Source organism: Papaver somniferum, chromosome 6, assembly GCF_003573695.1.
Source record: "Papaver somniferum cultivar HN1 chromosome 6, ASM357369v1, whole genome shotgun sequence".
Classification (NCBI taxonomy): Eukaryota; Viridiplantae; Streptophyta; class Magnoliopsida; order Ranunculales; family Papaveraceae; genus Papaver; species Papaver somniferum.
This window is the reverse complement of record NC_039363.1, coordinates 92316425-92388513: the sequence shown is the minus strand read 5'-3', so window position 1 is coordinate 92388513 and position 72089 is coordinate 92316425. Positions and strand designations below refer to the sequence as shown.

At 35.9% G+C, this 72089-nt stretch overlaps 1 protein-coding gene across 2 annotated transcripts; it reads left to right on the top strand.

Annotated features, from left to right (window-relative positions):
- Nucleotides 1–27947: 27947 nt before the first annotated feature.
- On the top strand, nucleotides 27948–32628 carry LOC113288420 (putative UDP-glucuronate:xylan alpha-glucuronosyltransferase 3). 2 transcript variants are annotated; one of them, XM_026537447.1, is made up of 5 exons: nucleotides 27948–28108; nucleotides 28487–28602; nucleotides 29785–29985; nucleotides 30420–31054; nucleotides 31279–32628. In XM_026537447.1, exons 2-5 carry the CDS (start codon nucleotides 28535–28537, stop codon nucleotides 32313–32315), a joined length of 1941 nt encoding a protein of 646 aa, XP_026393232.1. In that variant the 5' UTR covers nucleotides 27948–28108; nucleotides 28487–28534; the 3' UTR covers nucleotides 32316–32628. The 2 variants fall into 2 exon arrangements, with proteins under 2 accessions (XP_026393232.1, XP_026393233.1); XM_026537448.1 differs by having other exon boundaries at nucleotides 27951–28108; nucleotides 28492–28602.
- Nucleotides 32629–72089: the final 39461 nt, after the last annotated feature.

Genomic DNA, 72089 nt, shown 5'->3' with positions numbered 1-72089 from the left:
GATACTTGTAATAAATTCAGAATTCACAGTTTTCATTTAGCTACTACTGTGATAATTAAGATTATATGTGAAAATAAAGAATTTCAAGTATGCAATATTCCAAACCAATAATTCAAAAGGTGAATAACACAGAGAAACCAACATGCAGAAGGTGGTTTTGGCTAAAATTTACATCTTCAGGATTATCAAAAAAAAAAAAAAAAAAAAAAAAAAAAAGGATGATTACTAAGATGATATGGATAATTAAAAAAATCACAATCATACTCTCTTCTAAATGTTTTACATGATATTTAAGATGAAAAACATGATTACTAAGAGTATCATCTGTTTCAAACATTTTTTACATATGAATATTATCAAGTTCAGAATAAGGAGAAGTGTGAAAAATCAACCCAATACGCATCATGTTCTCTACTGTGATGTGTGGAAAAAATCGCAAATTAAAGTTTGAAAATCAAGAAACTTACTACATCTGTTGATGGAAGCTCTGAGTATCTCGAATGTTTTTAATGGCTTCTCATTTGTCTGTCTTGGATAAAGAACAAAGGTTAGAGAAGAAAACGGCGTGATAAACAAGAAAAGCATGATTTGATGAATTCTCCTAAATCTTTGCTCCTTTGACCCTTTTTACCGCCCAAATAAAAAACTAGTTTTCCTAAAATAACAAAAAATCAGATGCTATATTTTTGGAAGGTTAAAGTAGTAAACTAATGTAACTATGGGTTGTAGATATTATGAATCTTAATGGTGGGCTACTAATATAAAAATATAGAGAAATGGGCTAGAAATAAGTTCTCCCTAGAAAATACCATCATCCCTTATCTCCCTTTTTCTATAATGGCATAATTACCCTTATCTAATTAGTATTAATGATTATGATTAGATTTAATGACAATGATTAATTAGATATGTTAATGATTGATTAAATTAGTTGTTAAAATCATGTTTTTGTGAGAGAGTTGGGCTTTTTGAGAAAGGAAGAAGAAGTGAAAAAAATCTAGGTTTTTGAGATAATTGTAATTCAAGATGGGTAATTGAAATGACGAATGAGAATCTTCATCGCATAAACACAATATAATACATAGGTATGTTTAATATCGCTTTTACAGGTTGAATTCTTCAAAAAAACTGAATTTTTACATATAAGTTCAGCGAACCAGGTAGGGGTTCGGCTGATAACTGGTATGCGCATAGATAAACAATTCGGCTCATTCGAAACATAATATTTGTAGTCCGAACTTCTGTTTTGAGAAAAACTCAAGCTAAAGATTCGACATATAAAATTAATAACGAATCACCGAACCATTTTTATAGCAAGTTCAGCTTATAAACTAAATAATAAGCCGAACCTGATAGACATCATGGGAAATTTGTCATAAGGTTTGGCTAATAAAAATCAATTTTCAAATCAGCCGAACCTGGGAAAAATAATCCTTTACCTTATTATGTGGTTCGACTTTATTTTCGTATTATCGAATCAGCCGAACTTGTTGTTCGCTGAATATATTAAATTAGGTTCGGCTGATAATTGAGATAAACATATCAGTCGAACTGTTCTTAAGCACCTTCAGGGTGACGAACAGAGTCAAGTTCGGCTGATAATACGTCCCAATTATAAGCCAAACTTCACTCTGTAATAGCAAAAAATCATGCTTTTTTTATGATTAAACCTATTGTATCAATCAAAAACAAAATGGGTTTATAGAAAATATCTTCTAATACTCATTTCAAGAATCGGTTCTTCACTCGGTTGAATTTCTGATTGAATTTCAGTTTCAACACCTCAATTTCTTCTTGTTCTTCAATTAACGGATTAGAAGAAGAACTTGAATGCCTCCTAGTGATTGTTTCTTTGTGCGAGTTATTTTATATCTATGTTTAATCGATCAAATTTTCATGAATCGATGATTAATTGCGACGATGAAAGAAATGTTGATTTCAATTTTTGATTTTAAAGCTAGAGAAGAAGAGAATATTTTTGATCTAAAGGTGATTTTTTTTTTTGATTTTAGCTTTTAGTAATTTAAATCTTCTAAGGATATGTAGGTAATTGTACTACCCTTTAGACACCCCTTATAAACCCATCATAGATGGGATAATGAATAAGTGTGCCTCAAAAAAAAATGAGTATTCCTCAAAATAGGTTTCAATAAAAATCCTAAAGCAGTTTGTTGTTTAGTGCATCATCAATACGGAAAGACGACACTTTCTAACCCAATCATTGTCATGGTAATTGGGCCGACCGACCGGAGGGGCCGAATGGAGGGAGTCCTTTGTGTGGTCACTTTTTTGTAAATTGAAACCTAAGAGCAATTCCTATGGAATGAACAAACATGGAGTTTGTTCATTTTGATCCCACTATGGAATGAACAAACATGAAAAATGGATGTTCAAACCATCAGATTTGTTGGTTTGAACATCGAGTCGGTAGAACCAGCGCGCGTCTGTGGAAATGACGAGCGTCATGTCTAGCAACGTTGGCGTCAGTAAGGAAAACGCCAGCGTTTGAATATTGAACGCGCGTTAGCAGGTATAGCGCCAGCGTGCTTATTAAAAACGCTAGCGTCAGACCCAAAAACGCCAACTGCTCCACTTGAACGGCTGAAAACTATTGTGATCCAACGGCAACAATTTTTTGAATTCTATAAATACTCCTCATTTCAACTCCAAATTCACACATTATTCAACTCTCAAATCATCTACAAAAATGCCTCCCAGAGTTCGTTCTGTTAGATTCACTCAACAAGAGGATTTAGCTATTTGTAGAGCCTTCGTTTTTCACACACAAGATGTTGTATGTCGTAATGTAGTCGTATCGACGTTGACTTTCTGGGAGAAAGTTTTCAGAATGTTCACCGCTGAAATAGGGAACATTTATGGGCATGATTCTCACAGATTATCACATCGTTTTAGTTCAATTAGTAGCCATGTATTGGAGTTCATGTCTTTAATAACGGAGACTCACAAAAATAAGCTCAACGGTGAAGCCGAACATGAAGTGGAACCCAGAACTCTAGCGAATTGGCCAGTATCTCACAGAGGTCGTCCTTTCGATTTCCATGCTTGTTTCAACATTCTTAGGATGCTCAACAGATATGATCCCCTACTCTAGGAATTCCACCACCCACTGAGAATTAGGACGCCTATGTAGTAGTTGTTTTAATCTAATGTATTTATTTATTTTATTTTCATGTATGATGTGGTTGTTCAATGCAGTACGTTTTTATTTATGACGTTAATATTGATGGTGCAATTTTTAATCCAGGAAAAATTTAAATTACTGACGTGCAAATGTGAAGATAATCGTAATAACATAATACCATAGTGAATCGATTTGTCCTACAACTTCAATCAGCCCACTCCACCAAAAAACACCTGGGACATTCCCAGAAATGCCTTCCATATGTGTCTTCTTCAGAAGAAGTCCTCAAATGCATAAAAGTTCTGCAACCGGGATTTGAGCATGAACTGATTTTCTGTGGACAGTGTTTGTATTCGTGATCTCCATATCCACAATGCTTGCAATGTAATAACTCCTTCTTAAATTTGGTTTTAAGTTTGAAGTTGGGATCTTGACATTGTGGATCTTGACAGAGTGTTGCAATCTTTTCTTCTTCTTCTTTTTTAATCTTCATAGCATCATCTAGCATATGTGGTTCCTCTAGAAAATTGGGATCTTGACATTGCAAATACCTGAGCTTTTCCGGTTGTGATTCAATCACCATTCTGATGCGTGAGCAACCTTCCCGCGGACACTTTGAATACATCCAAGGACATTGCATAAGACTGTGGTTATCCATGAAACATAATGGGAAAACCTCTTTTGCTTCGAGACATAATATTTGCTTCGCTTTGCCTTTAGAAAACATGGTGGATGATGAGAAAGAAATCGGTTGGTTTGGTTTATAATAGACCTAGTGATGTATTTATAATAGAAAATAGGCTTTGGTAATTCGAACGGGCATTCAAAGGAAAGTCGCGGGCGATTTTACTTTGAACGCCAACGGCTAAATCTTTATTTCCAACGACAAACTTTTCTTACTCAACCTATAAATTTCATTCCTCCTATTTCCAAAATCACATCTTCTTGTTCTTCTTCTTTTTTCCTGCATCTCCCCTCCTTTGTAGAAATGTCTGTTAGAAATCGTGGTCCCAAGTTTGCTCAAGAAGAGGATATAACTCTATGCAGAGCATATTTCCTTCATAGGGTAATCACTGGTGTTGTTATTTCTCATGACAGATATTTTTGGGAGGACGTTTTTTCAGTGTTCGTCTCATTGACGGGAAACCCGAGAAACCGAGATGCTCGTCGATGGCATGCTCGTTTTCAATCTATTAGGCTTGCAGTCCAGCCATTTCTTTCCCTGGTAATAGAAATTGATCGATAAAAGTTCAGCGGTGTAACTAAAGATGAAGTGATCCAAACATCTCTTGATAATTGGGAGGAAGCTCACCGTAAGCCTTTTCTTTACGAAGCGTGTTTCAGAATTCTAAAAGATGGTCCATCTCAAGCACATCGTTACCGCACTCCAATGCCGCTGCCGGAATTTACAATGGAAGAAGATGTTGCTCTTGTTCGATGTTGGTTACATCGTATGGCGAGACCAATTAACAATGACAATTTCTGGGAAAGAGTATTGGGACATTTTGTAGCATCGCGGAACGAAGCCATAAGAATCAGTAAGAGCCTAGAACTAAGAATTGCATTCATCACTAATGAAGTCAAACATTATACAGAAGTATTCTAAATGGTTCATCGTAGCAATTCTGGATTATCCAACGAAGAATTGGAAACCATCGCTCAGACCAAGTTTACCGAAGAAAGCGGGAAAGAGTTTAGGCATTTTAAATGCTATGAACTTTACATAGAGAATAGCACTGGATTTGATGTAGTTTGATGTTTTTGTTGTGGTTTATTAAAATGTAGTTTGATGTTATTTGCTAGTTTAATAAATTGTAATAAATTTCACTTAATCTGAAGTGGAAATCTATTTTAAAATATAAACATTTTCATTTATTGATATTACTGCCAATTCTTTTACAAGATATAAACTTATTAGACAATAATAAAAACTTCAATAAAAATCAAGTACAAGTTTTGGCCTCCTGTTTATCTTCATTTGACGTATTTTCCATTCAATGCGCTCTTTGACAGTTTCACCTTTGTTTTTGAATTTTTTGTTGTTAACTTTCAAAACTGGAGCTCTTCTTTGCCTTTTAGCGGAACATTTTCTTGGAGCAACTTCAAAAACTTGCACTTCCCTCTTACAATTTTCAATCTTTTTAAAACTCCCACATATCTTAGAAACAACAGCTTCAAGTTTTGCATCGCAAAAAAGTGTGATCGCCTTTTCAGCCATTGAGAATTAGATTTTAGAAGAGAAAATTCAAGAGAAGTGGATTTTGGTGTGAGTGAGTGAATAGTTTGAATTCGATGGTAATTTATAGAGGTAAAAAGTGAATTTTGAATTTAAAAAACATTGGCGATTTTTCTACAAATGCTGGCGTCATATGTTAGGACGCCGCGCCGAAGCTTCGGACGCCGGCGCTTTTATCGCAGACTCCAGCGTTTTTCCCTCGGACGCGCGCTTAGTTATCTAGCGCCGAGTGCTTTACCATAGTGGAAAAACCAGTTTGGCCATCCACCTGGCTCAACAAAATCTTGCATCTGACCATTGCCCTAACAAAAATGTTTAATTTGATAAAAAGATTGAATTTGGTGAGGCTTTTTTGGTGAAGCCTTTTCACGTAATTCCTTATGTATCCTATTTTTCCTTATGTATCCTATTTTTTTAGGGGTATAATTGGAAAGTAAACTTTAATATAACATATCTAAAAATCCGTGTCTTGGAATTTTACAAATTTTATCTCGTTGGAAAGGTTATAAAAAAATCTGCGCCATGAGCACAAACAACAATATCAAATTTAGAGTTGTTACAAAAAATTCGGAAGCGTTTATCATTTTAGGTATAATTTTAGAAAATTAAATGTATATCCATTATGCAAACCACCACAAAGGATACATAATACTTTGAGGGATTTACTGTTCAGTCCAGAAAACCCGACCCAGATTACTGGCTAGTCCAGCGCCAAAAAATATTTACTCCCTAGTCCAAAAAAGTTTTGAAAAGAGTAATATTACTCTACTAACCCTAATATATAACATTACGTATAATAATACATATGTAGTATACTAGTAGTAATTATTAGTAACTAGTATGTAGTATGTAATATACTAGTAGTAACTAGTATGTAGTATGTAATAATAACATATGTAGTATGTAGTATACTAGTAGTAATATGTTATGTATTGATACTACATATTGATATGTAGTATGTTATGTATTGATACTACATATTGACATATACTATGTTTGATATGTAGTATGTTATATATTGATACTACATATTGATATGTAGTATGTTATGTATTGATACTACGTATTGATATGTAGTATGTTATATATTGATATGTAGTATGTTATATATTGATACTACATATTGATATGTAGTATGTTATGTATTGATACTACATATCAAAAAAAATCGTTATGTATTGATACTACATATTTTACTACTAGTACTAGTTACTACTAGTTTACTCGTTTAGTATAGTAAAATAGTTACATAATTTACTAGTAACAATAAGATATTTTTGTTACTACTAGTACAGTACATATTAATATGTAGTATCAGCGTATTCATATTACTAGTATGTAGTAACATACTATTAGTAACATTTACATGTGTTGATACTAATTAGATCTGGAAGGGTGTTTTAGGAATTTATAAAATACACTTTATAGTCTCCACAAAGTTTTTGGACTAGAGAGTAAATAATCTAGTCCAAAAACATGTTTTTGGACTAGAGAGTAAATATTTTCCACGTGTGGACTAGCCATTAAATAGGTCTGCTAGAACTGGACTAGCCAGTAATTCCTACTAATACTTTATGTAACCATATTTTGGTTTATAAATCAACTAATTTTCCGTCGCAACTAATAAAATGTATATGCTTCAAAAAAAAAAAATTATGTATGTACTCCCTTCGTTTCAAGAAAGGTGATAATTTCACTTTAGACACAATTTTCGAAAATTGAATACATAATCATTATGCAAACCACCACAAAAGATGCATAACACATCATGCAACCATATTTTGGTTTATGGATCGACTAATTTTCTGTTTCTAGAAAAGTGATACTTTTACATTTCGTTTCAGGGAAAGTGATACTTTTACTCCGTTTCAACAAAAGTGACACTTTCGCTCCGTTTATGAAACGGGGCGAAAATATCATTTTCTCTGAAACAAGACGAAAGTATCATTTTTTCTGAAACAAGGTGAAAATAAACTTTTTCTAAAACGGAGCGAAAGTAGGCGCAGACATACCCCATTTTCAGATTCTTCTTCGATCGGCCCTCCCATCATAGCAACGGTTGTCTAGTGTACTAATATCGATGCATCGCCTAGAAATCTTCTTGAAACAATTTGATGTAAGCAAAAGAAACTAGAGTACTAAAATGAAACTACATACTTGTGTATTTTTTGTTTGTTCGGTAAAAAATTACACGCTTTAGTGAAAGTAAAAAAAATCGTAGTCGGTAGTAAGCGGGATCTCAACCATGAAGGTAAATTACGGATAAATTTTTGATGTGGGCGTTCTTTGATGGGGGCATGAGGGACAAATCAGGAGTTGACATGTGTTTTTCATATTAATTGATTCAACTAATTTTGCTTCCAAAAATATCAAAGATAAAATATAAGCAATTAAGATAACCAATATTTTCTCAAAAAATAAACTTGTCTTGTTTTTTTGGAAACAAAATTTGTTGGAATCAATTAATATGAAAAACACATGTCAACTCCTGATTTGTCCCACATGCCCCCATCAAAGAGTGCCCACATCAAAAATTTATCCGTAAATTACCCCCACCCAAAAAAAACATATCTGCTAATGGGAGTTACTAATTTGTTCGGTGTACTATATTTTGAAAAAGAATAAAAGGAATAATTTATTTACTTACATTTTTTTCTGATGGAAATCACCCTGGTATTGAAATAACATGAGCAAACTACTCATGAAAATGGTATACTGTTTCTAGATTTCTAAGATGAATGATCAGGACAAGCAACACGTCACATGAGACACACCTAAGCCGATCGAATTTCTGGTGGAATTGCATGCTTTCTTTGCTTTGAATACAAGTGTGTATATAAAACAATACCACGACATCCCTCGTTGGCTCATTCCTACGCCAACACTGCCCCATATACTAAAACTGTATGTCTTTTCGTTTTCCATCTCGAAGCAAAATCAAAGAACATAAACGTAGGCAAAGATAATGTTTGGTTTTGTTTTGCGTTAAAGAAAGAAAATGGAAATTTTAACAAGTAAGATTTTTCCCGGCTGTAATAATTATGAAGCATGAAAACGGAAAGGATGTGACGACAAGTTAAAGTCTTTTCAGTCAAATCTCACTCCCATATGCATAGTGCGTACTGCTCATCATGAGATTCACGACCACCAAATCACAAAATCTCTAGCTCCCCTGGTCAAGAAAGTTTTTCTTTTCTTATCCATGACCAGTACAGTAATTTCTTTTCAGAAACATTTTTTACGGTCTAAAGAAGAAAAGTGGTGAATTCATCTGTTGGCTGAATAGCTTGAATTGAGTGAAAGCCAGGCCCAAAATAGTCAAATCAGAAAAGAAAAAAGACTCATTTTTAACATCACCGACATAAAAGCATCTCTAATCAGGGAGTCAATGGTTTTTAAAAGCTTCAAATTATTTCCAGAAACGCTCGGCAGCATACCTATGAAGTGTTTTGACTGTGAAGCGTGTAGTCAATGATTTTGACTAAAATCGGAAGCGCAAATGGTCAAACTTCAAGAAATAATGTTTTAAAGATTAAAAAAGAATGGTAGAATTCAAACCTACCACCTCATGTGTTGTATGTGAATGCTCAACCAATGTTCTACATGGTTATTTAGAATAATATTTGGCTATATTTTATATTTGTAAATATTTTCATACATATTTGTAATATATGAAATTTTATATTTTACGATTCACCACCAACCAGGAAGCGCCGCTTCACGCTTCAACCTACGCATCGCTTCTCAAAAATAGAAAACGAGTCAACTTTGCTTCACGCTTCCAATACCTTGGTCAAGGTTTAAAATTACATGACATATAGGATTTAAGATTTTTTCCACGAAATTTTCATCTTCAATGCAAATGTGAAAGTCATAAAAAAGGATGACATGGCTAAGTGGTGGTAAAGGAGAAAGTCTAGATTGACTTGCTATCAACCTGTGTGATGTAGGTATGCACCGATTACGGATAGGTATGCAAGTTAGGGAAACTTTCATAAAGCACCTGCATCGCAGGGATGATGCAAGGTGAGAATGACATGAGCATCGTTAATGCACCCTTGGCACAATAAGATCAGTGCATGCTTTCAGTTCAACGTCGAAGATATATAAGAAAGATGGAGATGAGATTGCAATAACCTATGTGCAAGTCGAAAGCAATTATTTTTTCAAGGACAATATTCTGAAGTATGTGACGCATGAAAAATGCATCAACATTAGCCTTTTTGGCCTTGCAATCTTCGCAAAACTAGGTTAAGTTGGAATGGTGCGGAAGCTACGTTCAAGGAATCATTCTTGCAAAGCATTTTTGAAAGGCAAATCGATGTACATTTTCCTTGTGAGATTTGAAGCTTCACGACCTAGTCACTTTGTTAAAGTACATCAGGGAGCATCGGCCTGCGTGACTTGGGACCGAGGCGTAATTTTATGATCCTTCACAACTTCGACGGACTCCTGTTAGAGCATTGCTCGAGAACTCAAAAATGTTGTCATTTCAAGCTTGTTGTCACATTTAGTTGATCAAAACAATATCCTTATTTCTAGTCAACATTGAATCAAGTCTTGGATTAGGATAGAAGTGTGTAGTTGAGTACCATACATCATTGTGTTCTATCGTTTGAAGGTGAAGCTTTTGGAAAAATTCATCAACAAAAGGTAAGTGAATATTGAACCACCTATTACTCAAGTTTTCACCTTTCCATTTATAAGACAATGTCGCATGACTAAATTAGACATTACATGTTGTTAGATCATTGCTCGGTCGAACTCATGCGTTGCTATCTCAAGTATGTTTGTCAATGTTAGTGATCAAAACTATAAGTCTTGATTTCTGGTCTACTATAGATAAGTCTCGGACTAGGATAGCAAGTGTAGTTGAGATCAAGAACTCCATGGCGATTCATCATACAAGACGAAGAACTACTCAAGGAACCGGTGGAACTTCATCAACAAAAAGGTATGTGGAGACTTGAACTTATCTATCACTCAAAAGTCTATCTACTCTATCTCCTACTCTTTGAGACAAAAGTCGTTTGTTATATAGACTTTGATTATACACATTTGGTATTTCAAGTCGAGTATACCTCGCCTATCTATATCTCGAAATATGTGTTGGTAAGCTTTCGCTTCAACCTATTTTATCTTTACCTAGTGACGAAAGTCATGTTATGTTTCAATCACTTTGAAAATTGCTTTGACGAGAAATGGTGTAACAACTACATAACGTCCTCTAAGAATGTTTCAATGATTGAAATGAGATTTTAGATAATATAACCAATGGTTGACATAAGTATTGTTGTGGAAACACATTTATATACAAGTCCTATTCCTTGAACCAAAGTTTGCGAAGTTTGTTGATCAAGAGAAACAGAATGTGGCGTGATCCAAGTCCGCGAACCGGAGGAAGTTTTCGTCCAAGAATTTCTGCTGGAGTTTGTGAACTCCTTCCATGAACTTAAGTCCGCGAACTTGAATAGGTTATATCTAAAGATGTTGACCGTGAACTAATACTTATAAGGACTAAGGAATGCAGTATGAAAACCGTGGCTATAAAGTTCATGAACCGATTCAAGTGAATCACATCATCTTTGCTTCAATTGTGTCTTGTGTAGTACATGAGATTTCCTTACAATTGAAAAAATCTATAACTAGTTCATTTGAAGTCATTTGAACTAGTTATGGTGAAGAAGAACATGGTTGATATGAAATGCTCATATGGCTAACCATTTGGTTAACTATTGTTGAACCAACAAGTGCATACATTTGGGTACGGCTAACAAACCTGGAAACATGCATTTCATTTGTGTGTAACAAGATACGTTTTCGATCTAATGGTCGAAAGATATTAGCTTGAATTAATCAGGTTTTCACCTAACGGTGAATCTTGAATGCTTTGTTACTAAGCTAACATTGATTGCAAACCCTGATTTGAAAGACTATATAAAGGAGACATCTAGCATCTGTGCAAAACCAATCCCCATACCTTAGGTGTGATACTACTTTGCGTGCTAGAGTCGATTGTCCTTTAAACTTTGGTTTTCTTCTTCTAAAACCAGGTTAACGATTTATTGACTTTATCGGGATTGTGAAGCCAGACCGATGCTACTTTTATCGTAGTTGTGTGATCTGATCTTGCATCTTCTATCGTACGAGTACAATCAGATTGATTGGCTTGAGATTAATATATCCAATATGAAAGATATAAAAACTAATCACAAACATATTCGTCTCATTGTTTGTGATTCCGCAACATCTTGTTTCGCTACTATACGATTAAGATTGTTGTGAGGTGATTGATAACTCTAGGCTGTTCTTCGGGAATATAAGACCGGATTATCAATTGGTTCATGTTCACCTTGATTTATCAAAAGACGGAACAAAAACCTTTGGGTTTATCTGTGGGAGACAGATTCATCCTTTCAACATACTTGTCTGTGTGAGACAGATTGGTTTATTTCAAGTCTTCGACTTCGGGTCGTAGCAACTCTTAGTTGTGGGTGAGATCATATAAGGGAATCAAGTAGTATCCTGCTGAGATCAGAGACGTAGGGAGCGCAACTGTACCTTGGATTAGTGTGAGATTGATTGAGGTTCAACTACAGTCTAGTTCGAAGTTAGATTGGAGTAGGCTAGTGTCTATAGTGGCTTAATACAGTGTGTGTTCAATCTGGACTAGGTCCCGGGGTTTTTCTGCATTTGCGGTTTCCTCGTTAACAAAATTCTGGTGTCTGTGTTATTTCTATTTCCGCATTATATTGTTTATCTTTATAATTGAAATAATACATATTGTGCGTTAGGGAAATCAATTAGAATATCCGACCTCTTGGTTGTTGATTTAAATTGATTGACACTTGGATATTGGTCTTTGGTACCATCTAAGTTATCTCTCTAAGTATTTGATAACAACTCGCAGATTTCTATTTGCTAGAGTATTGATCAAAGTGAGAGATCGAGATAATCTAACTCGTTGATATACTTTTAATAGATTGAGTCTTGTTGATTCTCTTAAAAGTATATTTGAGTTTGTCCATACAGATTTCTAAGCGAAATATTGGGTGGTGTTGTTAGACCCCCGCTTTTTCACATGCATAATAGAAATTTCGAGTCAAGTTTATCTTTTTAATCGTTCTCGAAATATGATGACTAAGCTTAAGAACATTTGTTTATGCTTGATGAATTTGGTTAAGAATAATTCATTGTTTATGACCTAAATTATGATTCAAGATTTAATCATTTGAAAATAGCATATATCAATGATATGTGTCATTGACGTTATTCGGGAATGTTTCGAATTGATTATTAGAGAGATATAGAACTACTATAAATCTGGATACAAGACAGATCATACCAGTTCACATACTGGGACAACTATTATAAGTCCGCAGTCGCAGTACATGTACCGGGATAGCTATAGTTCGACAGCAACTTTTGGGCACGCATACCCGATATCCATACCATAAAAAGTTTGTTGACTCGTGAACCAGGAAGGTACCTGTACCTAGTATGAAAATCGGAAAAGATTAGTCGGTTTCTATACTAGAAAGGTACGCATACCCTGTATGCAAACATGAAAAGATTTGTGGATTCCTGAAATCGTTTTTGTCTTAAGAGTATACAAACCCGATACACATACCATGACAAAAATAGTCACAAACAGTAATACTATACACGTACCATCTGTCAAATATTTACAGATGCATCAGAAATATTTCTATGAGATAACCGGCATTTGAACAAATCTCTAAAACACTATCTAGACATGTTTGATCATATGTGTGACTCAATTAAAGTCTTAAAGTGTTATATGTAAATGTTTAAACTTATCGTTCGACTGGTTAGTTTCGGCTAACCTTTCATGAACAAATCATTGTACACGGTTCGGTTACGGTTCATCCTAACCATATTGTATATTCTGTTATGTTAATCTCAATTCAAGTTTTTCATCTAACGGTGATTATTGATTGCTTGATCCCAAAGCTACCTTAGATTTAATCCAAAGCAACCTTGACCTTTAAAGTCTATATAAGGAGAACCTCAAACAACTGGGATCTTCGAATCCCTGACACTATTCTTGTGTCCTAGTTGTAAACTAGAGTCGTCCTCTACTTTAAACCTTTTTAGGTTTAGCGGCCAAAAAGACTTCACCTAGGGATTCATGAAGCCAGGTCCAACTATTTTTACCTTGATAGTTCGTGTATCCTGATCTTGCTTTGATTGTTAAGCCTTTGGCTCCAACATGCAAGATAGATAGAAATCACAAAGTTTCTTCCTCTCAGACTTTGTGATTCCACAAGTATCTACTTGTGAGGTGAATAATAATCTAGGCTTCTCCTCGGGAGTCATAAGACCGAATTTTGAGGTTTGCTATACTTTGTCTATTGCAATCGATTTTCTATTTCACCTTGATCTTTGACCAGAACGTAAATCACATATAGGCTTATCTGTGGGAGAAATATTGGTTTAAAGTTTTCAATTGAGCTTAAGAAACTCTTAGGATGGAAAGGACGTCAACTAAAGGAATCAAATGCGCGGAGTCTTGCGAGATTCAAGAGCCGTAAGGAGTGCGACTGTAACTAAATCGCTGTGATGGTAGATTCGGTCTCAACTACATTCTAGTCCAAAGTTTTTATATTAGGCTAGTTTCTGTAGCGGCTTAATACATTTTTATGTTCAAATATGGACAAGGTCCTGGGGTTTTTCTGCATTTGCGGTCTCCTCATTAACAAAATTTCTGGTACCTGTGTTATTTATTTTTCCCCATTATATTATTCATATTTATAATTGAAATATCACAGGTTGTACGTAAATCAATCCAAGTATATAAGTCCATCGTAATTGTTGGATACGACTTGGTTGATCTTAGATATTGATCTTTAGAATCGTCCAAGTACTCTAACGGAATAGTCAGGTTCACGGACTTTTCTCGATCTCCTATTATGTTTGGTTAAGTCTTTTATCAAGTAAACACACTTCGTTGTTGTATTGTCTCGATCTCGTATCCATAGACGATCACACAAGTGTGAACCGATTAGTTGCATTGTCTCGAACTCAGTCGATAGACAATCACTTTCGGAGAAAGGACTTATAGGTAAGAAAAGTTTTAGCTTGAGGTATATTTGGGTACCCTCGCCTTTTCAATTGGTATCAGAGCAGGCAAACACGAAAATATCTAACAATCTGTGTTTGGTATGATCCAACCTATAAGAATGAATCTAATAAGTGATTCAATTAACGTACCACCAAGATTTAATGGGACAAACTACCCATTATGGAAATCGACTATGAAAGCTTTTCTTCAATCGCGAGATTTTAATACATGGTTATTAATCGAAGACGGATACCAACGACCGATGGATTATTCAGAGTCAGAGTTTAAACGCTTAGCGTCTTATACTCTTGAAGAAAGAGCTTTTGCAAAACAGAATTCGGATGGTTTGATTACCATCATACATGTTGTTAGTCACGATCTTCTACATCATGTGCTGACCTCTAGAACTTATAAAGAGGCATGGGATATTCTTGAGAGCGTATTCGAGGGAGATGAATCTGAAAAAGAAGCTAGACTTCTTTCCCTTTCATATGAATGGGAACATCTCAAAATGAATGATAACGATACTTTCGAGGAGTTTAATTCTAAACTTTCTGAGATTTTCAATGCATTTTTATTTCTTGGAAAGGCTATACCTGAAAAGGAAATAATATGCAAAATTCCCAGATCATTACCATCCAGATACGAGTCTAAGAAACATGCCATAATAGAAGGTAATGATCTTTCTATACTTTCTCGGGGCTCTCTCATAAGAAAGTTAAAGATCTTTGATAGAGAAATTCTGCTGAAGAATTAAACTAAGAAACGTTTCCAAGAGGACAAGGTATATGTTGAAAACGAGCTAGAATCAACTATTTTGCTTCTAGCGCAACGAATGAAGGACATCTTATATATTGATAAACATGTTCCTGATACACTATCGATTTGCCATAAAAAGGGTAATGATGAAGTACAATGCTTCAAGTATCGTAGATTCGGACTTATGGAAAAACATTGTCCCAACAAAAGAACTCAAAAGTGCAACAAAGCATATGTATCCGCTGTTGATGATATTCCGGAGGAAGAATCCAATGAAGAAATATCTAAGTGTAATGCACTTCTAGCCAACTCTAACAATGATAAATTCTGTGAGTCTAATCAACTCCTAGAAAAACGTGAGTTGGAAATTAAGGAAAATAAAAGGTTAAGCCTAGTACTTGAAAAAATTTTGAAATTCCTTTCAGATAAAACCCGTATGGTAAAATCTGAACAAGAAAAATTGGGTGAAAAACCAAGAGAATCAGAAACTAGTTTTTCTGATAACATGATAAGTTCTTCATGTGAAGAAAATAATCTCACTACAATCCTTCTTAAAAATAAACTTATCAAAGCTCTTCATAAGGGGATAAAGAAGACTGGTAAATTTATGAGATTTCAAAAGGAGATTGCAAACTCTTGCAATTACAAGAAAAAGAAAGAACAGAAGGAAACACAGTCTATTGTGTTTATAGGTCATCCTAAGGATGTCTTTGTTAACTATGGTGAGATAATTCTAACCTCAACACACACTGATTGTGTTGAAATATGCATCCTTACTCGTTGCCAAAATTCTGATTGTGAGGAAGCTTAAATTTGGGCAAGTTGTTCATGTCTGTTTCTTTAGTGAAAAATAATGAATATCTTTTATTTTTGGGAAAAACCAAATTATTCCGTGATTTTCTCCCATCTTATATATCTTCTTCATGTCCGAAAGAAGACTATTTTATTTCAATGCAGAAATCGGTAAAAGAAGGGTTATCTCCTGATGATTTAGCACTTTGTGCATCAATTATGACTGAAACTCATGACGTCTCTCGTCATGATAACTCTCAAGATTATTTAAGGAAACAAATTATTATTGTTAAAGGTTGCATTAGATATCATGAGATGATGATAAAGGATTCAAAAGAAGTATTAGCTAATCTCCGTTCTCAACTGTTTGAGATGAACAAATTATCCACTGAAAAGGGAAGTGCTCAGAATAATTTGAATCCAGTTTTTGAAAGCAATCTTCACAAGAACTGAGAAGAGAAAATAGACATAAATTTTTGATTTCTTTCAATGATTGTATTAAGTCTATTATGAATAAAATTATTTGATTTATAATTTTTCTTGTGATGGTTTTTGATTTACATAGCCTGTGCTTGAATGCTTTATTATTGCTACGGATGTTTATGGGATGTTTGATTTTAGTTTTATTACCTTGATATTCGATCTCATAATGTTGTGAACCCTTATGGTTTGGGTGACTTTTTGATTTAGCAGGATTAAGTTCTAGCCCATATTGGTAGGCTTTATTAAAGGATCATAAGGGGTTCTGGTAGAAACAATATGTGAAAAAGTCACAGTTGAATCGGTTTTGGTTTAGCATAAAAGCATAAGTGTTTCGACGATTTTCAACTATTGCTTGCAATTGTTAAAAACCGGTTTTCAACCTTTCTCTGGTAAAAGTTGGTTGTTGTTATTCTTTTTTTTTTTTGCATAAGGATGACAACATAATGATATTTCGATATCAATTCTCCCTGGAGGAAGATGCAAATATATTGGAGAAGTAGATGCAAAATTTGAGGTAACAATATTGTTAGTTAATTGTTTTTCTGTTTAAGAAAAGCCTGATTTTTATTTCATATATTTATTTCTTTTGCTTAACAAAATTTCGGTACAATTGATGTTTTATTCAATTATGTGTGTATGGATGTGTGTGTGCTTCAATTAGTTCCGGTTAAGAAAAACCATTGTTATCTTGCTTTATTGTGTGGCATCAATTGTTTAGGCTTACAAAATTTCGGTGCAATTGCGGTGCTATAATGTCTATGTTGTTTCAATTGCTTCCGGTTGAGGTGAATAATTATGCAAGTTGATTTATTTGGTTTGTATGAATTTTTTATGGCTTAACGAAAGAAAAAGTTTACGGGATGGATTGTTTAGTCCAATTCGATTCCGGATAAGAGAAACTAAGTTTATCTTAGTTAGACTTATCAAAGTGTAGGTTTCGGTTATTCAAGTCTAATTGAATTCCTTAACAAGAAATACTAGTTAACTAACCTAGTACTTGTCTTGTTTAAAATTTAAAAGTCTATGTTATATGGATAATTAGAACCTGATGAGAAAAATAGAGTTATGTTTATTTTGGTCTTATCGAATAGAGAAGTTGTACTTGTACAATCGGTTTAGCAAAGGGACTAAGGTGCTTAGTTGATTTTTGGTTTGCTAAACTAAATTGGGAAAATTTCTTCGGAAAATTATTTCCTTGATAACATATCAAAACAAATTACTTTGTAGTTTCAGTTTTGATATTAGTTATCAGAAATGGTGTGTGGAACCCTCGTGCTTAACTCTATAGGTTGCAAGTCTATTTTGAGATTTGTAAGATTCTTTTCGGTTTGTCCTTTATTTTTCGTTTCTTTGTCATTTTGTGACACAAATGGGGAGAAATATATGGAGTAAACAGTAATACTAGCATTGATTTTATATTGATTGGTATCACTAAGGGAAAGGACAACTGTGCTTAAACGTTTATCTAACGAAAGAGTGACAGCATAGACTAAGGGGGGGTGGCATATCATATTAATTGGTATAAAAAAGACGTGCAGATTGATAAAATCTACCTATCTCACCTTTAGGGGGAGTATTAGCTTTGTTATTTTAATGTCAACAATGGCATTTAAGGATTGAATGTATACAGGTTATTGTGTTGTTGAATTCGGGAATCAAGCGTATGTGTAATGAATTCTTGTAATTTGTTTATCCATATGATTGTAAGAGTTTTGTCACTAAAATTTACAAGGGGGAAATTGTTAGAGCATAGATCGGTTGAATCCACCAAGCGTTGGTATGTCAAGTTTGGTTGTCATATTTTAGTGAATCAAAACTCATTTTAAGAGTCGCTTGATTATGTACTAGAGTCAACTTCTTATAGGTTATCTTGAAAGTATTAGGATATGAGACATTACAGGTATTGCGAAGACTTGAAGAAGTGAAGAAGTAAGAAGCTACAACGACAACATCATCCTTCCACTTGAGGTTAGAGATATTTGACTTGAACTGTTTCATTCCCAAACGTATCTTTCAAGTCGTGCATATTGAAAACAAAATTGCGAAGCATGAACACTTTAGATAGACATAGTATTAAGGAATACAATATGGAGTTTATTTCTTAACCATTAAACTTTGTAGATAAGACATCGACATAATCGTTTAAATACTATTGTGATTATGTAGGGTATGAGGTGAGGATTTCATCCTAGGAAACAATGTTTTACATGTGTTTTAAGGAAGTAAGTTCATAAACTTGTTTATGAATCGAAAAGGAAATCGCCAGGCGTTATTGGTATTGTTATTCATTTCACATCTTGTTAACAACCAATATGTGTGATTTAGTATATCTGTTCATGACTTGTTGTGTTCTTGGTAAAAATATTCACAAAGGCCCGACTTATGTATTGGTATGACTTTTATTAGTGAAACCGATCTTAAGTAATCACCTGAGATGGTATAATCGAGTTTGTGATTTATGTATGACCGAATTTGGGTAAAGGGGAACCGATCCTAGTAAGAGGTGCAACACATCACAAAGGGGAATCGATTCTTGTATGAGGTGCAGTAAGTTTTTAGCAGAAAGGGGAACCGATCCTATGGACATGTGCAACACGTTTTTAGGCAAAGGGAAACCGGTCCTATGGACAATGTGCAACACATATAAGTTAGATACTATGTATATGTGGGGAACCGATCCTAGTTCCTAGTCAACCGAATTTTGGAAAGCTAGTGTGACTATGCACAGTACTCACATGGAGGTAGAACCGAAACTTGTTTTGGTAGAACCGTTAAACCCATGATTTGTGATTGAGTGTTCTTGATCAATCACATAGTTCTTCAAAGTCAGATGAACCAATCCTAAACTTGTTTGGAAGTGTGGAAAATCGGTTTCAAGGTTGTAAGTATGAAAGAGGACTTACAAAGTAAGGATGTCGACGTACTTTGAACACGTATAGTAATGTTTATCTTTTATTGTTCAAAGTTATTCTTAAATAGCTAAATAAAGAAAATCCCAGGATCGAAATATAAATAAGTTAAAAATCTTTTATTTAAGGTTGTTAATTTTATTTTAGGAAAACGATAATTAGTAATGTGCATTTACTAGTTAAAGATTTTCCAAAGAGATTTTCGGTCATTATGTTGGACAGAGCATTTCCTGGAATTATGGAAACCGAATTTGTTCTTTAATGAATATCTTGAGAATACTTTCAGTTTTGGAAATTCCTTGGTGTCCAAACTTCCTTGTCTATAAATACTTGAAGTTTGCATTTCGAGCAAACTAATCCTTCGTGACAGCAAACTTCCTCGGTTGTGTTGTTACTGGTGAAGCCGCCTATTCGGAGAGGAGAATAACCTAATTAGGCGAAATCTCTTACGAACGCTCAGTTTAAAGTCTTCTTTGGGATTGAGAAGCTCTATTAGTACCGTTGGTGGGAAACTAGATAATTGCGGTTTATCTTGTGTTTTCGATTGATTTGATTGACCAACGGTGGTTGAACTTTGATTGCACCTAGTTTGTTTATGCTTGAGAATATTCTCTTCTGATATAAGATTCATTCAAACTATATCGAATTTTCGAAAGAGATCTTTAGACTGTTTTTAGTTCTAAAGACGATCTTGTGATAATCCATTGTTAACAGACTCCGTTCTGTGCGTGATTGATCACAAGAGATTCAAGTTGTTGTGTGCAGGTGTTTATTGAAGATCTAAGAAGATTTGAGGACAAAGAAGATATTGAATTTTTTTTGATTTAAAGTTCATAATCTTTGGTGTGCACAATACTTGTTTTGGTATAAGAGGATCCAACTATAATCGGTTTATCCTTGTGGTAGATTGGATTGATTAGTCGTGTATATCGGCATTAATACAATTCTTTGTGATTAAAAATATTGATTGAAAAATATTAACAATTACTTCGGTAGTTGAGAATAAGATAGATCTAAGAACCTGACGAAGGAGTTTATTTGAGATAAACAAAAGACTTTGTCGGACTCACATCACTTGGTTGAAGAGAGTTGATACCAAACAGATTTTTTGTTCCTTTACTGTTTGGAATACGAACCAAAAGAATTATTCCAAGTATGTGACTTATTCATAAGTTGGAGGCGCGGGAATACAGACAGAACTAGGTGAACTATAGGTTTAGCTGCTTGGTCTCAACTATACGAAGTTAGGTTTAATTTTGTGTAGCGGCTTAATCCTAAGAGTATTCAATTCTGGACAAGGTCCCGGGGTTTTCTGCATTTGTGGTTCCCTCGTTAACAAAATCTTGCGGTGTCATTTACTTTTATTTTCCGCATTATAATTATTTTATTATAATTAAAGTAAATTAAACGTTAATTCCTATTTACTTGATAAACAATCCCATTGTGTTTGGTTAAGTCTGAACCTTTTATCAAGTAAACATACTTCGTTTTTGTATTGTCTCGATCTCGTATCCATAGACGATCACACGAAGTGTGAACCGATTAGTTGCATTGTCTCGACTCAGTCCATAGAAAATCACTTTCGAAGAAAAGACTTATAGGTAGGAAAAGTTTTAGCTTGAGGTACATTTGGGTACCCTCGCCTTTTCACCATTAAGAAAGTTAAACTGTCCAGACGTAGCTCTTTTAGGAACCACCTTCCACATGTAAAAATTCTTAGAGCACTGCTCGGTCGAAATCGCAAGCGTTGCTATCTCAAGCTTGTTTGTCAAGTTTAGTTTCCAAAACTGTAAGTCTTGATTTATAGTCTATTTATAGCTAAGTCTCGGATTAGGATAGATAGTGCAGTTGAGCATTAGACTTCACGATGTTCATCGATTGAAGACAAAGAACTACTAAGGGGAGCTTGTGGAACTTCATCAACAAAAGGTATGTGAAGATTTGAACTCATCTATCACTCAAAAGTCTATCTACTCTATCTCCTATTTGAGACAAAAGTTGTATAGCTATATAGACTTCAATTATACACATTTGATATTTCGAGTTGAGTTTAACTCGCTTACATATTTATCGAAATATGTGTTGGTAAGCTTTCGCTTTAACCAATTTCATCTTATATTCTTGACGAAAGTCAAAAAATGATCATGTGAAAATCTCCTTGTAACATCTTACATGATTTGTGTGAGACAGTCATTTGATGTAGACTCGGAATGTTTCGTATTGATCATTCAATCACTTGAAAATTGCTTTGAAGCTAATAGTTTGTGTGAGACAGCTATTGTCGTCTTATAAAAATGTTTCAATGATTGAAATGGGAGTTTAGAACAATTAACCATGATTGGATATAACACAGTATGTGTACTTGTATGCTAACTGTTAAAAGTTATTCCAAGTCCGGGAACCATAATATGCATACCCGTATGCGTACTGGTTGGTTAATGAAAGCCCGGGAACTTAGTATGCATACCGGTATGCGTACTGGCGTGCGTTTCAATTTCCAAAAATTCAACTGAGTTTGGAAGGTATGCGTACCCATTCGCGTAATGGCGAACCCAAACTTAGTCCCGTCACCTAGGTATGCGTATCCGTTTGCATACTTGAGTAGGTTATGTTCTAAAATCGGTTTGTTCACGAACTAATACATTTATATAATAAGGAATGCAATCTTTTGCAAACCGTGGCTATAATGTTCATGAATTGATTGAGTGGATCAAAATCGATTTTGCTTCAATTGTGTCTTGTATACTTCTATGAGAATATAAATAATTGAACAACTCTAGAACTAGTTTCATTTGAGTCATTTGAACTAGTTATGGTTAAGATGAATACGGTTGATATGAAAGTGTTCATATGGATAACTTTGGTTAACTATTGTTGAGCCAACAAAGGTGTACATGTTTAGGTACGGTTACTCATATCTAAATAAAGTCACTTTTCAATCGTGTGTTACAAGCTAAGTTCGATATAACGGTTGAAAGATATTAGCTTGAGTCTAATCAGGTTTTCATCTAACGGTGAATATTAGCTTTGTTACCAAGGTAACATTGATTGAAAATCCTGATTTGAAGACTATATAAAGAAAAACTATAGCAACTGGGAAATCTAATCCCCACAACTCATGTTTGATACTAGTTGCGACTAGAGTCGATTCTCCTTTAACCTTTGGTCTTTTCCAAAACCCTGTAGGTTAATGACTTGAAGACTTCATTGGGATTGTGAAGCCAGACCCAAATATTTTCTCCGTAGTTGCGTGTTCTGATCTTGATGTTTTCTATCGTGATTGAGTACTATCTTCTCTAAGATTCGCTCGAGATTTAATCTTCGATAGGCAAGATAAAAAGTAGTCACAAACATCTTCGTCTCATCATTTTTGATTCCACAATATCTTGTTTCGCTACCACACGATTAAGATTATTGTGTGGTGATTGATATTACTAGGCTGTTCTTCGGGAATATAAGTCCGGTTTATCAATTAGTTCATGTTCACCTTGATATATCAAAATACGGAACAAAACTCATAGGTATATATGTGGGAGACAGATTTACCTATTCAATAGACTTTTCTGTGTGAGACATATTAGTTTATCAATTCTTCGACTTCGGGTCGTAAAAACTCTTAGTTGTGGGTGAGATCAGCTAAGGGAATCAAGTGCGCAGAATCCGACGTGGTTCTAGAGGCGTAAGGAACGCGACTGTACCTTGATCAGTGTGAGATTGTTTAGGGATCAACTACATTCCAGTCAGAAGTTAACTTGGAGCAAGCTAGTGTCTGTAGATTAATACAGTGTGGTGTTCTAATCTGGACTAGGTCCCGGGGTTTTTCTGCATTTGCGGTTTCCTCGTTAACAAAATTTTCGGTGTCTGTGTTATTTCTTTTTCGCATTATATTTGTTTAAATAATTGAAACATTACAGGTTGTGCGTAAGTTCAATCAATTATGAATCCAACCTTTGGTTGTTGATTATATTAATTGACACTTGGATATTGGTTTTTGATACCGTCGAAGTTATTTCTTATATTCAACCGGGCTCGCAAATTCATATTTGTTTGATTGCAGATTGAATTAAGAAATTGAGATATAACTCTTGGATGTACTTTTCTTAAGATTGAGTTTGACTGTCTAGTTGATTCTCTTGAAAGTATATTGGAGTTAGTCCATACAGATTTCTAAACGAAATATTGGGTGTGGTTGTTAGACCCTCGCTTTTTTAAAAATCGTTATGCACACTCGAGTATATATAAAATGGAGAAGCAGATGCATTAAGATTACTAGTAGACGATCAGATGCATTAAGAGCAGAAAAATTAACACTATCTAAATGTTTTTGGTAATCAGTTAATGTTACCTCTGACACTGCTTGCTCATCATGTGAATTGTCCAAGCTATCTTCTTCAAAATGCATCTCATGATGCTCCAATTGTTGTAATAAATTTTGCTCTTGTTGCTGCTCATCATGATTTTGAATTGTTGTTATCATTACATTTGTTGCTGCTTGTTGCTCTTCCACTTGTTGTTGAGAATTGCATATTTTTTGCAGTTTTGAAGCTTGTGACCAATGAGGTCACAAAATCCACAAAAAATTGTTTGGTAAATTTTGGAACTGGAAAATGACTTCATTGGTAAAATCCATCTCATTTTCTGCCATTACACTGAATCTCAACCTTTTCTTTGTACTTTATGTTATCTCTTACAGTTATACAGAAGCTCCCATTTTATTTTCTGACAGGAGATTGTATTTCTTATACATGCCACATATCTTTTGAGGTTTTCATTGCAAACTTGAGTTGGTGTCAGGTTACGAACTGTGACAAGAAACATATCTTCTGAAGGATTCTAAGATACTAGGTTATCAGATTTCTCCGTTTCTTGATAAAGAATAAATCACCAAAAGCTACTCTTATAGCTACTGTTAAAACTCTGTGCACCTCTTTTCCTCTCTCAGAACTCACCATGAACACCCATTCACTATATTTTCTCACAGACAGACCACCTCGAATCTCCCATTGAAAAAGCAGAGCATTCATTACATCTCAGCTGTTTATATCAACTGGTTCAGCTTGACCAAATATTTTCACTATTCTGATACTTAAAAGGGGATTACTTCAGTGAGATTAAAATTTTTATTACTCGGATTCAAGGGCATTTGTAGTTGATTAGTTAATTGGGAAACATACCATACAAAACAACATACATGGTGATACATACACTTAGCTGGGTAGCCACAAAAAAGGTATTGAATAATCAAGGATGAAATTGAAAGAAATCAGACGCAGCCGTGTGAAAATAGATCTTATTGTTGAAAAATCAGACCACCAGTACCACTATGTTCTTTTGCTTCTTCAAATATACAATTGGCATCGATCCCATCCTTAGTTTTGTAATGTTTGATGTGCTTGCTTATTATAAAGCCTATGAACGATTGATTAGCTCCTTACGGTGGAGGGGAAAACAAAATACAAAAAGAAAAAAAAACTCGAACAGAAACCCATGGCTGCTAATGGGGTGTACAAGTTTACCGGGGAGGGTACCGATTTTCAAATAAGACAAAGCCATTTCTAGTTTGTCTTGTATAAAAATCGATACCCTCACCAATAAATTGACACGCCCCGTTAACAATACATGGAAAAGCCTAGAACCCTGCAATAAACTTCAATATTAAATTGATCATATAACGGATATGACATATAAGACACCATACCTAATCTAGGTATATGTCTCTTGAATAATCACCTAAATAAGGTTACCGATAGGTGAACATTCAGGGAGCTTGTTTGAGTTGTGGACATGAAATTTGCATAATTGTAACCTTTTCAGTGAGTTTTTGGACTGTTATTGGTAGGTGAAGAGGAGACATGAAGAAACTTTTGAAAGGACCCCAAACCTACGACAAATTATGCACCTTCTGTTAATAGTTAAGCGGGATACATCTAGATTTTGACAGAGAGGATACTCAAAGGAAAGTTTGGTAAGGCACGGGATCCCCTTGGAATTATGATAACTACAGTAGTTTCATTTTTGTTAAAGGTGGCAATTGATAATGTTACTCTAGTCTAGTGACTCCAAATTTGATGCCACATCATAATATTCAATAAATTGTTTTTCAGGTATGGATTCGCATGTCATGTCTATAGCTTCTATCAAATCAAAAGGTTAAAAATCTATTTTAATCTAAAATGTCTCAATTAACTTCTCTCCATGGATCAGAGGCTAGAACATCATGATCATCTTTATATAAGAAACAGGAAGGATTCATTTACACTTTAATTCTCACATTATTTCACACATTGGGATCCTATTTTGTGAATGAATAAAAACCAAACGGGAATGAATTTAAAGTTAATATTAATTTAAATGGTTAAAAATCAGTTGATTTTCAACTGTTCATTTTCGAAGTAGTAGATGGTGATGTTATACATTTCGGAATGTGTTCATTTTTGATGAAAACATAGAATTTTGTAAGAGGAACATATCCCTAAAATATTGGCTTCAAATTCGTAATGATTTGGTTGTTATTCTCAAAAATAACGTCCGAAATGTGTAAGAATAAAAATACGAGGGGATCGCTGCAAGAATCATTAAATTCCAAGGAAATCACCCGAACTAAATAAAACCTCCCGAAAATGGAAATAAATTTTTTTCCTAATTATTCCCAACATAGATCTAGTAGGGAATTAAATAGGGAATGGTTCATCCCAAGTTCCCAACCACCTTCTAGTTGTGAAACTGCTAGGGAGACCGTGATTTATACCCTTCTACCACACACTATTCCACCGGGAAAAAGTAGGGATCCGCTTTAAAAGTGAGCTAATAGAAACTTAACACATAGAGGGGTCAATTTTGGTGTCAATTTTTTGGGTTTTTTATAGCATTTTCGTGTTGTATGCCTCGGTGACACTCTCTTTATAGCAGTATTTTGTTTTAGTATAGGAAATTTTGTACGTGATAGGCCGTGATAAAATACTTGCTGTCACTCACTTATCTTAATTCATTTTTCTAATTATGGTCACTCATTCAAAAGAAGTGGCTGCAAACCGGTTGATAATGACAAACCATACCTAGAAATAAAATAATGAACCTTAACCTGCTCACTACTCCAATTATTTTTATACAAAATTGGTTAAAATGATCAAAATCAATAATTTTTGGGTGAAAATGACATCTAGATTTTGATATTGTTTAAATGGACAAAAATGTAAAAATAGCCAGGATGTAAATAGTTTCATCCTACTCATTTTCAAATATTTTCTCTTATTTTTAATTTACATCAGGATGCATCCAGTTTCATCCTCGCTATTTTTTAACTTTAAGTCAGGATGAATCCAGTTTCATCTTGATATATTTTTTTGGTGTCCATTTCACCCATATTAATTTTTACTCGTCCATTTAAACCATGTTTTAAAAATATTTGGACAAATATAACCCATTTTCGGTTATTCCTACGTATTCATATTGGTTGTAATCCAGATTATAATAAAGGAATCCTGCCTATATTAGGAATCCTACCACACTACTCCAAATGTGCAGAACATATTGTAAACAAATGAGAAGAAATTAACATGAGTCAGAGTCTGAATAGATTGTTTTTGCAGGTTCTCCCATGTCTGATCTATCTTTCATCAAAGACAAAGAATCTTAATTAAAAAACCTAGGAGGTAATTAAGAAAAAGGTAATAACTAAGAAGAGAACTTCCCTTATTGGGCGCCGTGTTTTACTCGTAGTTTCATGGGATGTGGAATGTATATTTTCACCCAAAACATCATAACATTCATTCTTACACTCAATCTTTTGGTTGATATCTACAAGAAAATAATTTTGACATTTATCATCATCCAATCCATAAATCTTTAGGAAATGCCGAGCTCTTCGGGAGTGAATCTAAACATTATGGAAAAGATATTCAATATTTTCCTTATATCATCTGATTATTGTCAAAGTGTTGTTGTTTAGCTGCTCGTACAATTTTTACATGGATAATACTGAGATATTTTGTTTTATAGGGATTTTGATATCCTTTCCAGACTGATACTCTTATTAACAATATTGCATTTTTATCCATGGTAAACCTTGCTATAATGGGACATTCAGTCGTCCTTGGATTAGTTCAAACTTTAATTAAACAAAACAACAACTTCAACAGTTGAACCTCCTCCTTTTGTTGCTTCAACTACCAATAAAAACATACTTGGTTTATCTTTTTCCATTATTGATTTGGTGGTCGTAGCTTTAAAGATTAAGATTACTACAACAAAGTAGAGAGAACAAAATTAGGTACAAGTAGAACATGGGTGAAAATAGTAAATGCCCTCTTGATACGTACACACAAAAAGATAAAGAAAAGGGAAAAAAATACTAGACAACGATAATACTAATATTATACTAGTAGACTAAACAGTGATTAGTTTAATGTCCTAATTTGCACTCCTTTCAATCATTCCTTGTATTTGACTCTTTCTATGACTCATACTGCTCCAAAAATTTACGGCTCCTCCCTTCACCATCACCATATTCTTTCTTAGTATATATTTACTGAAACAAACCCCCCATTTCCTCTCTCCCCCTGTGTCCTTCAAACGCACAACAAAATCCTTATATCAATCACCAGTTAATGTAAACTCTATCAAAGGGTTCTAGCTAGCTAGAGAGAAAAAAAGAGGGGGTCTATTCTATTCTAGTCTTTTGAGCTCTGTAAAACCCTTTTCCTGTAAGTTTCTTCTACTCCGCCCTCCTGGGATTTTTTTTTTTTTTTTTTTTGATTTACTTCTTGTTCAGGCATTTGGGTTTTTCATTTTAGTTTTTGAATGATTTTCCATTTCTGGATTGTCCTTATTTTCTTGATTAGAGTTCAGATTCTGCTTTCATTATCAAATTTTGGTCTCAGGATTCTGTCATTAATTCCATAGATATGAAGTAATTTGTTTTTTTCTCTCAAAAATCTTTTACATTAATTTGTTTATTTTCTTCCTTGGGGTGTTTGGTTTCACTATTCCTCTCACTCCCCATGTTGCTTTGTGGCGTTGTTGTTGTTACTGGTGTTATCTTAAAGTTGTTGTTTGATCTTCTTGTTAATTGTTGGTTGTAGATCAGACTCAGATGTTGCATTTTTTTTTTGTCTGGTAAGTAATTCGAGATGAGAGGATCAATGGGTAACCACTCACCAAATCCTATGGAGCACAGACTAAGGTTATCTGGATCATTGTAAGTTTCTGATTTCAATTGTAGATTTAATTTTAATTCATGGGTTGTTTTTAATTTGTTCTGATTTTGTTGGCATTGCTTGTATGCAAATCCTACTCAAGTTTGAGGTTAGTTGGGTTTTCCTGGAATAGTAGGTAGAAAAGGTGCAATTTATTAGTGGTTTAACTAGATCATTGAATCTGGATTCTGAACCAATTGTTGTGTAGAGAGCCCCCAAGAGAAAACTAACCAATGTCTATTAGTATGATATTATCTTCATTTCCTGTTCAAGGCATGTTTCCATGAATCATGGTACGCCGCCACCCATGAATTTTTCAGGAGGGTATCTATTATTGTATCATAAATGCAAAATATCATCTGATCCGATACTTCATTGGTTAGGATCTTGAGGAAAGGCTTTCTTTGCATTTGGATATGTTTGAAGACAAAGGGAGGATTTTGACTCATATTGGAATTTTTGTACCTCCTTTAAGTACTTAAGTGTATGTCGTTACCAGCTGGAAAACGAAATTTACTAGTGTTAGGTGGAGGCACTGAGGTACAGGATCTTCATTTGGTGTAGTGGCGAAACTTGGATGAGTATGACCTTGAGATTGGATTTCAAAATTAGTAAGTTTACTTCACTATTGGATACTTGGCCCAGCCACGTAGACAGCGAAACTAGCATTGGAGAGGGATGGATGCATAACCTACAATCTATATTAACATATGAATCCGTGATGTGTTCTCCGTAGTTATTCGATAGAGTATTGTAGCTTTTGACATGCCCCAACATCTACTGAAAGGAGGTAGTATATGTAGTATGTCTTATAAGCTTGCAGAATGCAAGTAGTTGTGAATTTGTGATGAAGAAGTCATTTTGGTGTCTTAGTAATCTGAAGACCCATTAACAAATTCTTTTATTGGTTCTCTAAATCCAATTGTGTATTGTATAATGAATTGGGTTAGGTTTTCCTATGTTCAGGTTTTTCCAGGTGACTTGGCCATGTTTATCATAGTTTATTTTGATTGTTCCATTATTGTATGAAAAAAGTCATCTAACCAACCATGTGCAGCTATGCGTAGAAAAACTTCTGCTGACCTCGCTCCTTTGCTTATTCTATTGCATATGCTTTACCAACCAAAGGGAAAAGTAAGAAAGAAGTATAAACTAATTTGTGTTTGACATACTTTCTGTTTCAGTGAGGATTCGAACAATAAGAGAAGGTTCCTAAGAAGTAAAAGTTCTAAAGAAGTTGAGAAGCCATATCAGACATATACACAAGAAAAAAGTTCAAAATGCAAAATTTCTACACTGAAGCTTGTCCTATTGATTATTGTATGCGGGACTTTCCTAACACTTCTCCACTCTCCGACGGTGTCCCACAATGAACAAGATTCGAGGCAAGTTTCTATTTATCATACCTACTTGCCATTTTTGGCCATATGTTTTGGTATCTCAGACACTCACACCATCCCATCCCCCAGGATTTTACCAATATGTCGTTTTAATGTACAAAGGCCAATGCTTGTTGAGTGTCACTTGACATGACAGCATGGAGCTGAGAAAGTCCCGGATAGACCTACTTGTTTGCAGGACTATCAAAAACATGTTTTGGTCATCTGATTGTGTTCCACATTAGGATGTTAAGATCATCCATTATGTTATACTGTCAACCTTAAGTGCATGTCTACTGCTTGCCATTCACATGTTTAAATCTGCCTTAGTGCACTGACCGGTTCCAATTTAAATCTTCAGAAAATGCTATGTACAGAATCAGTAGATGCAAAAGATCCTTTGTATAGTTATTCCCCTGATAAATGCTTTTCACTTGCAGACCAAGCTTTGTGGACAGATGGTTATGGGAGAGGCCATCTGCAGATGCACGCTACATATCAGATTTAGACATTAATTGGGTTGACATTTCAGAATCGCTCTCTAAACTTACAGAGGGACAAGACAAGATAGGTTTATTGAACTTTAATGAAAGTGAGATTGGTCGTTGGAGAGAAGAGGTGCCAAATTCTAAGCATGTTGTTCTTCACTTGGATTCTGCTGGAAAGGATGTAACTTGGGAGTCCTTGTATCCCGAATGGATTGACGAGGAAGAAGAATCTGAAGTTCCCGTTTGCCCATCTCTGCCAAGACCCAAGAACTACAAAAATTCTGATATTGATCTTATTGCCGTCAAGCTTCCATGCCGTAAGTCAGCGCACAACTGGTCAAGAGATGTCGCCCGTTTGCATTTGCAGCTTGCAGCTGCAAGGATTTCTGCCTCTGCTAAAAAAGATCGTCCTGTTCCTGTTCTCTTCGTGACCGATTGTTTTCCATTGCCCAACCTCTTTACCTGCAAGGAGCTTGTTACACGTCAAGGAAATGCATGGTTATACAATCCCAAGTTAGATACGTTGAACCAAAAGCTTCAGCTCCCAATTGGGTCTTGTGAGCTTTCACTGCCAGTAAAAGCAAAAGGTTAGACTCTTTTTCTCTAGTTATTTCCTTTCAATCTAAATATATAGGGGCCCTGAGGGGGTCTACAAGTGGTGGTTTTGGGTGTGGATGTCCTATGGATATCCTCAACAAAAGTTAAGTTCTTTTAAGCTCATGATATATTTGTCAACACATATTTAGAGCTCTGAAGTTATTTATTCAAAATTAACAAGTGCTAAATGATCTGATTTGACCCATAAAAACAGAGAGGGGTTACTCTGGAACTCCACATCGTGAAGCATACGCTACGATTCTCCATTCAGCTCACGTATATGTCTGTGGTGCCATTGCTGCCGCCCAGAGTATCCGCATGGTGGGTTCCACAAGGGATTTTGTCATACTTGTTGATGACACTATAAGCGAATACCACAGGAGTGGTCTTGCGGCTGCTGGTTGGAAAATTCGAACAATCGAGAGGATCAGGAATCCTAAAGCTGAAGAAAATGCCTACAATGAGTGGAACTACAGCAAGTTTCGATTATGGCAGTTAACAGATTATGATAAGATTATATTCATCGATGCAGATTTGCTCATCCTTAGGAACATTGATTTCCTATTTGGTATGCCAGAGATTACTGCAACGGGAAACAATGCAACACTTTTCAATTCTGGTGTAATGGTAATAGAGCCGTCAAATTGCACGTTCCAACTATTAATGGATCACATCAACGAGATCGAGTCCTACAATGGCGGAGACCAAGGTTATTTGAACGAAATCTTTACATGGTGGCACCGAATCCCGAAACACATGAACTTCTTGAAGCACTTCTGGGAAGGTGATGAGGAAGAGAAGAAAGTAATGAAAACTACATTATTTGGAGCTGACCCACCTGTCCTTTATGTTCTGCATTATCTTGGTCTAAAGCCTTGGCTATGTTTCCGAGACTATGACTGTAACTGGAACGTCGACATATTACAAGAGTTTGCCAGTGATGTTGCACATAAAACATGGTGGAAGGTTCACGATGCCATGCCAGAAAACTTGCAGAAGTTCTGTTTGCTTAGATCGAAGCAAAAGGCAGGGCTAGAGTGGGATCGCCGCCAAGCTGAGAAAGGAAATTTCACTGATAGACATTGGAACATAACGATAACAGATGAAAGATTAAAGACCTGTTTTGAAGATTTCTGCTTTTGGGAAAGTATGCTATGGCACTGGGGAGAGACAAACTGGACAGATGATAAATCACCCACTACTGTTCCCACTGCGCCTGCGATTACTCAAACAGCTCTCCCTAGTTTGTAAGTACTAGTTTTTCTTACTTATCCTAAATACCAATTTTCTTTCTGATTCTTTGTGTTGGAAAGTTCAAACATGTCATCAGTTCAGCTTCATTACTTCACTGTATACACGATATATCAAAATGGGTTCCAATTCTTTTCATCTGTTTTACAAACCTAAACTGTACCCATTTCAGTTACTTCAGCTCCGCACAAAGATTTCTGTAATTTTGGATGTTATAGATGTCATAAACTTTGATCTCTTAGAGGCGAGTCATATACAAACTTTGTAGCGCAACTTATAATTCTCTTATAAGAGCCTGAGGCATATTTTTGCATTTCTTATTTGCATTTTCTTCATCCATTTAGTAAACTGATGATTACGAGCTGAAGCTCAGAAAACAACATACCGTTCAGTTCTGCTACTGACACAAGGTAAGATTACCATAAAAAAAGATGGCTCATTTTGTTTTGCTCGTATATGAGGAGAAATTTTTGATGGGGGTAAATTTTGAAGGGGGCACGGGGACCAATAAGAAATAGACATTTGTCTATCATTTTTACTGTTTTTAATAAATTTAGAGCAACGGCAGCGTTGTTGCCAAAAGTCATATATGGCAACAAAACGAAGCGTACTGTTGATTGTCAAAAGTTAAATTTGTTGTCAAAATGTCATATTGCCAAATTCAGTTTCTATATTTGAGAACTCAATTTGGCAATTCCTAAATATAGCATCACGTTGTTATAAAAACCGTCTCACCTCAAACGCATTTTTAATTAACTCCGATGTGGACGGTTTACAAAAGTACGTTTAAGTAAATGGTTGTAAAAACTACGTCTCCCACTGGATTCATTTTATAAATGCGTGGAAATGCAATTAGTTTAAATTTACAAATATAATTTTTAAAAACATTTAATAAAACGTATTTATAAAAACCGTCTAACCTCACACGGTATCAGTAATTACGTTTCAGTTAGAAGTAGTTATAAAATGAGTTTCAGTTAGAAGTAGTTCAAGATTACTTTTACACACAAATGTAGTTTTAAACTACATTGTTGGATAAAAATGGATCTCCCATTACGTCACACAACAAAATTTCCAAATAAAAAGCTATATTTTGGATAACAATTTGGGAATTCAGAACTTCAACACTAAAATTGCTCTAAGATAGGATTTTATACCCCAAATTACCATTCATTAAAATCAATACAAATCTCGTTAGTTATCTAAATGTAGTAACTAACCTAAATTAACATAATTAGTTGTCACGTCAACACAAACCTAAACTTTTAAGACCTAAACTTGGTAAGTTCTTGATCAGAAATTCTAGGGAAAATTAAAATCTGATGAGTAATTTGATAACTTACCTTACTTGATCTTCTAGTAAGTGAAATTCTTTGATTTTGCTACTTTACCGTACTGATTTCGGACATGACCATGCAATCTTTGGAGTTCCAATTGGTTTTCGACTTAATTCAAAAGTCAACATAAGCAGCCATAAGCAGCTACACAATTGCTATCTTGGTAGAGATTACCTCTCTATCTAGACTCTAGTATTTGGAATGAATTAAATCTCTGTTGGTTGGTCTTCAAATTAGCTAATTAGCATTTTCCCACGTAAAAATACCTGGCTAAATTGGGTATATCCCGATTTAAATGGACCTAATGCCCTTACTAAGGGAAGGCCAAATACAAATACGAGTGAGTTTACTTTAATACCCTTAAAGTAATTAATCCTATTACTTAATCAGATAACCCTACAATTAAAAACATAAAAAACTATTAATCTTCTCTTCTTCTTTTTCATATACAACTTCCATCAAACTCAGAAAAAAAAAATTCTCTAAAAATCGTCCAATTTGATTTTCCTGAAAAATGGTTGATTCCAAACGATCAAGTTACAATACAGATTCAACATGATAATGTGGAACAAGGTAAAAGAAAGCAATACTAGATTGCTATAAGCAAGAAGAGAAGAGAATTAAAGCAAGAAGAGAAAGATAAGTTTTGTGTTTAATAATTTGATTGAGTAATAGATAGATCTTACAAGACTTAATCTAGCCTTTATATAGGCTTGAAGAATAACTAAACTAGGAAACAGAAAACTAAAAGGAAATCTAAAAGAATCCTAAAAATAAGAAAGACTGAAACTAGGAAACCATGGAAGCCAAACCTCTAAGCGGAATCTTCTGGAATTGTAGTATGCCCTGCATCAGTCCCCCCTTCTAGAGTAAAGCTCGTCCTCGAGTTGTCCAAACAAACCAGAAGTTCATTGTCACCATGAAACGTAAAAATCTCTTGAACATTAAATGTGTTGGAGATATTCCAATCATTTGGTAGATCAATAACATAAGCATTATCATTGATCTTCTTTAAAACCTTGAAAGGACCATATTTCTTCATCTTGGTTTTGTTATAAGTACCCACTGGAAATCTCTCTTTTCTTAGATGTATCATTACGAGCTCCCCTTCCTTGAAGGTTTTAAACCTCTTGTGTTTATCAGCATCCTCTTTATATTTAGAATTGGACTTCTCCAGTTTAGATTTTACTTCATTATGTAATTCAGTTGCTTTGTCTACAAAAGAGTCGGCTGCAGTGTTTGTACTCTGTGTGGTGGGTAAGGCTACCAAATCAAGAGTATGATTAGGTACTTTAGAGTACACAATCTCAAATGGAGTTTTCCCAGTAGAACGATTCACAGAAGTGTTGAAAGCGAATTCCATATGTGGCAATAACACATCCCACTGCTTACAATTATCCAGGCACTTAGCTCTAATCAAATTCCCAAGTGATCTATTAACAACCTCAGTCTGTCCATCAGTTTGCGGATGTGAAGTTGTGCTGAATTGTAAAACTGTGCCTAAGCGCATCCATAAACTTTTCCAGAAATAACTCAAAAATTTGGTATCTCTGTCAGAAGTGATAGACTTTGGAACCCCATGCAATCTTACTTCTTTAAAGAACAAAGAAGCAACATTAGAAGCGTCAGTTGATTTCTTACAAGCCACGAAGTGAGCCATTTTAGAGTAACGATCAACTACGACCATAACAGAATCATTACCTCTAGCAGTACGAGGTAAACCAAGTATAAAATCCATACTTATATCAACCCAAGGTGCATCAGGAACTGGTAAAGGAGTATACAACCCGGTATTTTGAATTGTACCCTTTGCTCTCTGACAGACCATGCATTTTTGTACGAACTTTTGTACATCACGTTTCAAAGATGGCCAGAAATATCTTTCTTCAATCAGGGCAATGGTTTTATCTCTCCCAAAATGACCACCAAGACCACTGCCATGTAATTCTCGCATAAGATGTAAACGTAAAGACCCTTGAGGAATACATAATCGATTCCCTTTAAAAAGAAAACCTTCTTGTATAAGAAAATCATCAACCCCATGAGTTTGAGAACTGCATTGATCCCATAGTTTGCCAAAATCTTCATCTTCTGGATAAATGTCTTTGATATAGTCAAATGCATAACTCTCATTACGAATTGTAGTTAATAGATGACTTCTTCTACTTAAGGCATCAGCAACTTGATTCAATTTGCCACTTTTATGTCTCACGGAGAAAGTGTATTTGTTGAGTGTGGAAAGCCATCGATCATGCATTCTGTTAACTTTAGCAGAAGTATTCAAAAACTTCAAAGCATGGTTGTCAGTGTTGACAACAAATTCCCTATGTATAAGATAAGTATGCCACTGCTTAAGAGATTGAACAAGAGCCAATAACTCTAATTCATATGTAGACCATTTCTTTTGTGCATCTGAATTCTTCTCACTGTAATATGCAATTGGATGACCCTCCTGTGATAATACTGCACCAATACCAACAACAGATGCATCACAATCTATTTCAAAAGGCTTGTTGAAATTCGGAAGTGCAAGAATTGGTGCGTACAAAGCTTTTCTTTAAGAAGAATAAAGCTTTTATCCATTGCTTCCGTCCACTCAAACTTCTCCTTCTTGAGACAGTCAGTCAAAGGTGCAGAAATAGAGCTAAAGTTCTTCACAAATCTTCGATAGAAAGAAGCCAAACCATGAAAACTACGAACATCACGAATAGAAGTAGGAACTGGCCAATCTTCAATTGCTTGAACTTTAGAAGGATCGACATGAATACCATCAGTAGAAATCACATATCCCAAAAATGTTACTGAAGAAGCCATGAAGGTACACTTCTTCAATTAAATATAAAGAGTTGTCAGCAAGAACTTGAAACACTTGTGAAAGATGTTGGAGGTGTTCTGGCTCACTGCGACTAAAAATTAGTATGTCATCAAAATAGACAATAACAAATTTACTGAGAAAGGGTTGGAGAACCTGATTCATAAGTCGCATAAAAGTACTAGGTGCATTAGATAACCCAAATGGCATGACCAGCCATTCATATAAACCTTCACGTGTCTTGAATGCTGTTTTCCACTCATCTCCACCTCGAATGCGTATTTGGTGGTAACCACTCGTAAATCCAACTTAGTAAAAATAAGAGCCCGACAGTAAATCAATCATATCATCAATACGCGGGATCGGAAATCTATAAGGAATGGTGATGCGATTTAATGCTCTGCAATCGATACACATCCTCCATCCATTGTCTTTTTTACTAACCAAGAAGGCAGGACTGGCACAAGGACTGTTGCTAGGTCGTATCAAACCCTTTGTAAGCAAATCATTTACCTGTCCCTGTAATATCTCATGCTCAGCAGGACTCAAGCGATAGTGTGCTTGGTTTGGTAAAGAGGCTCCAGGAATAAAATCGATGCAGTGTTGAATATTCCGTAAAGGAGGTAATGCAGTTGGTAGTTCATCTGGAAATAAAACATTATATTGAAATAATAAGGGCTTCACCTTTGCAGGCAACTCAATCATAGGCTTAGAATCTTCATGGGAATGTAAAGAATGTTGTGGGTGCAAAGAACGAATAACAGTGGCTACGACAGCATCAGCGCACAAGAGTTTGAAGTGGAATTGGATGGACTAAGAACCTTGGTTTTCCCATTATGAACAAAAGTGTAAGTATTCTCGAATCCATTGTGAACCGCGTGAAGATCGTATTGCCAAGGTCTGCCAAGAAGAAGATGGGTTGCCGTCATATTAATGACATCACATAGAACTGTGTCTTCATAACCCTCAAAAGAGAATGACACATAACACTGAAGAGTAATCTTCTGTGTGCTAGAGGCATTAACCCATCCTACAGTGTAAGGTTCTGGATGAGAAGTTACTGGTAGTTCAAGCTTCTTAACTACGTGATCAGCAATATAATTATCCACACTGCCACTATCAATTATCATCTTGCAGATTTTACCCCCAATATAACATCTGGATTTAAAGATACTGTGTCTCTGAGACTTGCATTGTTGAGTAAGAAATAATGGACGAATCATCCCAACAAACTCATCGTCATCACCAGGTGAGTCTTCATCTTCGAACTCATTAAGCGCACCAGTGACTTCATTAATGAACTGAGGTTCACCAATCAAAGCATTGAATTTCCGACAATCACTAGACGTGTGCCCCGATTGCTGGCATTTATTGCACTTATCTCCACGAAATTTTGCATAAGTATTAGTAGTTCTCTGTTGCGGTGGAAATTGTTGTTGCCTGTTATGAAACCGATTCCCTGTAGTAGGAGGAGTTGGTTGCAGAGAGTGAGACTGCTGACCCGGCTGAAGATCAACTGGATTGGCTAAGATAGGTGTAGCCAGAGGTGGAGTATAAGGCACAATATGGCTAGGTTGTCGATGTGAATGGCTAACATCATCATAAGGAGGCCTGGGAATAGTCAAAACAGTATCTGGAGAAAAGTTTTGAGATGAATTGGTACCCCTGGAATTATTTTGATAACGCCCTTGTCTGGATGGATAAGTCCTAGAAGAACGAAGAAGGCGATTTTCTATCTTAATAGCTTGCTGCACCGCTTCGACCATAGTAAAAACTGAATGAGTCATACCATTTTGTATTAATCTATTCAGCCCCTCAATGAATCTTGCAACTAACTGTTCTTCAGATTCTTTGAGTTGATTTCGTGCCACCAAATTATAAAAATCGACACATATTCTTCAACAGTGCGTGCCCCCTGCTGAATGTTTTGCAATTTGATGAAAAGTTGCTGCATAAAGTCTCTAGGTAAGAACTTATCCCTGATCAAAGTTTTCATACGTTCCAAGTACGTATTTTCGGTTTGTTAGCGTTTCTACGATCATCACAGATCTTATCCCACCAGGCTGCAGCTCCTCCTTTGAGCTTGTAAGTCACAAGTTTGACCTTAGAATCTTCAGGGACTTCCATAAATTCAAAAAAGCTTCTACCTCAAAGAACCAATCAGTTAGTTCTTCAATACGAAAATTTCCAGAGAAGTTGGGAATATGAGCTTTTAGCTTATATTCGGGTAAAGAACTGTAAGGGTTGTGACCAGTTTTTAAACGTCGTTCTTCAATCCAATTCTTCTCTAGATCGTTCTCACGTTCATCTTCATCATCACTGTCGAGTGTAGGAGAAACTAGCTTCTTCTTTGAATGACCTATGAACCCTTCATACGGTTTCTTAATGTTTAAAGTACGCAATACATCTTTAGGTACTTCATCATTCTGTAAAAACTGAAGTGTATCGTTTTTAGTTTTGTCTTCTAAGTCTACAAGCTCAGGCATATCCAAATCTATATTTATGTGTTTTGCAACCTTGAAAAGCTGATTCTGCATTGCTTCAAGCTTGTTATCTCTTAACCATAATTTTTCCTCCATGGACTTCTCAAGAGTTTCAGTAATGTTTTTTGCCAAAATCTCGGTATGAGATTTGATGAGAGCTTCGATTGCTGCTAGAGTAACTGGTTGAGCAGTCATTTTTTTTTTTGTGTGTGTACTTAAAAGGAATGAAAAGGTGTTGCGGAAGCGAAGTAAAGGATCAAGTGATAGGATGAAAAACCTAAAACTAAGCGGGTGATACCAACTAATGTGGAACAAGGTAAAAGAAAGCAATACTAGATTGCTATAAGCAAGAAGAGAAGAGAATTAAAGCAAGAAGAGAAAGATAAGTTTTGTGTTTAATAATTTGATTGAGTAATAGATAGATCTTACAAGACTTAATCTAGCCTTTATATAGGCTTGAAGAATAACTAAACTAGGAAACAGAAAACTAAAAGGAAATCTAAAAGAATCCTAAAAATAAGAAAGACTGAAATTAGGAAACCATGGAAGCCAAACCTCTAAGCGGAATCTTCTGGAATTGTAGTATGCCCTGCATCACATGACATATCAAAAGATCCAAATCAAAGAAAAATGAAAGTTGGAACTAGTGAAATCAGTAAACCCGAAAATCTAATCTCCGAGAATGTTGAAAAGAACCCTCCACCGGTGAAAAGAAGACTGTAAGTGATGTTTAAACTCAAACCCATTATTGTTTTGTGTGTTTTGATTGTTATATTAGATTAGAAATCGAAAATGATGATTTTCAGGGTCTTTAGTTGGCAGTGTTTTTTGAAAAATAGGATATCGGCCTTAGGATGTAAGTATTAGTCGACAGGGTCGTAACATGAATATCATGCTGGCTTTTCATAACTGCCATGACGACTGTGAAACATTAACCAGGGCCGGCATGGTAATCAGTAACCAACCTCGCCTACTTTTCTCTAGTCGACATCTTCTTAGACTTGTACCGTCACGACTTTATGTCACAGAAACTTGATTTTCCTGAGTTAGTAGTCGGCATCTTTCTTGAATTGGACCCTACCGACTGTTTGTTAGTCGGCGTGGTAGATGAATACAACCCCGCCGACTAAGTATTAATCGATAATGTTTAGATTATCGACCATGCCGATTGTGTGACTAGAACCATGTTTCAATGTGTAAAATTTTCATATCATGTATTTGTGTATGGTTTAGGTTCCCAGAGGAAAAAGTAGAAGATATCCCTTGTCTTGTTAACAATGCAGAAGAGCTATTAGAGTTGGTTGACAAGATTTATCCTTATTTAGAAGATCCTAGTGATGAAACTGAAGAGAATTTCCCTGTAAGAAAGTTACTTCTGATGGGTAAGAAAGATCCTGAAGAATTTCTAAAGTTTATGAACAGTCCTATCAATCCCCTCAACTATGAGAATGCACATCATCATAGGAGGAAGAAGAGGAGCTTGATCCAAGAACTTTTTTCAAGGCATCTGACTTTTCTGGAGTGAACTCTTATTACAATGAGGCTGGTGACTACATAGGTCCAGTGAAGGGAAAAGCAAAAGCTGATGCTGGTGAAAAAGCTAGTGATGTGGAGGAAGATAACAACAATGAGAAGGATCCATGTAAAAGTAAAAGCTGATGTTTGTGTTATTATGTTTCTAATATTATGTTTTGAACTCTTAGATTGTGGTTTTAGACTTGTCAATAACTCTTAAATTTGTGTTAATTTTCAGTTTCACTTGCTTTAGAACTTATTCTTTTCTCTGCAAGTTCAATAAATATTAGAGATGTAATAAGTCGGTATGGTTTGAAAGATCGACCTTGCCGACCATCCCAGGATTTATACTACAGCGATGTCAAGGATAGGTAGTCGTCATGGTTTGAAATGCTCGACCTTGCCGACATACTGTAACATGTTAGTGTTAGTAGTATAAAAATATAACTTTTTAGATATAAAGTATAACCAATTGAATGCTCAACGACTAGAATTATTAAAATCAAGACATTAAGTGTGTTGTATTATAAAAGCACTCTCAACTTCATTTTCAAACTTGCATAAAGATTGGAAGTTTCAAGTGCAACACAACCAAATATTTGTAGTCTTTATATACTAAGTGGTCATTTTGCAAATGATTTTCCCTTTGAAGGAAGCAAATGAACTATTGATGGTTGTAAGGGGTTCTTATTTCTCATGAAAGCTGCAATAGGAGATGTATATCACCCGTATGCTTCAAAATGCACATGTTGTGGGTTTTTCTATTGGATAGATGAGCGCCTAGATCTGTATGAAGATGAAGTTTCTAAAATCAACCTTCTACCATGCACAGATCCATGTTGCGACGGTAAGATGAAGCTAATTACCTCTCCTAAAAATTGGGTACCGGAAAAAGATACTATATATATCCCAAATGTGTTAAGGTTAAATTTTTAAGGTTTGTATGCTCTAATTAAGTTTTTAAGGTTTTAAAGTTTTTAACAGTCATTGTATCGAATTTAGTCGACACTATATAAAACTCAAAGCGTACCGACGACTGAACAGTCGACACTTAACAGATTATTAAGCTTGCCGACGGACGTACAATCGACCGTTTATTTATATAATACAATGCCGACTATAATGCGAAGAACATCCAGGAACAACATTTTTTTCTCTTTTGGTCGGCAAGGTTGTCCTCATAAACCCTGCCTACTACGAATTAGTCGGCACTGTAGGAGAGCAATAACCTTGCCGACTGTCCGGGCCTTTTTTCCCGTGCTGTCATGCATGTACAGTTGGCAACCGGACAAAATCATAACCTAACGACCCTGGGATATTCGTCAAGGTCGTGTGATAAATACAATGCCGACCAAAGGAGTTAATACCAAAAAAACCACATCAATTTCATTCGTAGTACTCCAAAGTACATTACACAAAACACGAATGCGATTAAAAATGTACTCCAAAAAGATTCCTTATTTCCTAATCATAATCACTCATCACTCAAATCTATTAGAGGGAGTTCATTCAAATCTATTGAACCTCCTTTAGTCAAATATATGGGACATTCTTTAGACTCATCTAAAGCATTCCAAAGTGATAGACGCATTTATGTGTCTAATATTTCCCAATTGTATATATTGTTAGTGCTCGATTTTGTACTTATTTGGTTATTTTATGTCTTTGTAGGTGTTTTTGGAGAAATAAGCTTTTGCGGCGAAATTTGCTCAAAATGTGGCATTTGAACCTCCGTAGATAACGTACCAGAAGCACCCCAGAAGTATGCCAGAGACACCCCAGAAATACCCCGGAGGAACCCCGAAAAAGTGTTGAAAACATCCCAGAAAAATTACTAAAGGCACCCAAGGGACAAGTGTTATGCGGACCCCAACACCCTGTATAAGGGGTAACCTAATTACTAGGGGGAGGTCACCTTCACCTTTTGAATTTTGAAATTGGCGGGAAAAGAGAAACATCTCTGGCAGATTTGTTGTGCAAGATTTGGAGGAGTTTGAGGTCGACTAAACCTCTGATTTTCATAGGATAGACTCCTTATGAGTCTAGGAATCTAATATGTGTGTTGGAAACGATTAACTTGGGCTCAATCGACGGGTTTTTACCTCAACAACAAAATATGGAAAGTCACGTGTGTGACTTGTTTTAGGAAATTCTAGAGAGACTAAAGAGTTGTAAACCTTCCCAAAGATTCATATATATCTAAGAAAGAGTTTAGAATCAAAAGGAAAGCTCAGAAACGCGTAGAAACTCTAAAACACGAAATTGCCGCAAGTTTGCCGTGAAGAGAAAGGAAGAGATTTTGGAAAATTCGGTCTTTTTGATATAAATAGATTGGTTGGGTCATATAGAAGAGGAGTCGAAAGTTTGGGAACCTTAGGAGAGCCATAGAAGAAGAAATCAGAGTTTGATCAAAATATTTTTCTGCTGCTGCTGCTGCTGAAGAAAACGAAGAACAAACCCTCACTGACAGTCGTTCTTCAAAAGTGACTACGACCAGCGGCTGACGGTCTTAAAACAACAGCGTAACAACACTTTTAATTTATCGTTCTTCTGTGACCCTTTCTGGCAGTCTTAAACTCACTGCTTTAGCAATATTTCATCTTTTAATCAACTTTTGGGCTATAAACATGTATTTTGAGCAAGTGATTAATATGAGGAGCTAAAACCCATTGCTGAGGCGACGGAGGAAGCCATTTTTCCAATTATTATGTGGTAAATTCTATTTAATTTAATTTTCGTAATTCTTTTATGATTATTTGCACTGAACTAAAATCGAATATATGATTCTGATTAAGTGGTTGTGTTCTCAATTAATGGGTCATGCTTAGGTTATATCTTTTGATGGTCCATGCTTTCGATTTACAACTATTGTTTTGAGAATCTACTTGTCTAGGCGAAAATATTAGAATCACTTTAAACGTAAAGAGTTGCATAAATATTGACTAGATTAAATCTCATAAAAATTGGAGATTGGTGGAATCCAAAGTCTCAGTGCTTTTTATAAACTTGAATACAATTTCTTTTTAAGTTTTCTATTTTAATTTGAGTCTAAAATCGAGTCTACATAATCCGAGTTGAACGAACTTTACTACCACTTCAAAACTACATCAATTTTAGGCGCCGCCGACGCGGATTTGTATTAGGTTTTATGTTTTAGATTTATTTTATTTCTTTTAGAATTTTTGTTCTCTTTACGCCTTTGGTATTTTTTGATTCTTTTCAGATTTCGAGCGAAGCTACAAGGAAAGAAAAAGTGCTATAAAAGGAAAGCATCGCCAAAGAAGGAAAGAAAACAGGAATCCGAAAGGAGTGAAGAAGAAGATTTTGTATATAGTTATTTTGGTTTATTTTTAGAAACTGTAAATAGGGTTTTATTTTTTGTAATTTTTCTTTTTATTTTTGGACACTTTTTGGACTTTATTTTTGGACTGGGACATTATTATTTTTAAACCTTACGGAAGGGTTGGTTTAAATAAAAACTGTGTGCAGAGAAAGACGGTGATTACGATATCGCCTCGGCCCCTCGGGTTCTTACATGACATAGGAGTCGTGGCTCGAGTCGATTTCAGCGGCTCTTCGCCCGTCTGGTACGGGAGGTAAGTTTCTCGAAACACCCGCGAATCCCCTGTCAGCGGGTTTACTGTATTCCTTCGTTTGCATATATGCTGAGGACTTGAAAACGGCTGCTTTAATTTCCTAGTAAAGGGCAAGGACTGGCCATACAAGATAAGGGTTCGGATTTCATCACCGTTCTCTTCTTGCCCGCCTTAGGAAAACGAAACCAAACGCGAACCTAAGCCTAAAATTTTGACTAGAACGAGACCGATAGGGTAACGAGCTTAATAGGAAAGTCGTTCGAAAAATATTGGTTACTCTTTTGAGCATACTTCGAAGTTCATGATGGTTTCTGTGAGTTGAATGCGTGACTGCGCCGCCTTGTAACCGGTGAGGCCTTGGGTATCAAAGCTCCACTGAGCTTCCCTCGCCTCGATTCAACTTACTTTGACTCGGATTGATTCCAGAGGGGTTTGCTCAGATTGTAACGAGTTCCTTTTCGAAAGAATAGAAGCTGGTCTAGAAACAATCTAAGTGGAACCATCATGCTTTTTGTTTGCTAGAAAATTAGGTTTGATTTGGTTGAGTCAGCCTTGTTTTGTGATTGCATAGAATCCCAAATATCCCGATAGTGCCAGCAATGGCAACTTTGAAAGCTTTGTTGAACCCAACTAGGACTACTCGTCCTTCTTGTATCAGGTTAGCCGAAACTGAAGCAAATTATGAACTTAGGCCTGGGACCCTACAGATGCTCCAATCTTTTTAGGGAAAGAAAATGAAAACCCATACTTCCATGTTAGGGATTTTGAGGAAATTTGTAGTACCCTAAAGATTAGAGACCTTGATGATGATGCTTTGAAACTTAGGTTATTTTTTTTCCCTGAAAGATAAAGCCAAATCGTGGCTATATAGTTTGGCTTCCGGTTCAATAGAAACATATGAACAACTTACATCTGCCTTTTTGAACAAGTTTTTCCCTAGGCAAAAACATCGTCTATTAGGACGCAAATCTGCACATTTTCTCAACAGGAGGGAGAATCGTTATATAGGTATTTGGAAAGGTTCAATGACTTATTAGCCCAATGTCCTCATCATGGTTTAGAAAAGGTTAGGCTAGTTCAAATCCTTTATGAGGGTTTAGATTATTCGACAACAACCATGGTTGAGTCTCTATGCACTGGTGGTTTTGAAAACCAAACTGTTGATGCGGCGATGGAATTTTTGAATGAAATCGCCGAAAAGACCCAGCAATGGGAATATTGTAGGGAACCCAAGAGAACAATTCTTCTAGGTAGAGGAAACGTTAATAGGGTAGAAGGAGGCTATGAATCAGATGCCAAAATTGCTGCTATAGCAAAAAGGTTAGAAGCTTTAGAATTGGGTCACACTAGTGGTAGAGTAGAGCCTTTTTGGGAATGCCAGAATAATAAAGAGCAAGCCAATGCTCTCTATAATAACACTAGGTTTGATAACCGTCAGAAGTTTGACCCATATTCAGAAACCTATAATCCTGGTTGGAGAAACCATCCGAACCTTTCATGGTCTAAGGACCAAGGTCAGTTTAGTAATTCTAATGTTCCCCCAGGTTTTGGCTATACTAAGAATACTTCAGGATCAACTCAGTTTCAGAATCAGTCTGATAAGAAAATCTTAAGTCTAGAGGAAACTCTCACCTCGTTTATTCAAAATACTGAAAATATGCGTCAATTGCTTTCACAAAGCATAAGCTAGTAATAGGATAGGACAAGAACATATCAGGCCATTTCTGAATTGAAAGACCAGGTTAGTCTGATCAATGAGTCTCTAAGAGAAAAAGGTAAGTTCCCTAGTCAACCGATACCCAACCCTAGAGGAGTTAATGAAGTAGGTGCAAAACCATTTAATCAAGTGAATTCTGTCACAACCCTTAGGAGTGGTAAAACGGTAGACAATAAGGTAGCCATGCCTAATAGTGGACATACTGTAGATCCACCTTCTAGTTCCCAAGATGAGCCCCAGAAGGAGCCACTAACTGAAGAAACCGATAAAATTTCTAGTGATGCCAATGTGGTTCCCGACAGGTCTCATTTTGTACCCAAAGCCCCATATCCATAGTTGTTAGCTCCAACAAAGAGAGAGTCGACTTTCAACGAAATACTAGAGATATTTAAGCAGGTAACCATTAACATCCCTTTATTATAAGCAATTAGGCAAATGCCTGCTTATGCCAAGTTCCTTAAGGACCTTTGTACACGAAAGCGTAAGCTTAATGTCCATAAGAAAGCCTTTTTAGCTGGTCAGGTAAGTTCAATCCTTCTGAACCAAACATCCCCCAAGTATAAAGACCCTGGATGCCCCACCATATCTTGTGTGATCGGTAATTATTCAGTAGATAAGGCATTGCTTGACCTAGGAGCTAGTGTGAACTTACTCCCTTATCATGCATACAACCAGCTAGGTCTTGGTAAGTTGAAACCGACTAAAATGACATTGCAATTAGCTGATAGGTCTGTCAAAATACCTCATGGTGTCATAGAGGATGTTCTGATTGAGGTTGATAAATTTATTTATCCAGTGGATTTCGTTGTTCTAGATACTCAGCATGTTCAGGATCCTAGTGCTCAAATACCGGTCATTTTAGGTCGCCCATTTTTAGCCACAGCTAACGCTGTCATCAACTGTAGGACCGGACTTATGAACATATCCTTTGGTAATATGACCACCGAACTAAATGTCTTTAATGTTAATAGAAATCTTCCGATGATTTAGAAGAAGTGAATATGATTAGCACTTTAGTTCAGGATCTAACTCAGGATAATTGGGACGACACTTTATTTGGTGATTCCTTAGATGAACTTGATGAGGAAATTCTCTTAAGTCAGTTAGGTGACCAATGTTAGATTTAAGTTTGGGGGTACGGGAGAAACTTTTTAGTTGCATTATGAATAAATAAACTTCAGAGCTTAGAAATTTATGCCTATTTAGGATTGCACTAACTAATCTAAGTGGATGGAAGCATGTTGGTCGTAGGAGTTGAGGAACCAATCTGATTAGATGGCAACATCTAGAAGAGTCTATTCATAAAAGCACAGAGCTCAGGTGTTAGAAACAACATGATAGTTTCACCATATCTCGTTGAGTCCTTTTCACTTCTATTTTTATTTTGTTTTTAAACTATGTTTCTCTAAGTGATAGGTGGCGGCCCACGATTCAAGTTGTTACCAATGCTAGGGTGAATTAGAGTGATTGAGATAACATGAAAAAAAAATTTGAAAAAGAGTTGAAAATAAAATAAAATAAAATAATTGAGACCAGACTATTTGACAAAAAGGAATAAATTCAATAAAGTCGACCACTGGTAACCTTGTATATGCCAGTTGTGTTGACCTAGAGTTAGATTATCGACCACTGGTTCCCTTGTATATGCCAGTGTGTTGATATTAGTCAGACTAATATCTCAATCCATTAGGATAGGTTCATTTTGGCGGAGGCCTTCAGACAGATATGGGAAACGCCGTTCACTTAGTAAACATCAAAACCATCTATGTTTTTCTATATCCATATTCTTAATCTTTCCATGTGATTAGTTTGAATCCGAATATGATGTCCATAGTGCAATTATCTGAGTAGAGCTCTGTCACTTATATATGAATTTTAGTATGCTTGAGTGCAAACTCGTGTACATCAATTGGAATTTCGCATCAGGGTACTTCCTCCTGTAGTCAATAAGTATGCCAACCAAGGAGATTCTTTAGTGCTTTCCAAGGTTCTACGTAGATAACTAGGGTCTGGAGTATAAATTTTTTGTGGGTATACCTCTGGTAAGCCCTCCCGAGACTATAACTCGGCCACTAGGGCCACCTAGGGGTTTAAAGGCTTATTGCATACGCTAAATGCAATCGACGATGCCTGCGACAGTGAGTTAGGATTTTATTTTGTAGTTTTGATTTTCTCGGGACTAGCAAATAATAAGTTTGGGGGTATTTGATAGACGCATTGATGTGTCTAATTTGTCCCAATTGTATATATTGTTAGTGCTCGATTTTGTACTTATTTGGTTATTTTATGTCTTTGTTGGTATTTTTGGAGAAATAAGCTTTTGCGGAGAAATTGGCTCAAAATGTGGCATTTGAACCTCCGTAGATAACGTACCAGAAGCACCCCAGAAGTATGCCAGAGACACCCAAGAAATACCCCGGAGGAACCCCGAAAAAGTGTTGAAAACATCCCAGAAAAATTACTAAAGGCACCCAAGGGACAAGTGTTATGCGGACCCCATCACCTTGGATAAGGGGTAACCTAATTACTAGGGGGAGGTCACCTTCACCTTTTGAATTTTGAAATTGGCGGGAAAAGAGAAACATCTCTGGCAGATTTTTTGTGCGTGATTTGGAGGAGTTTGAGGTCGACTAAACCTCTGATTTTCATAGGATAGACTCCTTATGGGTCTAGGAATCTAATATGTGTGTTGGAAACGATTAACTTGGGCTTAATCGACGGGTTTTTACCTCAACAACAAAATATGGAAAGTCACGTGTGTGACTTGTTTTAGGAAATTCTAGAGAGACTAAAGAGCTGTAAACCTTCCCAAAGATTCATATATATATAAGGAAGAGTTTAGAATCAAAAGGAAAGCTCAGAAACTCGTAGAAACTCTAAAACACGAAATTGCCGCAACTTTGCCGTGAAGAGAAAGGAAGAGATTTTGGAAGATTCTGGAGACATTTAATCGGTCTTTTTGATATAAATAGATTGGTTGGGTCATATAGAAGAGGAGTCGAAAGTTTGGGAACCTTAGGAGAGCCATAGAAGAAGAAATCAGAGTTTGATCAAAATATTTTTCTACTGCTGCTGCTGCTGAAGAACACGAAGAACAGACCCTCACTGACAGTCGTTCTTCAACAGTGACTCCGACCAGCGGCTGGCGGTCTTAAAACAACAGCGTAGCAGCACTTTTAATTTATCGTTCTTCTGTGACCCTTTCTGGCAGTCTTAAACTCACTGCTTTAGCACTATTTGATCTTTTAATCAACTTTTGGCTATAAACATGTATTTTGAGCAAGTGATTAATATGAGGAGCTAAACCCCATTGTTGAGGCGACGGAGGAAGCCATTTTTCCAATTATTATGTGGTAAATTCTATTTAATTTAATTTTCGTAATTCTTTTATGATTATTTGCACTGAACTGAAATCGAATATATGATTCTGATTAAGTGGTGTTCTCAATTGATGGGTCATGCTTAGGTTAAATATTTTGATGGTCCATGCTTTCGATTTACAACTATTGTTTTGAGAATCTACTTGTCTAGGAGAAAATATTAGAATCACTTTAAACGTAAAGAGTTGCATAAATATTGACTAAATTAAATCACATAAAATTGGAGATTGGTGGAATCCAAAGTCTCAGTGTTTTTTATAAACTTGAATACAATTTCTTTTTATGTTTTCTATTTTAATTTGAGTCTAAAATCGAGTCTACATAATCCGAGTTAAACGAACTTTACTACCACTTCAAAACTACATCACAAAGGTGCATGTTGTCCTCATAAAGTTTCACTCATTCCTTGCTCTTGTTGAATATGAACCTTTCCCAAAACTAAACCTACAAAGATGAGGTAATGGACATTCCTTGTTGAGTTGTAGACCAATAAAATGATTATTATCCACTAAATACATAACAATTCTTGTATACTTGAGCTGCTCCACACAAACCGCAGGTTTCGGTGAAAATGCTACACATTGTTTTTTACTAAAAAAATGTACTACGCATGACCATGTATCCGCCAATACATGGACACACTCTGGAATTCTCATCCAATTCTACCATTTGATCGGTTCATTTCCCACGGGGACTTTAACACTAGTAAGCAATTCTTTAAAAGTCGCTTCTTTGTCCTCCATCGAACCTTCTATCATCATTGAGATATAAAAATCCTTGTCTTTTTCTAGTCGGGATGCCATCTTTTTTCTTATGTATTGACATTGGGTGAGATTCTCCTCAACCTTTCCACCTAGGTGCCAATTGTTGAGAGGCAACGTGAAACCCACAATTTTTATCCTTAGGGACGTCGTCGGTACCAATAACGAACTCTCGAATAATTTGAGGAACTTCTACGCGATACTCTTCCAATACCGGTTTTACTACCTTCCTCGGACGACCTATTTTCTTCATAACATGTACTTGACTCACTTGACTCTCAATACATGTAATCTTTAACTCCATGGGTTTTTCTATTGGTGTGGGTGTTTCCTTCCTCGGCCGACCCCTTTTCTTTACAACAACTTCCACACTTGCTTGACTCTCAAAAGGTGGAGTGTGAAAATGCGGGGGTCTAACAAACTCACCCAATATTTCGATTAACAATATTTATGGAATAACTCCAATATAATTTCTAGAGAATCAACTAGACAGTCAGACTCAATCTAGAGTAAAGTATATCAAATAGTACAATATCTCGATCTCTCGATTTGATCTATACTCAAGCAAATAGAAATCTGCGAGTCTTTATCAAATACTAGAGAGATAACTTGGATGGTACCAAAGACCAATATCCAGTGTCAATCAATTTAAATCAACAACCAAAGGTCGGATATTCTAATTGATTGATCTTAACGCACAACCTATGATATTTCAATTATATAACAAAATATAATGCGGAATAGAAATAACACAGACACCAGAAGTTTTGTTAACGAGGAACCCACAAATGCAAAAAAACCCTGGGACCTAATCCAGATTGAACACCACACTGTATTAAACCGCTACAGACACTAGCCTACTACAAACTAACTTCGGTCTTTGATCCCAGCAGGATGTTACACACTTGATTCCCTTAGCTGATCTCACCCACAACCAAGAGTTGCTACGACCCAAAGTCGAAGACTTTAATAAACAAGTCTGTATCATACAGAAAAGTCTATGATAATAGATAAATCTGTATCCCACAGTAAAACCTAAGAATTTTGTTACGTCTTATGATAAAATCAAGGTGAACATGAACCAATCGATAACCTAGACTTATATTCCCGAAGAACATCCTAGAGTTATCAATCACCTCACAATAATCTAAATAGTATGGTAGCGAAACTAGATATCGCGGAATCACAAAAGATGAGACGAAGATGTTTGTGATTTATTTTTATCTTGCCCTAGCGTAGATATAATCTCTAGTCAATTATTCAATTGAACTCGTACGATAGAAAATCTCAAGATCAGATCACACAACTACAAGAGAAGTAGTTTAGTCTGGCTTCACAATCCCAATGAAGTCTTTCAGTCGTTAACCTACAGGGTCTCGAGAAGAAACTTAAAGTTAAAGGATAACAGACTCTAGCAAAACCAACTAGTATCACACAGGAGGTGTGGGGATTAGTTTTTCCAGTTGTTAGAGTTCCTCTTTATATATTTTTTAAATCAGGGTTTGCAATCTAAGTTACCTTGGTAACAAAGCATTCAATATTCACCGTTTAGATGAAAAACCTGATTTAACCAAGCTAATATCTTTCAACCGTTAGATCGAAACTTAGCTTGTCATACACAAATCAAATGTATTTCATTTAGGTTTGAGTAACCGTACCTAAACGTGTACACTTGGTTGGTTCACAAATAGTTAACCAATGGTTAGTCATATGAGTACTTTCATATTAACCGTATTCATCTTCTTCACAACTAGTTCAAATGACTTCAAAAGAACTAGTTGAAGAGTTGTTCAATTGCTTAAGTCTTTATGCATAGACACAATTGAAACAAAATCGTTTTGATTCACACGAATCAATTCATGAACAATATAGCCACGGTTTTCAAAGATTGCATTCCCTATTGATTTATTTTTTAAGTTCATGAACTTCCGATTTGAGAAATATAACTATCTTAGGTACGCGTAGGGGTACATGTACCTTAGCTACCGGATTTGAGTTTAAAAATCAACAGAAATTTCTGTTCGAAAACTTTGGTGAGTACGCATACGGGTACGCGCACCTAAGGTGACTGGTTTATCAGTTTGCAAACTACAAACTCAGCAGAAATTTTTGGTTCGAAAACTTCCGCTGGTACACGTACGGGTACGCATACCCAACCTGTCTCCTTTACCATTACCGTATGCACACATATGCACACACTTGGTTTCCGGCACATGGATTTATACACTAATGTGCGAACACACTATATATGCTTATTTCCATAGATGGTTACGTAATCTCAACTCTACATTCGTTATTCACAACTATCGTCATCAAAGATATTTTCAAGATTGAAACGTCATCATGAATTTCGTCACGGGTAAAGATGAAAAGTTGTTAAAGCGAAAGCTTACCAACACATATTTCGAGAAAAGATAGGCGAGTAAACTCGGCTCTGAAAAGGTGATGGTACCCAAATATACCTCAAGCTAAAACTTTTCCTACCTATATCAGAAAGTGATTGTCTATGGACTGAGTCGAGACAATACAACTAATCGGTTCACACTTTGTGTGATCTTCTATGGATACGAGATCGAGACAATAAAACAACGAAGTATGTTACTTGATAAAAAGGTTCGGACTTAACCAAACACAATAGGATTCACTTATCAAGTAAATAGGAATTAACGTTTGTGTAATTTACTTTAATTATAATAAAACAATTATAATGCAAAAATATAAAGTAAATGACACAGCAATATTTTGTTAATGAGGAAACTGCAAATGCAGAAAAACCTCGGGACCTTGTCCAGAATTGAATACTCTCAGGATTAAGCCGCTACACAAAATTACACCTAACTTCGTATAGTTGAGACCAAGCAACTAAACCTATAGTTCACCTAGTTCCGTCTGTATTCCCACGCCTCCAACTTATAAATAAGTCCCATACTTGGAACAATTCCTTTGGTTCGTATTCCAAACAGTAAAGGAACAACAAATCTGTTTGGTATCAACTCTCTTCAACCAAATGATATGAGTCATACAAAGGCTCTTCCGTTTATCTTAAACATAAACTCCTTCGTCAGGTCCTTAGATCTATCTTATGTTCAATTACCGAAGTAATCGTTTAAGATTAAGCCAACAACACTCTTAATCCAAAGAATTGTGTTGATGTCGATCTACTCAATTAATCAATCCAATCTACCACAAGGATAAACCGATTATTAATTGGATCCTCTTTTACCAAAACAAGTATTGTGCACACCAAAGATTATAAACCCAAGTCAGATCTTCAATATCTTCTTTGTCTTCAAATCTTCTTAAAACTTCAATAAAAACAAGCACACAATCACTTGAATCTCTTGTGATCAATCACGCGCAGAACGAAATCTCTTAATAATGGATTATCACAAGATCGTTTTTAGAACTAACAACAGTCTAAAGATCCCCGTCGAAACTCTGAACTAGTTTGAGTATATCTTATATCATAAGAGAAGATCCTCAAGCATAAACAAACTAGGTGCAATCAGATTTCAACCACCGTTAGTAGATCAAATCAATCAAAAACAAAACATAAACCACAATTATCTAGTTTCCCACCAACGGTACACGATAGAGCTTCTCAATCCCAAAGAAGACTTTAAATTGAGCGTCCTTAAGAGATTTCGCCTAATTAGGTTACTCTCCACTCTGAATAGGTGGCTACACCAGTAACAACAACAAAATAGGAAGTTTGTTGTTACAAAGGATTAGTTTGCTAGAAAGGCAAACTTCAAGTATTTATAGACAAGAAAGTTTGGACACCAAGGAATTTCTAAAACCGAAAATATTCTCAAGATATTCATTAAAGCACGAATTCGGTTTTCATAATTCCTGGAAATGCTCTGTCCAAAAATAATGATCGAAATCTCTCGGAAAATCTAATTAATAAATGCACATTACTAATTCTGGAATTTCCCTACAAAATGAAATTAATAACCTTAATTAAAAGATTCTTAACTTACTTATGTTTCGATCCTGGGATTCTCTTCCCTTAGCTGTTAAGGAATATCTTTGAACAATTAATGATAAACATTCACAGCACGTGTTCAAACTTACAACCTCGAAACCGATTTGCCACACTTCCAAACAAGTTTAAAATTTGTTCATCTGACTTTCAAGAACTATGTGATTGATCAAACAAACATTCAATCACAATCATGGGTTTAACGGTTCTACCAAAACAAGTTTCAGTTCTACCTCCATGTGAGTATTGTGCATAGTCACACTAGCTTTGTAAAATTCGGTTGACTAGGTACTAGGATCGGTTCCCCACATATATATGGTATCTAACTTATATGTGTTGCACATGTCCATAGGATCGGTTCCCCTTTGCCTAAAAACGTGTTGCACATGTCCATATGATCGGTGCCCCTTTCTGCTATAAACCTTGTTGCACCTCATACAAGGATCGGTTCCCATTTTTGATGTACTAAACCTCTTACTAGGATCGGTTCCCCTTTCCCAAAATTTGGTCAGACAAAACATAAACCCAATCATACCATATCAGGTGATTACTTAAGATCGGTTTCACTAATAAAAGTAATATCAATACATAAGTCAGGCCTTTTTTGAATAGTTTTACCAAGAACACAAACGATTTGTGAGCGTTTATACTCATCACACATATTGGCTGTTCATAAGATATGCAATGAATAACAAAACCAATAACACCTGACAATTTCCTTTTCGGTTCACAAACAAGTTTATGAACTTACTTCCTTAGAACACATGTAAAACATTGTTCCCTAGGATGAAATCCTCACCTCATACCCATACATAATCACAATAGCATTCAAATGATTATGGCAATGTCTTATCTACAAAGTTTAATGGTTAAGTAATAAACCTCGTATTGTATTCCTTAATATTATGTTTATCTAGAGTTCAAATATGCTTCGCAGTTATGTTTTCAATATGTACGACTTGAAAGATATGTTAGGGAATAAAACAATTCAAGTCAAATATCACTAACCTCAAGTGGAAGGATGATTGTTGTCATTGTATCTCCTTGCTTCTTCACATCTTCAAGACTTCGCAATGCTTGTAATGTCTCATATCCTAATACTTTCAAGCTAACCTATACGAAGTTGAATCTAGTACATAATCAAGCGACTCTTAACATGAGTTTTGATTCACTAAAATATGACAACCAAAATTGACATACCAACGCTTGGTGGGTTCAACCGAGCTATGCTCTAACAGGCTCGAAATAGCAAATGTGTTTGTATGAAAACTATCATACTTATACGACTTTGTCTCAAGAGTAGGAGATAGAGAGGTAGACTTTTGAGTGATGGATAAGTGTTAGAGCACTGCTCGGTCGAACTCGCATGCGTTTCTATCTCAAGCATGTTGGTCAATGCTAGTGATCAAAACTATAATTCTTGATTTCTAGACTACTATAGCTAAGTCCAGGACTAGGATAGAAAGTGTAGTTGAGCTCAAGAACTCCATGGCGATCATCATACATGACGAATAACTATTCAAGGAACTGGAAGAACTTAATCGGATAAAAGGTATGTGGAGACTTGAACTTATCTATCACTCAAAAATCTATCTACTTTATCTCCTATCTTGAGACAAAAGTCGTTTTGCTATATAGGCTTTGATTATACACATTTGCTATTTCGAGCCGAGTTTATCTCGCCTATCTATTTCTCGAAATATGTGTTGGTAAGCTTTCGTTTTGGCCAAGTTCATCTTTACCTAGTGACGAAAGTCATGTTATGTTTCAATCACTTTTAAAATGGCTTTGACGAAAAATGGTTTGTGAATAACAACTATATAACGTCCTCTAAGAATGTTTCAATGATTGAAATGAGAGTTTAGATTATATAACCAATGTTGGATATAACCATTATGCGGAAACACATATATGTATAACTCCTTATTCCTTGAACCAAAGTATGCGTACTTTGTTGATCAGGAAAACCGGAACAAGAGCTGTGAGCTCAGTCCGCGAACAGGCGAAGGTTCTCATCCCGAGAATATCTACTGGAGTTTGTGAACTCCTTACGAGAACTTAAGTCCGCGAACTGGAGTTGGTTATATCTAAGGATGATTATTTGTGAACTTATATTTATATTAGCTAAGGAATGCAAATTATAAACCGTGGCTATAAAGTTCATGAATCGATTCGAGTGAATCAAATCATTTTTTCTTCGATTGTGTTTTGTATAGTTATATAAGATTTATACAATTGAACAACTCTCTAACTATTTCATTTGAGTTATTTGAACTAGTTATGGTGAAGAAGAATATGGTTGATATGAAAGTGCTCATATGGCTAACCATTTGGTTAACTACTGTTGAACCAACAAATGTACATGTTTGGGTACGGTTACACAAACCTAAAATCGTGCATTTTATTTGTGTGTAACAAGCTAAGTTTTCGATCTAACGGTTGAAATATATTAGCTTGAATCTAATCAGGTTTTCATCTAACGGTGAATATTGAATGCTTTGTTACTAAGCTAACATTGATTTCAAACCCTAATTTGAAAGACTATATGAAGGAGAACTCTAGCAACTGGGAAACCTAATCCCCATACCTCCTGTGTGATACTAGTTGTATTAGTTAGAGTCGATTATCCTTTAACCTTAGGTTTATTCTTGTAAACCAGGTTAACGACTTGAAGACTTCATTGGGATTGTGAAACCAGACTGATACTACTTTCTTGTAGTTGTGTGATCTGATCTTGCTGATTCTATAGTGTTGAGTACAATCGTAACGACTGGCTTGAGATTAATATCTCCGATAGGCAAGATATAAAATTAGTCACAAACATCTTCGTCTCATTATTTGTAATTCCACAATATCTTCTTTTACCGCGTCGATTAAGATTATTGTGAGGTGATTGATAATTCTAGGCTGTTCTTCGGGAATATAAGTCCGGGTTATCAATTGGTTTATGTTCACCTTGATTTATCAAAAGACGGAACAAAAACTTGTAGGTATTTCTGTAGAGACAGATTTACCTATTACCGTAGACTTTTCTGTGTGATACAGATTTGTTTATTAAAGTCTTCGACTTTGGGTCGTAGCAACTCTTAGTTGTGGGTGAGATCAGCTAAGGGAATCAAGTGCGTAGTATCCTGCTGGGATTAGAGACGTAAGGAGCGCAACTGTACCTTGGATCAGTGTGAGATTGATTGGGGTTCAACTACAGTCCAGACCGAAGTTAGTTTGTAGTAGGCTAGTGTCTGTAGCGGCGTAATACAGTGTGGTGTTCAATCAAGACTAGGTCCCGGTGTGTTTCTACATTTGCGGTTTCCTCGTTAACAAATTTTGGTGTCTGTGTTATTTCTTTTCCGCATTAAATTTTGTTATATATTTGAAATACCACATGTTGTGCGTTTGAATCAATCAATTGGAAATACGACATTTGGTTGTTGATTGAAATTGATTGATACTTGAGCTTTGGTCTTTGGTACCGTTCAAGTGATTTCTCCTGTATTCAACTAGACTCGCATATTTCTATTTGCTTGAGTAAGAATTGAATCGAGAAAGAGAGATATAACTCTTTGATATACTTTATTAATATTGAGTCTAGTTGATTCTCTTGAAAGTATATTGGAGTTAGTCCATACAGATTGTTAATCGAATTATTGGGTGTGGTTGTTTTACCCCCGCTTTTTCAGTTGGTATCAGAGCAGGAAAACACGTTAAAAACCTTACAAGTCTGTGTTTGTAGCGATCTGACTTTCTGGAAAGAGGTGCTATCTCTATTAACATACCACCAGTCTTCGATGGATCTAATTACTTATGGTGGAAAATTACTATGCGATCTTTTCTTTAAGCACGCGATTTTCAATCATGGGTATATGTAGTTAATGGCTATGATGCTCCCGTTGTGGCAGTAGGAAATATAAACGTTCCTAAAGACATTGGTGAATACAGTCCTGCCGAGATACTTGCTGCAAAGCAAAATTATGACGGTCCCCAGATCTTCAGCACCACGTGACTACGTGCTTTAGGTCTAAAGATGCTTGGGATATCTTAGAAACCGTATTCGAAGGTAATACCAGTGAAAAGAAGCCAGGCTTCAAAACCTTAATTCTGATTGGGAAAACCTTCGTATTGCAGATGAAGATTCATTTGATGAGTTTAATCAAAAAGTGTCTGAAATTGTTAATGCATCTTTTGCATTGGGTAAGATTATTACTGAAAAGGACATTGTGATGAAAATTCTCAGATCGCTGTCATCTAGATACAATTCTAAGAAGCATGCCATCGTTGAAGGAAATAACCTTGATGCTCTTTCGAAAAACACGTTGGTTGGGAATCTAAATATCTTTGATCATGAGCACACATCCAAAGTCGGAAAGGATGTTTCTTTCAAAGCACAAAAGAACACTAAATTACTTGACAAAAGTAAAAGTGTTTATGTCTTTGAGGATGATCTTTCTGAGAATGATTCATCAAATGAAGATCTTGACAAATCAATCTCTATGATCACAAGACAGTTTAGAGATCTTCTATTGAAGAGAAGTAAATAGTTTTCAAGAGATAAACCTAAGTCATCAGTTAAACCTCATAATCGTATTCCTTCTAAAAACAGGGACACAGATGAAAATGATGACGAGGATATGCCTCAGTGCTTTAAGTATAAAGGTTTTGGTAATTTTGCAAGCGAGTTTCCAAATCGGAAGAAATACACTGGGAACAAAGGTCTTGCTGCAACTCTTGATGAAATGTCTGACAACTATGATTCTAATGAAGACGAGAAATCAAGTGTTGCACTTCTTAGTGAAAATATTTATTTTGATAATTGTATCAATACATACATAAATCTTGATATTCTTTCAGAAGAAAAATCAACCAATCTGGAAGAAAAAATTGACCCTTTTCTTGGAAACTCTATATATGATGTTTCAGGTTCCACTGTGTGTCTAGCAGCTTGCACATCTCAGATGCTTGATTTATATCCAAGATTGACGTGCTCATATTGTTCTCTAAAGGGTCATGAACTATCAAAGTGTTACAAGTACAAACACCAATTGAGACATGTCAACAAACTTCAACAAAGAGCAAATTGATTAGCAAATAAGCTTAAACTTTCTCAGAAGACCGCTGAGGTATGTAGGATTTTATTTTCGTCTAAAAATTTAGTTTCTAAGGAAAAAGCAAGACCATTAGAGAAGAAAGTATGGTCAAATCGTTTTGATAGACAGAGGTATGTGGATTCCTCTCAAAAGGAAAATGGTGGACAAATTGTTGTTCACCATAACACAACTTGATTGTGTTGATTGGTAAATCCTGTCTCATGTGCCTGTTCAAAAGAGACAAGATTGTGTACCTCTCAGGCTTTAATAAAAGTTTGTTTTTTTCTTCTTCTTTTCTTAGTTTTGTGTCTATCAATAACGGAGGGTTATTCTTGATATTTCTACTCTCTCTATGGTTCAGAGTTGTGTGTGCACCAACCTGTTAAAAGGTTACATAAACCTATATTCCTTTTTCCTTCCCTGGAACCTCTTTTTATCTCAAGACTACTTGTTGAGTTTAAATTGTGATTTTCTCTCACAAACCCATACGTTTATGGATACTCCAAGCATCATGTCTTATGATAGAAAAGATGTTAATTTGATTGTCAAGCCATAAATCACGAAGGAAAAAGAGAAATCTATGTTAGCTCCGACATTGAAAAGAAAAAGAAGGAATGTGAGGAAGCCTAGAGATGTTCCTTCAAATTCTCAGAAGTTTTTTGATGTTCTTGAAGTGTTGAAAGAGATGCAAAAGGAGATTCAACAAATAAAGTCTTTTGTGTATAAGACTCATGAGATTCAGAAGTCCCTGGTTCGACATCAGTCAAGAAGGTTTATTGATATCAACTCCTATCTTAATGAACCTTATGTCCTAATGGCTGTTGACGACAAGGAGTTCGGGGACGATAAAGGATTCTTCAAAGGTCTTATTGCCTAGTAAATCTTCTTTTATTGTTTTGTTTAGAAGAATAACTAGAGTTTGGAATAGCCATTATTGTGATTACACATAGCTATGTCCAACGTTTTCATCTTCATGTTTTTAGGTTTATTTGTTTAAATTCTAAAAAATTGTTTGGAAGATGATTTTTTGCAGTATTAATCATTATGGTTTCATATATTGTAATTTTTTATGGGATATGTGTGTTTGCGTCAGTGAACTGTGCTTGTCCCATACCCTGTCAAAAGTTAAGTCTTTCATATGTCGATATGCATGTATTGATAAAAGAATGAATGGGCTTTTGACATCTCAAAAGTTTGAAGCCTATGGTGGGCCCGGAGATGTGTATAAAATTGAGCGTAATGAAACGCGGGCCTACAGTAATACCGCAAGTGCACGGTCGTCAGTTGTAGCTCGTGCAAGTACGGGTCGATCCACAGAGATCGGGTGTGTTTGGAGTTTTCTAGCTATTTTGGGCTCCTAAATTGCTAGTGTTGGGCTTTGAATACCCTTTGAGTAAATTGGGTTGAACTGAGCTTGGGCTCAGAAATGTGGACTATGGGCTTTAGGTCTTAAACCTTGTTTTGGGCTTTTGGGCTCAATGAGATTGAGCTAACAGTGGACTGTGGTCTTTTGATTAGATCTGGGCTTTGGTTTGTAAAGGGCCAATGGTTAAAAACCCAGGCTTTGGACTTATGGGCTTCTGAGGCTTTTGGGAGCTAGGCCTTTTCTTGTTCTGAACCTATTTCTGGGCCTTTGGTTGTGTTTGGAGCAGTAGCAGCTACCAAGGATGGGCCTGGCTGGAGAAGTGGAGTGGAGTTGCTGGCTAGGAAGCAGCTGCAACAGCAGGGCAAGAAGTGGCAGCACTAAGCAGCAGGAGAAGAAGTGGCAGCAGCACAAGGCAATGCAAGTAGTAGCAGCAATACTGCAGGGCAGAGGAAGGAGACAGCTGCAGTAGAGCAGCAGCAGACAACAGCAACAGCAGCAGTAGGGGAAGGAAAGCAAACAGTGGGAAAACAAGGCAATAAAGCAAAGGCAATGCAGTAAACAACAACAATGGAAATACTAGACAGCAAAGAAAGATGACAATGAAGAAAACAGTGTGAACAAGATAAATGAACCAAGGCCTAAGGCCAAGGGCAAGGGAGATGGTGAAGCTAACAGAGCAAGGCTAAGGCATTCATCTAGAGTGGGAAGAGAACTAGCTTGCTCATTGTCACTAGTGAGCACTAGTTTCTCCCAATGCTCAATCAAATCAGTGCAACCTAAGCATACAAAAATGGAATGGCAAGATAATCAGCTTGCTATGAGCACTGATTTCTTCCATTACTCAATCAATTCAGTGCTTCAAAGGCTTCTAGCCTAGCATTCCATCAAACTAACATTACATGACAGTGAATTAATCCTAACAGTGAGCATTTAACTAACAAGTGAGCAACAACAGTGAACTAACATGGAATTAAACCTAAACAGTATACTAACAGACATTTGAACAACAAATATAAACATTAACAGTCTAACAGTGAGATAAACATGAACAGGGATTGATTTGTAACTGAAATTGAACATTAAAATTAAACATACACTAACCCAAATTTGGGGGAATCTTGGCTAGCCCAAGAACAGTTTTAACATCCTACATCACTTCCCTTTTATACCCAAATTATCAAATTAGGGTTTACACCCATTTTCCCCAAAAATCTCCAATCGACAGTACAATTAGGGTTTCCCCTTTTTCTAGTGTTCTGGGTCTAATTTTTCCCATAACCCTACTCTCATCCTCTCCTAAGCAGTTCTATTACATCAATTGGGGTTTTTTAGAAAAACTCTAAATTATAAAGAAAATTAGGGTTTTCAGACTTGGGAGAAAATTACCATACTCTTCTGATTTCGTTGTCCCCTCTGTGATTAAGCTCATACCCATGCTTTATCTTCTTCTTCTGCTCCTGTCTCTTCAAGTTTTGTCCCCTCTTTCGATTGTGTAACCCTAGCTTCTCACTGTTCTAGCTTGTAGCACCTAGTTTGATGCTAAAAACGAGACAAGGGAGAAACTTGGGATGGGGTGGTGATGTACGGTGTGGTGTGGTGTCTGTTGCGACAAGGAAGAGAGGCAGGAGCTCGAGTTGCAGAGCTCTGCAACTGTCGGGTGAAGGAGAAGGAAAAGAAAGAGAAGGGAAGAGGAAGAATGAGGTTGGTTCGATAGTTTTAGGGTATGGGATGTTCTGGTGTGAGGCGGGTCAATCAAGAGGTGATGTTTCGTGAGATGGGCCGTGGGATGTGAAGCTGGTAGGTGGATCGGATGGTTCCTCCTGAAGAGGCTGGTAGCGACCGTCAGATTTTTTGATACAACGAAGTTAACGGCTCTAGATGGGGTTAGGTGTTGTAGTGTAAGGCGGAGATATCAAACTTTGATGAACAGCAAGGGAGCGACCGTTGGATTCAACTACCATCTAATCTGAAGGCTTGGAATTTCAGCGCTGTGGTGCTTGGCAGAGACTTCAGATTTTGATGCTCTATGAAGGAGCGACCATCGGATGCTTCTGAGAACTGATCTGATGGCTGAGAACGGAGGCGTTTTTGTGTGTAGAAAATGAGGTTGTGCGCACCATTCTTCGCGGCTTCCTTGCGTGATTTCTCCCGGCTTTTCACTACTTTTCTGCTCTTTTTGCTCCGCAAGTCATCCAGACTTTATTTATTACCTAAAAATGCAAAATTAAGTAAGAAAAATATTTATTCTTGAAAACAATGAAAATACAGAATATGGGATAAAATGTAGAATTAATGCATAAAAGATGAGTTAAATGCCAACAAAAAGGGATAAATATATACAATATTTGGCACTCATCAGCCTATTGTGTCATTATGAAAATATTGATGGAAGATAGGATAAACTTTTGTTTACAAGTATTATGTCTATTGTATGTCATTGTGCAAATAGTGATGGAAAATAGAATGAATCATTGTCTATTCCGTAGTATTGGTCTTCCCTGATCCATAATTTTATGTATTACTGTGAGGCTCCGTAAGTTCTCTTATGTCGAGCATGATCAATTAAATGCATCACTTTTGTGGTTAATTTGGTTGTATATTTCCGATTAGATTAATTAAGGGTTCTCTTGTGATAAATCTAATTGAGTACTTTTGGATTCAAATTCATATTCGTATGTGATTTGTTATGTCCAAAGAAATCCTTCTTTTCTTTTGAAATTAAGGTCGCTCTTGTTGTTCTTTCGGAAATGACATTTTATGAGGGAGAGTTCTTAATTGAACTTGTGCTTAATTGCCAAATCTTTGTTGGGAGTGCGGCTGTTGAATATTATAGGGGTTATCTTGTATCTTTATAAACTCCTTGATGAAAGCATTTAGCTTCGGATTTATGATTGCATCTAAACAAGTTAATATATGCTTTCTTTTGGTCATGAAATGTCTCTTTTGGAAATTTCATTAGGATCCCGTTTTCGTGCCTTTGCCAATTTTATTGACAAAAAGGGGGAGAATTAATATGTAGTTCACACTAAAAATACATATGGTTTTCGGATAATTATGTAAGGGGGAGTGGTTTCCATGTGAGATGGAGTATTGACTAAGGGGGGTGATACATATCACCAAAGTATTGTTGTCGAAGTTGTGATACAATTGAACTTTGATGCTGCATAATGATACTATGACACTGTATAACAATGATTAAGAATACTTGTTTTCTCATTGTTATATCCATGGATTTTCAACAACGATGATGCTGAACTTACAACCTTTTGGATCATTGGAGTACTTGGAAGTGACGAAGATTTCGAGTAATGTTGAAGATTAGGCATGTGGAATATGATCTACAAAAGTTTATTCATTTATTACATATGTATTGATAGTTTTGTCACTAAAATTAACAAAGGGAGAGATTGTTAGAGCACGGCTCGGTCGAACTCGCATGCGTTGATATCTCAAGCATGTTTGTCAATGTTAGTGATCAAAACTATAAGTCTTGATTTCTAGTCTGCTATAGCTAAGTCTCGGACTAGGATAAAAAGTGTAATTGAGCTCAAGAACTCCATGGTGATCATCATACAAGACGAAGAACTATTCAAGGAACTGGTGGAACTTCATCTACTAAAAGGTATGTGGAGACTTGAATTTATCTATCACTCAAAAGTCTATCTACTCTATCTCCTATATTGAGACAAAAGTCGTTTTGCTATATAGACTTTGATCATACACATTTGCTATTTCGAGCCTAGTTTATCTCGCCTATCTATTTCTTGAAATATGTGTTGGTAAGCTTTCACTTTGGCCAAGTTCATCTTTACCTAGTGATGAAAGTCATGTTATGTTTCAATCACTTTGAAAATGGCTTTGACGAAAAATGGTTTATGAATAACAAATATATAACGTCCTCTAAGAATGTTTCAATGATTGAAATGAGAGTTTAGATTATATAACCAATGTTGGATATAAGCATTGTGTGGCAACACATATATGTATAAGTCCTTATTCCTTGAACCAAAGTATGCGTACTTTGTTGATCAGGAAAATCGGAACAAGAGCTGTGAGCTCAGTCCGCGAACTGGCGGAGGTTCTCATCCCGAGAATATCTGCTGGAGTTTGTGAACTCCTTCCGGGAAACTAAGTCCGCGAACTTGATTTGGTTATATCTAAAGACGATTATTTTGTGAACTTATATTTATATTAGCTAAGGAATGCAAATTGCAAACCGTGGCTATAAAGTTCATGAATCAATTCGAGCGAATCAAATCGTTTTTTCTTCGATTGTGTCTTGTATAGTTATATAACATTTATATAATTGAACAAATCTCTAACTAGTTCATTTGAGTCATTTGAACTAGTTATGGTGAAGAAGAATATGATTGATATGAAAGTTCTCATATGGATAACCATTTGGTTAACTACTGTTGAACCAACAAATCTACATATTTGGGTACTGTTACACAAACCTAAAATCGTGCATTTCATTTGTGTGTAACAAGCTAAGTTTTCGATCTAACGGTTGAAAGATATTAGCTTGAATCTAATCAGGTTTTCATCTAACGATGAATATTGAATGCTTTGTTACTAACCTAACATTGATTGCAAACCCTGATTTGAAAGACTATATAAGGGAGAACTCTAGCAACTGGGAAACCTAATCCCCACACCTCATGTGTGATACTAGTTGTATTATCTAGAGTCGATTCTTCTTTAACCTTAGGTTTCTTCTTGTATACCAGGTTAACGACTTGAAGACTTCATTGGGATTGTGAAGCCAGACCGATACTACTTTCTCGTAGTTGTGTGATCTGATCTTGCTGATTCTATCGTGTTGAGTACAATCGTAACGATTGGCTTGATATTAATATCTACGATAGGCAAGATATAAAAGTAGTCACAAACATCTTCGTCTCATCGTTTGTGATTCCACAATATCTTCTTTCGCCGCGTCGATTAGGATTATTGTGTGGTGATTGATAATTCTAGGTTGTTCTTCGGGAATATAAGTCTGGGTTATCAATTGTTTCTTATTCACCTTGATTTTTCAAAAGACGGAACAAAAACTTATAGTTATTTCTGTGGGAGACAGATTTATCTACTACCGTAGACTTTTCTGTGTGATACTAATTTATTTATTAAAGTCTTCGACTTTGGATCGTAGCAACTCTTAGTTGTGGGTGAGATCATCTAAGGGAATCAAGTGCGCAGTATCCTTCTGGGATCAGAGGCGTAGGGAATACAACTGTACCTTGGATCAGTGGGAGACTGATTGGGGCTCAACTACAGTCCAGTCCGAAGTTAGCTTGGAGTAGGCTAGTGTCTGTAGCGGCTTAATACAATGTGTGTTCAATCTGGACTAGGTCCCGGGGTTTTTCTGCATTTGGGGTTTCCTCGTTAACAAAATTCTGTTGTCTGTGTTATTTCTTTTCCGCATTATATTTTGTTATATAATTGAAATATCACAGGTTGTGCGTTTGAATCAATCAATTGGAAATCCGACCTTTGGTTTTTGATTGAAATTGATTGATACTTGAACATTGGTCTTTGGTACCGTTCAAGTGATTTCTCCTGTATTCAATTAGACTTGCATATTTCTATTTGCTTGAGTAAGAATTGAATCGAGAAAGAGAGATATAACTCTTTGATATACTTTATTAAGATTGAGTCTAATTGATTCTCTTGAAAGTATATTGGAGTTAGTCCGTACAGATTGCTAATCGAAATATTGGGTGTGGTTGTTGTACCCCCAGTTTTTTCAATAAGTTCAAGTCTCCACATACCTTTTTAGTCAGATGAAGTTCCACTGGTTCCTTGAGTAGTTCTTCGTCTTTCGTAAGATGATCGCTGTGGAGTCTGGAGCTCAACTACACTCAATTGTCATAGTCCGAGACTTAGCTATAAGTAGTCTAGAAATCAAGACATATAGTTTTGACAACTAAACTTGACAAACATGCTTGAGATAGCAACGCATGCGAGTTCGACCGAGCAATGCTCTAACAATCTCCCCCTTTGTCAATTTTAGTTGCGAAACTATCAATACATATGGATTACAAAATAGATAAAATTTTGTAGCTTATCGTCCACATGCTTGATCTCCTTGGTGCTTCAACATTAATCGAAAGCTTCGTCTTTTCCAAGTACTCCGATGATTCCGTAGATGTTCAATTCAGCATCATTGTTGTTGAAGATCCGCAGCCATAACAATGATAAAACAAAATCTCCCGATCATCGTTATACAATGTGATAATATTATTAAACGGTATCAAAGTTCAATTGTATCACAACTTCGACAACAATACTATGGTGATATGTATCACTCCCCCTTAGTAAATACTTTCATCTCAACATGAAAACCACTCCCCCTTACACAATGATCCGAAAACCATATGTATTTGTAGTGTGAACTACATATTAATTCTCCCCCTTTTTGTCAATAAAATTGGCAAAGGTACGATCAACTTTGTTTAGATGCAATCATATAGCCGAAGCTAAATGCATTCATCAAGGAGTTTATAAAGATACAAGATAACTCCTAAAATATTCCACAGCCGCACTCCCCACAAAGATATGAAAATTAAGCGCAAGTTCAAAAGAACTCTCCCCAATTTGATATCATTCCCGAAAGAACAACAAGAGAGACCTTACTTTTACAAGAAAAGAAGGATTTATTTGGACACCAAAACCACAAAAGAAATGATTTCGTATCCAAAATTCTCAATTAGACTAATCACAAGAGAACCCATGATTAATTTAATCGGAATACACAACCAAATTAACCACAAACTAATTTATGATTTGTTTAGTTGGAAATGCTCACATAAGAAGACTTATGGAGCCGCACAATATATACATAAAATATGGATCAGGGAAGATCAATATTGCGGAATATACAAAGATTCATTCTATATTCATCACTATTTGCATAATGACATATAATAGACATAATCTTTGTAAACAAAAGATTTTAACCTATCTTCCATTAAAGAATTGACATAATAGGCTTAACTTTTGTTTGTCAAAAGTTTATCGATCTTATATCAATACATGCATATCGACATATGAAAGAGATAAGTTTTGACATCGTATAGGACGATAATAGTTCACGGACGCAAACACACATATCCCATAACATATTGCAATATATAAAACCATAAAGATTAACACTGCAAACATCATCTTCCAAATCACTTTAGAATTTAAATAAATAAATCTAAAAACATTGCAAGATGAAAATGTTGGACATAGCTATGTGTACTCACAATAATGGCTATTCCAAACCCTAGTTATCCTTTCTAAATAAAAAAACAAGAATAAATATTCTTTTAAGAAGTTTCCTAGACAAAGAAATAAAACAAAAAAATGTCTTCTAGAAAACTCATCATAAGTTGCATCAAAGTTCACGTTCGACGGCTTCACGGGTTTCGAGACCTTTGAGCTTGTGATTCATATCATCAACTGCATCTTCGGAGAAGATATCCTCATTGAGAAGTCCTTTAACATGTGACTTTATGAGACCAAGGTCAGTAGTAACCTTTTTCAACTCAATTCTAATCACATCAAGATCCTTCATAGTATCAACAAGTTGCAGTTTTGCTTTCTCAAAGTATTTAAGAAAGTCATGAACCACTTCATCAGAAACCATATCCTCATTCTTAACATCTTGGTGTGAGTAGGCATAGCAACATGAGGCATTAGGCACACCATCTTCTACCAGGGTTCTTTTATTCCTCCCTTTTGATTCGAAGCCGAAACCTTTCTCAAGAAATCCCTTTGCAAAATCACCATAGTGAGATGAAGAAGAAGACATTCTTGACAACCCAAAAATAACCTAGAGTATGCGTACATGACTTACGTAACTCAATAGGTCGAGTACTTAAAGGTTTCTTAGGGAAGGAGTGTTTAGGGTTTCCTTAATTGATTCGTGTCAGTCACATGAGTAACCATTACGAGATCAATCTCGACCCAAACGAATGACAAGAGTCGTTTGCACACGACCTTGCCGAAAACTCTTTGCACATGAGGAAATAAAAAAGACTCAAAAAAAAAAATCTCATAAGAGAAGCAATTTTAGAGTACAAGAGTAACACCAAGTTTAACCAAAAAAAAAAAAAACTGATCACAGCATAAATAAATACTTGTGCAAGCATTTTTGCAAAGATACTCATGCTAAAGACGATAAGAAAATAGCTTGAGAAACCGAAAATACCATTGCCAACAAGTATACCTGAGCATATCTCTCAACCAGGATTTTTGTGTGAGAGATTTCAACCTTGTGATTAAGTAGCACAAATATGATCTCTTAGCTCATCAAATGAATATTGTTTTTGGTTAAGTCTCTTCCTTCTATACTTTGGAGGAAGGCTGTCATGATGTGAAAAATTAACATAAAACTTAATATCATCATAATATGACACATAGTAAGGATTCTTACCTAATGAGAGTTATCTAGATGGAGAAGTCAGCATGTTGATGATTTCCTTATATCCTTCAATAATCAATTTAAGGTTGTCATCCATCTTCTCATATTTGCATTATTCACTTGATGCATGTTTCACATCAGGGTTATTATTATCTCCATTTCTGATAGGAGAGAGAACATGAGTTCTTCTTGGATGATATTTGTCAAAAGGTCTATTATGCTTTTGTGCATTTGAGGAACTTATTGAACTAACTTTCCTGGTAGGAAACACAGGACGTATACTAAAACCAATTGGTTTATACATATGAATGTCAGTTACACCTTTAAGAATCAAATCTAAGGTGTGTTGAAGTTGAATCAACGATTTGTTTTTCAACTTGGGTTTCCTCTTTTGCACTATATGCCCTTTTGATTCACAAAAGAGACACACTTTCCGATCACGGGAGTGATTAGAGATTGCAGACCTAACATTATCATTTGGAGATTTCTTTCTTCCAACTGATGTGTGAATCCCTGTGCATCAGTTTGAGTGGGAAGAGAATCTGAAGTTACTTCTGAAACTGGAGCTCTTTCAGTTTGTATAGAAGTAGATGGTATCAAAGACTTTTCTGAACATCCTTGAATGGAGAGTTTACTTAAGAGATATTCAATATCTAAAGAATCCCTTTTAAGTTTTCCCTCAAGTAAGATACGAGTTGATCGAACTTCAGGTTTTTCCTTATAAGAATCCTTTTCACTGGAGTCACAGTCTTTCAATACACCAAGAAGAACATTGACATGTTTTTTCAACTATTTGAATCTATCAACTTGAATTCTAACAAGATTTAGAATCAGTTTACTGTCTCTGGCTGTCTCCTCTTGAGCAACAAAGTCAGATTCATCAGGATAACACATGTCAGTACTGGTCTGTTTCATTTGAACACTAGGTTCGTCTATAACCGAGATTGACGGATCTTTCTCTTTGATAGACCTTTTAGAAACAGAGTATTTATTTCTGGTGACGCGTTTATCATAGATAATACCTCTGTCCATAGAGTCAGATCGCTACAAACACAAACTTTTGAGGTCTTTAAACGTGTTTGTCTGCTCTGATACCAATTGAAAACGCGTGGGTCTAACAACCTCACCCAATATTTCGATTAGCAATCTGTATGGACTAACTCCAATATACTTTATAGAGAATTAACTAGACAGTCAGACTCAATATAGAGTAAAGTATAACAAAGAGTATAATATCTCGATCTCTCGATTTGATCTATACTCAAGCAAATAGAAATCTGCGAGTCTTTATCAAATACTAGAGAGATAAATTGGATGGTACCAAAGACCAATATCCAAGTGTCAATCAATTAAAACAACAACCAAAGGTAGGATATTTTAATTGATAAATCTTAACGCACAACCTGTGATATTTCAATTATATAACAAAATATAATGCGGAATAAAAATAACACAGACACCATAAGTTTTATTAACGAGGAAACCGCAAATGCAGAAAAACCCCGAGACCTAGTCCAGATTTAACACCACACTGTATTAAGCCGCTATAGACACTAGTCTACTACGTACTAACTTCAGTCTGGACTGTAGTTGAACCCCAGTCAATCTCACACTGATTCAAGGTACAATTGCGCTCTTTATGTCTCTAATCCCAGCAGGATGCTACACACTTGATTCCCTTAGCTGATCTCACCCACAACCAAGAGTCACTACGACTCAAAGTCAAAGACTTTAATAAAAAAAGTCTGTATCACACAGAAAAGTCTACGATAATAGATAAATCTGTCTCCCACAGATAAACCTAAGAGTTTTGTTACGTCTTATGATAAAATCAAGGTGAACGGGAACCAGTCGATAACCCGGACTTATATTCCCGAAGAACATCGTAGAATTATCAATCACCTCACAATAATCTAAATCGTATGGTAGCGAAACTAGATATTGCGGAATCACAAACGATGAGACGAAGGTGTTTGTGATTTCTTTTCATCTTGCCCTATCGGAGGTATAATCTCTAGTCAATTATTCAATTGAACTTGTACGATAGAAAATGGCAAGATCAGATCTCACAACTACAAGAGAAGTAGTTTCGTCTGGCTTCACAATCCCAATGAAGTCTTTCAGTCGTTAACCTACAGGGTCTCGAGAAGAAACCTAAGGTTAAAGGAGAACTGAATCTAGCAAAACCACTAGTAACACACATGAGGTGTGGGGATTAGTTTTTCCAGTTGCTAGAGTTCCCGTTTATATAGTTTTCAAATAAGGGTTTGCAATCTAAGTTACCTTGGTAACAAAGCATTCAATATTCACCTTTAGATGAAAAACCTGATTTAACCAAGCTAATATCTTTCAACCGTTAGATCGAAACTTAGCTTGTCATACACAGATGAAATGTATTTCATTTAGGTTTGAGTAATCGTACCTAAACGTGTACACTTGGTTGGTTCACAAATAGTTAACGAATGGTTAGCCATATGAGTACTTTCATATTAACCGTATTCATCTTCTTCACAACTAGTTCAAATGACTTCAAAAGAACTAGTTGAAGAGTTGTTCAATTTCTTAAGTCTTTAAACATAGACACAATTGAAATAAAATCGGTTTTATTCACGTGAATCAATTCATGAACAATATAGCCACGGTTTGCAAAGATTGCATTCCTTATTGATTTATTGTTTAAGTTCATGAACTTCCGATTTGAGAAATATAACCATCTTGGGTACGCGTACGGGTACGTGTACCTTAGCTACTGGATTTGAGTTTACAAACTCAGCATAAATTTTCTGTTCGAAAACTTCTGTGAGTACGCGTACCTAGGGTGACTTCTTTCTAAGATTGCATTGTATCAAGTGCAAAGAAAATTTTGTGCATTGGGAAAAACTATCCTCACTACGTTCATTATTTTTTGCTCATTGTCGGTCACTACTACCCGGGAGTCTCATCTTCGTGGTAGAGAAGTTTCAAAGTTTCCAACGCCCAAATATAGCTATCATCCTTATCACGATCCATAAAACACCATGCCACAGTGAAAGATTGCTTATCCGAGGTTTGTCCTATAATATTTAACAAAGGAATGTTGTACCTATTCTTCTTATAAGCACAATCCATGAACAACAATTGGTAAAAGCACCGGGCCAATTGAATCATATCAGGATGCGCAAGAAAAATACGATCCACCTTCCCCTCTTATGACTCATGGTGTCTCACCGTGTAATTGTATTTGTATGCCAACCATTGTGATTCTTCCATTACCTTTCTTCCATCCCATAAAATTCTTGTCATCCCTCTTGAATTTACTAAGGAGCTTGCATGGTTTAATTCCCCAACTTTT

Excerpts from the sequence above, each read along its gene's own strand:
- LOC113288420 (XM_026537447.1), top strand. The coding sequence starts at position 28,535 with ATGAGAGGATCAATGGGTAACCACTCACCAAATCCTATGGAGCACAGA. Across the intron at positions 28,603-29,784 it reads CTAAGGTTATCTGGATCATT|TGAGGATTCGAACAATAAGA; the intron begins GTAAGTTTCTGA and ends TTTCTGTTTCAG. Across the intron at positions 31,055-31,278 it reads ACTGCCAGTAAAAGCAAAAG|AGAGGGGTTACTCTGGAACT; the intron begins GTTAGACTCTTT and ends CCATAAAAACAG.